At 33.7% G+C, this 72,089-nt stretch overlaps 4 protein-coding genes across 6 annotated transcripts; 3 read left to right on the top strand and 1 right to left on the bottom strand.

The window, feature by feature from the left end:
- Positions 1 to 24,815: 24,815 nt before the first annotated feature.
- On the top strand, positions 24,816 to 41,353 carry LOC110642847 (uncharacterized). The gene is made up of 19 exons (XM_021795026.2): positions 24,816 to 26,329; positions 26,461 to 26,529; positions 26,634 to 26,832; positions 29,337 to 29,418; positions 31,885 to 32,004; positions 32,160 to 32,213; positions 32,322 to 32,403; positions 32,508 to 32,567; positions 32,827 to 32,879; positions 32,961 to 33,127; positions 33,543 to 33,699; positions 37,972 to 38,029; positions 38,137 to 38,193; positions 38,275 to 38,526; positions 38,869 to 38,930; positions 40,063 to 40,119; positions 40,255 to 40,348; positions 40,449 to 40,589; positions 41,055 to 41,353. Exons 1-19 carry the CDS (start codon positions 25,559 to 25,561, stop codon positions 41,139 to 41,141), a joined length of 2,622 nt encoding a protein of 873 aa, XP_021650718.2. The 5' UTR covers positions 24,816 to 25,558; the 3' UTR covers positions 41,142 to 41,353.
- A 1,119-nt stretch (positions 41,354 to 42,472) lies between these two features.
- On the top strand, positions 42,473 to 44,792 carry LOC110642867 (organelle RRM domain-containing protein 2, mitochondrial). Of its 2 annotated transcripts, none has more exons than XM_021795050.2 (3): positions 42,473 to 42,710; positions 44,196 to 44,297; positions 44,387 to 44,792. In XM_021795050.2, the coding sequence occupies exons 1-3, from the start codon at positions 42,590 to 42,592 to the stop codon at positions 44,614 to 44,616; spliced, it is 453 nt and encodes a 150-aa protein (XP_021650742.2). In that variant the 5' UTR covers positions 42,473 to 42,589; the 3' UTR covers positions 44,617 to 44,792. The 2 variants fall into 2 exon arrangements, with proteins under 2 accessions (XP_021650742.2, XP_058000688.1); XM_058144705.1 differs by having other exon boundaries at positions 42,480 to 42,710; positions 44,229 to 44,297.
- A 1,593-nt stretch (positions 44,793 to 46,385) lies between these two features.
- Positions 46,386 to 57,704, top strand: LOC131178781 (arginine biosynthesis bifunctional protein ArgJ, chloroplastic). The gene is made up of 17 exons (XM_058144704.1): positions 46,386 to 46,585; positions 46,719 to 46,844; positions 47,460 to 47,583; positions 51,062 to 51,135; positions 51,256 to 51,300; positions 51,564 to 51,614; positions 51,719 to 51,787; positions 51,896 to 51,954; positions 52,116 to 52,185; positions 54,748 to 54,828; positions 54,911 to 54,997; positions 55,596 to 55,718; positions 56,226 to 56,288; positions 56,529 to 56,606; positions 56,679 to 56,824; positions 57,110 to 57,180; positions 57,523 to 57,704. The coding sequence occupies exons 1-17, from the start codon at positions 46,526 to 46,528 to the stop codon at positions 57,603 to 57,605; spliced, it is 1,410 nt and encodes a 469-aa protein (XP_058000687.1). The 5' UTR covers positions 46,386 to 46,525; the 3' UTR covers positions 57,606 to 57,704.
- Positions 57,705 to 58,928: 1,224 nt separating this feature from the next.
- On the bottom strand, positions 58,929 to 61,314 carry LOC131178780 (uncharacterized). 2 transcript variants are annotated; one of them, XR_009147808.1, is made up of 4 exons: positions 60,731 to 61,294; positions 60,057 to 60,371; positions 59,187 to 59,668; positions 58,929 to 59,082 (listed from the first exon to the last, which is right to left on the bottom strand). XR_009147808.1 is itself a non-coding variant. In XM_058144703.1 (3 exons), exons 2-3 carry the CDS (start codon positions 60,339 to 60,341, stop codon positions 59,264 to 59,266), a joined length of 690 nt encoding a protein of 229 aa, XP_058000686.1. In that variant the 5' UTR covers positions 60,342 to 60,371; positions 60,731 to 61,314; the 3' UTR covers positions 59,159 to 59,263. The 2 variants fall into 2 exon arrangements, 1 of the variants encoding a protein (XP_058000686.1); XM_058144703.1 differs by lacking the exon at positions 58,929 to 59,082 and having other exon boundaries at positions 59,159 to 59,668; positions 60,731 to 61,314.
- Between the last annotated feature and the right edge of the window lie 10,775 nt (positions 61,315 to 72,089).

The following is a 72,089-nucleotide window of genomic DNA, read 5'->3' as shown; positions in this document are numbered from 1 at the left end:
ACGATAAACATTTATAAAAGATATATAACTGGCTGTGAATAGTGGTCAACTAATTTGCCAAAAAGAGTTTTAGCTTATCTTCTATATTATGGTTGCCACATATATTCTCTCTCAATTATCAGGGTTTGTGAACACTTCTTCTTTTAAGTTGTTATTTAAAGTATTAAGATATATGGTAGCAAAAACTCACAAAAATTGAGTTAGGGCTTATCTATGTCAATTCTGCTACCTAAAACGCGTTTAAAGCATCCATGCTAGGATTGATTGTAAGCACGACTATGTTTTGGAATAGTTCATCGAGCGCGCTCCAATAAGGTTGAAGATCTGATCTGGCTGTCAGTGAGCTATCAATGTTCTGAGATACCATTGGGATGCCCATAAGCCACCAGTTATAAGTTCAAATACCTTTCATTGAGATTCTCCTCCAATCATTCATCAAGGTGGGGTTGGTCCCAAATCAAAACTTGCGAAGTATAGATCATTATCCCTGGGTCCAATCATTCAAATAATAGTTGCATTGGCTAAAAAATGGCTAGAAACACTGTTGCCCCTCTCTCCATGTTGGCGCTAGAAAGGATAGTGAAAATGGATTATGTTCATCCCGTTTGAAAGTTTTTGACGTTAGGATTCTAACACCACCAAAATCGAATTCGGAAGACACTGCACCCATGCGCGTCTTTGCTCTTCCCATTTGTAGCTCGCTACATCATCACCAATGGTTCCCAGCTGCTGGAGGCCGCTGGACTAGGGAAGCTGCTACTATCATTGCCAGTCATGGTGTCCTTCATTGGAGAAGATCAAATAGGCAGGGTTAGGGATATGAAGTTTCAAGAATTTGAGGGAGGGAGGTCCTTCACTACTCACGCGATTTCAAAATGCTTTTTCCATTTTATATAATAATAATTATTATATTATTATTTAATTAATATTTAATCACAATATCCCACCTAATCAATAAAACAATTCTTTTTAAAAATTTATATTAATTTAAATTAAACATAATAATAGCTTAAAATAATAAATATTTCCTTTATTGAAAATATTAAGAATTTATGAAAAAATAATATAATAAATTATTTATAAATTTTACTCTTCACTTGAATATAATCATAATCTATTTCAAAATTATTTCTCAAAATTTATCAAAATAACATTAAAATTGATTTTTTTAATGAATAAATTATAATTTAGTCCATAAAATTTGATAAAATTTATAATTTAGTTCTTTATTTAGGGACCTTACAACACCAACAGAGCTACTAAACTAGAACTTAAAGCGACTGTGTAAGGCACATAGGCCATGGGGCCAAGAAACAGTTGAGCTTAAACCAACAACACATGCAGCAAAAGAAGCGGAAGAGGAATAAGAGCCCAACGGCCTCTCAATCTCTTTTAGCCAAGGCGACAACACACTCTTAACCGGCTCTTTAAACCCTAGGGATGCTTCTTCCTTCTACCCAGCAACAGCACTTCTTCTAGTCCAGTCTTTGCTAGCACTCAACAGAGCATGCGTACACTCGGATGATGCATGTCAATTGGAAGCTCCTCCCTTAAGCCACTAGACCTGCAAACAACCCCACACAACATAACCAACCATTAAAGAAGCACCAACAGAGACCAAACACAACATACAAAACTACTGGTAACCTAAGAACCCCTCACCATTCATCTCTGCTGCCAATCAAAACACAATTATCTATAACCCATCCCACCAGCGGGGAGGAAAACCCACTGAACCAGGAAAGGGAAGGCAGTCTTCCCCTACCTAAAGAGGCAGAAGAAAGCTGCCGAGAACGGCAGATCAAAGAGACCTTGTCTTTAGTAAAAGAAGAAAAAAGGGAGGATTTTCTCTCTCTTAAAGAATAAAGGAATTCATTTGAGATTTCATGTCCTAACGAATATAATGCCTAGCCTGGGTACTACACACTTTATTCATCATTTGCAAAAGAATAATCCAAATGCTTTTGCATATTTGCCAATCCTATTTAATCATTATTCCAAGTATGCTCATAGTCCTTCTACCTCAAATCATTGACGTGAAATTGATAAATGATATCCCAAACCCAATCCAACCCGCTTGCACTTCATCAATTTTTCCCAATCTTGATATTGTGCGGGGTAGGGATAGGAGAAGATCTCCCTTACATGAATCTCCGTAAACCGTCCTACACAATAAATATTTTTTTTTATTGAAAAATAATTTATTTCTGTGTATTTATGTATTTAAATGTTATCTTTGAAAAAAAAAATATAGGTGTATTATTAAAATTATGTTTAAAACTTATATTACTAGCTTACAATTTGTTTTTTAATAAATAAATTTATATTATATAATAATAAATTAAAGAAAAAATAAAAAAAGAAAATTTTCTATGGAGAAACCTATCTCACCCCGCTCTCCTGTGAAAGGGTCCTAACTTCAACTCCAGAACTTTTGTGAGGCGGGAACAAAGGAAGCGATCCCTGCCTCTAATACCCAATTGCCATTCCTAATTTTATGTCTAACTAGAAAAAAAATAAAAAATAAATAAAACATCGCTGTAGACTAACAATTTTCTCGTAGTTGGATCTCTAAAGTTTTGAAATACTCTATTTTACTTAATATTTAAATTTTTCTGATTACCAGGAAAAAAAATTATCTCAACAACGTCATGTTATATTGGTGAAAGAGTTAGAGAAGTGAAGGAAAATGGTATAAAAATCATGTGTCAAACTATATTAAAAATATTTCATTTATCATACTTAAATATCATATCATTGTGATGGGCATTAATTAATTCACCATTGAAGAATCTTTTGCTCATAAAGATTAAAATTTTGAAACATAAAAATTTTTTTTTAAAAAAAAAATTATACATAGGGCAAATATATGTATTAAACTTGATAAAAGCAATATCAGACAGAGAGAATGCATTAGTATTCTTTTATTTTAAATTAAAATATTTTTAATTATAATAAAATAATTTCATGAATGAATTTTTCTTTAGAATGTAATTTTTTTTAATATAAGGGAAAAAGATGAATTATTATTAATTGATGATATTTCACATAATATCCACCACCCTTATTCTTTAATATTAAATTAAATATCGCAATTATTATTAGTACTCTTCTGAAAATATATCATATTAAGATTACTAACATAATTATAGATATTGTGAATAAACTTTTTAAAATTATACTAAACTTACATTTTCTTGGAGTAAATATATTTTTCCAATAAGTTACACTTTTCAATATACTAACTTCATAATTTGTCTAAAAACATATCATCTACATTGAAATAGTTGATATTTTATAAATAAAATAAATAATTTGCATCCATCCTATCTAATCTAGAGCTCTATTGACATCTCCAAGTAATCATATCAATCCTTTAAATAAATATAATGGTCTCTTCTAAATCCCAAAGTACCAAAAACATATAATTTCTCATCCTATTTCCATAAAATAGAGTTGCAATTTTAGTTTCTTCATCTCTTAATAATCAAAATACTAACAAAAGTATCTAAGAAAGTGATCCCCATGAAAGTATAAGAAAGTGCTTTTCAACTCATAACCATTCAGCTTAAAGAATATAAAACAACAACAAAACCCAAACACATCAACCAAACAAAATGATTGAAGCTAAAGAAGAAGAGACGACGACCCTTTAATTCCCATCAAGGATTCTAACAACACAACTACTCATAAAACTCTAAACAGATGATACCCAATTGAGATTGGCAGCAATAAACACTATTAATGTGCCACATCTGTCACTTTCTTATCATCTTTTGCCACCATCTCTGGCGCAGGTGTTGCTGCAGCAACAGGAGGCAGTGGGGAACGAATCTGCTGCGGCGGTGGTCGGGGCTGATTTGAAGGTGGTGCAAACTTGTCTCCAGCAACGTCGGAGAGAGGTAGCGCAGAGAGATCCTCACCAGAAAAGGAAAGGATCACACTCTGTGAAGGCCTTCTCTGGTGGCGGCTAGGTCTCTCAGACATTTTTGAGGCTAAATGAGAAGGGAGGCAAATCAAGAAAGCAATGAAGTGATAAGAAGAAAGAAAGAAAGGTCACTGAGAATGTGTATGGTAAGAAGAGAAAGAAGAAGGTAGGGTTTTAAAAGCTGTAGTAAATGTAAATGGTTTGAATGTTTTATATTATTAAATTATTATAAATTAAGGAAAGGTGTGAGCTGGTGATTATCCATATCCTAGATTTATGCGCGTTACATGAATATGACCACTAATAATACAACATCATGGATGATTTATTGAGGAGTGTGTCCATAGAAAATTAGCTCAAATTTGAGGATTAATGTATCCATTATTATAGTGAATTTTTACATATAAATTCACATATTATATATATATTTTTTAATTAATTTTATATATATCTCTATATAAATATTTAATCTAACAATAATTGAACTCGTTCTCACATGAGAATAAGCTCATATTAGATGCACCATTTATTCAGTATAATTTTTGTATCTATAATAAATACATTTTGATAATTTATTATAATGGAATCCATATAAGACTCATTATAATTAATTATCGTAACACAACTATCATACATACAATTATTGTATTTTAAAATGTTTATATATATTATGTAATATAAGAGAATTTTATAGTGCAAGCTTAATTCAGTGATAAGTGTGAGAGTTATTTTTATATTGTAAGGTCTCAAATTTAAATAAAAATAATAATTAAATAAATATTTATAAAATATTTTTTCTTATGAATTATAAAATAATAAATTTATGTGAATGCAAGTGACAATGCACATATACTCAATAATTTCTCCAAATGTAGTACCTCGATAATGTAAATGCCTAAAAGTCCCTTTTTATTATGGTCCCATTATCTGTAGCTTTATTATTTTTGTAGGAACCAACTTTCATTTTGAAGGTTAGGTAGGGATATGATCGGAGCATGTGACCATATTTAATTTTAATTTTATTAATTGGAAAATAATATTTTAACAATTAAAAATAATAACATATTAAATATTTTTAAATATTTGATCTGAATAAAATGAATTTATGTAAGACATAATTAAATTTAAAATAAATTTAGATTTAATAATGATACACGTGATGAATTCATATCTGAATATTAAATTATTTATATTAATAATTAATTAAATATAAAAAATATATATATATCATAATATTTATAAATTTTAGAATATTATAATTTAAATAAATAAATAAATTTTCAATATTTGATAAGTATTAAATTTTTAAAATATAAATTATTAATACAAATATATTTTATATAAATTGATTAAAATAGTATTCCAATAATGGTAATAAGTTTGGGAGAAATACAAGTAGTTTAAAATGAATTTTAATAAAATATAAAAGGTTCAAATATAAAAATTATTAATGGAAATATGATTTGACTAGAATAATTTTCACATGTGTCTTAAATATTTGTTTTCAACCCAACTAACAATGTTAATTATGCTAACTTGATATTTTATAACTAAAAAAACTATTATCTTAAAGTGGAACTCCACTCTTTTTAAAGTTAAGAAAATTTCAAAAAGAAAAAAAAAATGACTATTTAGTTTCTATATTTTAGTGAAAATAACCATTTGGTATTTTAATAATTATATTATTTAATCTCTATATTTTACTTCTGTTAAATTATTTAGTCGCTTCATCAAATTTTTTGTTAGTCAATATCCTTTAAATTACTATTTAATCCATCTATTTTAAGGAAACTAATTAGCTGATTTTTTATATATTATAAAACACTGCTATTTAGTTTTTATATTTTAGTAAAATTAGTTAGTTGGTCTCTATATTTTATTGGATAAAAATGGAAACTTTGCTATATGGAGACTAAATTTGACATCTTCTTTAAATTATTCAAGTATTTTCATTCTTTGATATCATTTTTATATTTTCTTTACTAAGAAATAATTTTCCTTAATTACTTAGAAAATTAAGGAAACTGATTAACTTTTTTGCGTAGACAGCTTATATCACTTTTATCAAAAAATGAAAACAGGGAGAGAATGAAGGGGAAAAGCATGTAGATGCAAAGGATAAGAAACAGAATGAGAGAAAAATAAGATAGGATAAGACAGAATTAAGGAGAAGGATTAGGTTAGAGGAAAGTTTTTATTATTTAATCATGTATTTTAAAAAAACTAAATATTTGATCCTTATATTTTGAAAAATATACTATTTTAGTCCCTGTATTTTATTTTTGTTAAACTATTTAGTCCCTCCGTTAAATTTTTCATTAGTCAATATTAGTCAAACTACTATTTAGTCCCTCTATTTTAAAAAAATTAGTTAGTTGATTCCTATATTTTTAAAAACGCTACAATTTAGTTTCTCTATTTTAGTGGAAATAATTAGTTATTTTATGCATTTTGAAAAATACAATATTTTAAAAAATATATTCTTGGATGAAAATAAAAATTTTGCTATGTGGAGACTATATAAATCTGAATTACATTTTTTTTTAAATTATTCAAGTATTTTCATTCAATTCCTTGAACATCATTTTTGTATTTTCTCTATTAAGAAATAATTTTCTTGGATTATTTAGAAATCTAAAGAAATTGTTCAATCTTTTTGTACAAACAACTTGTACTATTTTTATTAAAAGATGAAAGCAAAGAGAGAATGACGGGACGAAGGGTGTGGATGCAGAGGAGAAAAAATATGAAAAGAGAGAAATAAAGGAGGATAAAAAATAAATAAGAGAGAGAGAATTAAGGCAGTTTAAATATAAAAAATAATTATAATATTAAATAGTAAACGGAATCAAATTATAGGGACTAACTATTTTGTTTTAAATATAGACTAACTAATTAATTTCACTAAAATAGAGGGAATAAATAGTAGTTTAACTGGATTTACTAACAGAAAAATTGACAGATGGAATAAAAAGTTTAATAGAAGCAAAATACAGGGACCAAATTGTGTATTTCAAAATATAAGACTATGTATTTAGTTTCATTAAAATGCATGGACTAAATAGTAATTTAATCTTAGGTTAGTTTAAGTGTAAAAAATAATTACGAGAGTAAATAGTTAATGAAATCAAATTATAGGGATTGACTAATATATTTTCAAAAATACATAACTAACTAATTAGTTTCACTAACATAGAAGAACTAATAGTAGTTTCATTGGTATTGACTAACAGAAAAAAATAAGGACCAAACATTTTAACGAAATCAAAATATAGAAACTAAATAGCGTAGTCCTCAAAATACATTAACTAAATAATTAGTTTCATTAAAATACATAAACTAAATAGTAATTTTCACAAGGAAAAGTGAAGCTTGGTCACAACCTATTAACCAAGTGACCTCTCTATCCATTCCTCTTCAATACCCATCATACAGATAACTAAGGTGTGATCAATTGATTTAATTTCAAATCAAATTGAACTAAAATAATTGAGTAATTATATAAAAAAATTATCTAAACTGAACCAAATGAAGTAAAAGGGAAATCGAATCAAATCAAACTAAAAAATTTTTGTTTGATTCAATTTATTAGTTTTGCTACTCATTCCTCTTCAAAACCCATCACATAGATAACTAAGGTGTGATCAATCAATTTAATTTCAAACCAAATTGAACTAAAATAATTGAATAATTATGTAAAAAAAATTATCTAAACTAAACCAAATGAAGTAAAAAGGAAATCGAATCAAATCAAACTAAAAAATTTTTGTTTGATTCAATTTATTAGTTTTGCTACTCCCTAACCCTCAATAAACACAATAATATCGATTAAAAGCAAAACAATAGCCAATAAAATCTCAACAAATTAAAAATAAACACTTCTGTGGATGATTTTGATTTAAATTTCAGAGTATTCTTTTCTTCCCATGCAAATGGTAGCAATGACATGTTGTATTCTAATATAACATTCCTATAATGCAAAGAGGGGGAGCAAATTGTCTAAAAATAAAAATGGTGGAGGTGGAAGAATCACATTAACATCAATCTCATTAGTAGGTGCATTGAAGTCAATGATAGCAACATGCACAACTTCAATAGCAAAAATGGAGACAATGACCAAAATACTAGCAAAAGAGCTTAAAGGGACTAAGACAGCAAGCCTCATGATGTGGCTTTACTTGTTAGGTTCTTGGCCATTTTGATTTGCAAAGAGAGTCTCACCTCCCAAGTTTGGCTCATGGTTGTTGACTTTCAATGTGTTGATTTTATGGGGGAAAAAACTAGTGGAATTGATAAAATGTTAGGAAGAGTCTAGCATAAATTAATGAATGATGGTGATGCTATGTAATTTGTTTTCAAAATTTTGTTTATTTTGTTGTTATTTCGATTCTAAAAATTTATTATAAAAACTTTTGAGAAATTTATTTATGAATTGAAATTTTTGTTTGTCCATTTTAATGGGTTTGAGAATTTTCTTTTTGTTATTTTAAGAGGAGAGATTGACTTAATGGGAAAAATAGTAGCGAAAAAGTGAGTAAGAAAGAGGAGAGATAGGACAGAAATAGAGGATAGAGTGTGCGAGTAAGAGTAAAGATAGAGTGAATAAAGGAGATGGGAGAGATAGAGAGAAAGTGACAAAATAATGATGAGAAAAGAGAGAAATGAGAGAGAGGAGAAAATATTTTTCTTTGCAAATATTAAATCAGTGGACATTTAGCATTTTTTTTCTAACAAGTGCCTTGTTATCGATATAAATTAGAAAACTCTCAATAGCAGGTGCAAGATATTTTTACGTGTACCAAATTAAAGTTCAATGAGTTCCTTTTACAAATTGAAATTCAATTATCACCTTATTATAAACCGCTAAGTTCAAAGATGCTAAATGAAATTTAATCTAAAAAGAGATGAAAAAACCCATTTAGCTATAAAGATTCATGTCATCTAACTCTCCATTGTCTCGACTCCTTTCATTCAAAACAAGGTTCATGGACTCTTATTTTGTATAAATTTAGTTATTCCAAGGGCAAAGAAGTAGTTCTATTATGATGTCAAGTGTGTGAAACATTTTCAAATGGATGGTATAATTGTAGACTCTTGTCAAAGCATTACATTTTTTCCTTCCATATTCACTATATTTTCAAAGCTAAAAAGATGCAGGCATGCAATGATGGATTGGAATAAGCAAACGTATAGGAACTCTAAGAGGTAAATTCTTGATTTATAGCATTAGTTAAATGAGGCTAAGAACAATGCTGTGATGTGGGATGTAGAAACCATAAAGGCTTTAGAGAAAGATTTGACTAGAGAAATAAAATTGGAACAAATGTATTGGGCACAAAAAGTATGCCAAGATTGGCTTAAAATGGGAGATAAGAACACTGCATACTTCCATGCTAAGACAATCCGAAGGTGTATCTTAGCTATTCAAGACAACTCTAGCAATTGGAAGAGATCTCTTGCAGAAATTTCAGAGATTGCTATTAAATACTTTAAAGATATTTATGCTTCAAAGAATCCTACTTAGTTCACTTAAGTTATCACCGAGTTGCTGCTTAGGATCAATTCCATGATGAATGAACAATTAATTTGCCCGATAACGTGGGATGAGATTTGTCAAGTTGCTTTCTCCATACATCCTTTGAGAGCCTCTGCTGAGGATGATTTGACAAGTCTATTCTTCCAATGATATTGGGGCATAATTGGTGATGAGGTCTCTACTACTATTCAAAGCTTCTTTAATGGAGGATATGTACTAAGAAATTTCAATCACACCATCATCAAATTGATTCTAAAGACCAAGAAAGTACAAACCATGAAAGACTTACGTCCTATTGGCTTACGTAATGTTTTTTTATAAAATTATATCTAAAATTCTCTCTAAAAGACTACAGCCCTTTATGGATTCAATCATTAGCGGGGAGCAAAGTGTTTTTACAAAAGGAAGGCTCATTTCTAACAATATTTTGATTAGCCATGAGTTAATGCACAGCTTGAAAACTCAATCAAAAGGCAAGAATTATGGATTTTCTCTCAAACTAGATATCAGCAAAGCTTACGAATGTGTAGAACGGGAATATCTTAAGCATATGATGAGATACTTTGGGTTTCATTGTCAGTGGCTCCATTGGATTATGGAGTGCATTTCAACTGTCTCGTACTTGATAAGAATTAGTGGAAATAGAATGGGCTACTTCCAACCATCTAGAGGTCTGAGACAAGGAGATTTATTATCTCCCTATTTGTTTCTCCTTTGTGCTAAGGGTTTATCACATATGATTTCCTTTTTAGATATTCATGGTTTGACAATCTCTAAGAGAGACCTTGCAGTGACAAACCTTCTTTTTACTGATGATGCCATCCTCTTTTCGAAAGCTAACATATAGGAAGCAAGGAAAATCAATAATATTTTGCACCTGTATGTTGAGGCTAGTGGCTTGACAGTTAATTATAGCAAATCACTCTCTTATTCATCAAGAATACTCAAAAAAAGATTTAATTATACATACTTTCCATATACATAATATGGGAGGTCAAGACAAACTTTTAGGCTTATCAGCTTTAATCTTAAAATCTAAGAGCCAAATCTTTGTAGCAATTACTGATAAAATTCAATGCAAAACAATGGGGTAGAAAGAGCATTTGTTATCCCAAGGGATAAGGAAGCACTCATCAAAGCAGTAGCAATGGCCATAATAGTGTATGCCATGGCATGTTTTAAACTTCCTTCTACAGTCTACAAAACTATCAACAGATTGGTGTCAAATTTTGGGTGGGGACAAAAGAAGGATGAGACACACCAACACTAGATTTCTTGGGATAAACTTTGTGAAGGGAAAAGGCAGGGAGTTATGGGTTTCCAAGACTTAGAGACCTTCAACATGGTTTTATTGGCTAAGCAAGGATAGAAAATCATTACCCATCTCTCCTTAGTAGACTGCTTAAAGGGAAGTATTTCCCCTATTCTTCTTTCTTGCAAGCTAATGGTGGAAATAATACTTCATGGGAGTGGCAAAGTTTACTATAGGGTAAGAAAGTTATAGAAAAAGGCATAAGATGGCATCCCAACAATGGAGAGTCTATTCTTTGTAAGACAGATGTTTGGGTTCCACTCTCCTTTCCAAATGCACTAATAGTCAAAATGAATGCAAATCCTACCATTAACTAGGTCTCTCAATTAATGGGTCTCTCAATTAATAGACCAAAATCAAAAGAAATGGGATGTAAGAGCCCTTCAACAGGTATTTAAGGAGGAAGAAATTAAAAATATTTTAGCCATACCTATTTGATTAGTTAACGGACCTGATCACCTTGTTTGGCATTTTGATCGACACAGCGAGTTCATGGTGAAATCAACATATTATATAGCTTGTCAAGTCAAAACATAGATTCAACAGAATTTTTAAGTTGATCCATGACCTATTTCCTCTTCAAATAATGTGGCAATTTTGGAAAACTTAGTGGAAACTTGATACTCCCCTAAATTAAAAATTTTTCTATAAAAATGCTATAAATAAAGTGTAATGCCCTTGCTCCAACTAGGGGTGTGCAAACGGTCGGTTCGGTTCCGAACCGAACCGACAAAATCGAAAATAAAAAATTTTAAAAACCGAACCGATTGATAAGAGAAAATCGAACCGAATCGAACCGATAAATATCGGTTCGGTTCGGTTTTAAACCGATCAAACCGAAATTTATAAAATTTCATATTTTTAACATTAAATCTAAATAATAAAAACATAAAAACAAAAAAAAATTAGAAATCAAAACTAAAAAATCTTAAGGTTCGGTTCGGTTTTCTTTGACTTTGGTTCAGTTCGATTCGGTTCGATTCAATTTGGTTCGATTTTTTTATTTTCTATATATATTAATAATTTCGGTTCGGTTCGGTTTTTTTGATTTTTTTATGAAAATAACCGAACCGAACCGATTAATCCGAAATTATCAAAATTATAAACCAAACCGAATCGATTAAATTTTAAAACCGAATCGATTGAACCGAATTAATCGGTTCGGTTCGGTTTTTCGGTTTAAACCGAAAACTGCACACCCCTAGCTCCAACCACTAGAGAAATTGTCCACTTTGGCCCACCCCATCCTGAGCATCACGGTTTTATCCCATAGGTGAAATAGAGAACTTTTTAGAAGGTTACCTATCTTAAGATTTCTCTCAAGCGAGCACACTTAACCCCGGAGTTCTTCCAACTCTCTAGGCCATTCCACCAAAAGACGCATCTAGTGATTAGTTTTCCCCATTTCAATGAATGACTCGGTTTATTCTTGCCCTCCATTTGGATAAGGACACCAGCGAGCCTTGCCCTCCCAGAAGACCACTTCAGCCGAGACCTTCCCTTTCCGCACTAGATGTTATAAGCCCACCAGCTTCAGCCTGGTTTGTCCTCAAACCACACATCTACTAGAGAGGGTCCGGCTCTGATACCATCTGTAACGCCCTTGCTTGAACCACTAGAGGAATTGTCCACTTTAGCCTACCCCATCCTGAGCCTCATGGTTTTGTCCCATAGATGGAATGGAGAACTTCCTAGGAGATCACCCATCCTATAAATTCTCTCAAGCAAGCACACTTAACCCTAGAGTTCTTCTAACTCTCTAGGCCATTCCACCAAAAGGCGCCTCTAGTGATTAGTTTCCCCCATTTCAATGGATGATTCGGTTCATTCTTGCTCCCCATTTGGACAACGGCACCAGCGAGCCTTACCCTCCCAAAGGACAACTCCAGCCGAAACCTTCCCTTTCCGTACAGGATGTTACATTTAAATAATAAAATAAATCTTAAAATAATATAATTAATAAATTATTTATTTTCTTTAAATTTTTAGGGCATTACAATTAGGGAACAAATTTATATACTAATAAACCAAAAAGTACACGACAAATTTTATATATCTAGAAAAAACTTATATATAATAAAATTATATATTGATAAATCCAATTTAAATGGAATTATATTTATATAAGATAACTTTATAATTGAGTATAAAAATTATAAACACAAAAGAGGCCAATAATTAATTAAAACATAATTACATATTAATTTTTAAATATAAAATTTAAATCTAATAATATATTATGAATTATTATATATGTGTGTAATCGTAGGGTGTATAATTATATTTTTTATTATTTAAATTAATTTTAAATTTATATAAATTTAAATTTCTTAATTATACTTACATTTAACTATTTTGTTATTTCTCTCTATTCATTTTTACTATTATATGAAACAAATAGAAATATACAAATAGCAATATTGATGTAACACCCCAAGATTTTAAATTTTATTATTTATGAGTATTTTTGATACTTTAATTTTATTTAAATTTTAGGAATTTTTTTGAGATTTTTTCGGATTTTAAAAATCGGGTTCGATTTTCCGAAAATATAAACTTTGATGATTTTTAAAAATTAATTTAAAGACCACGTGGCAAAACTAAAAATATATTTGGAGTCTACGTATTTTTCTGAGTTTTTTGGAATTTTTTCGAAATTTTTGGACCTCGTTTTCGGTCCCGAGGCAGAGTAAAAATTCAAAATTTTGTATTTCGAATCGAACCGGCTGAATCGAACCGGACCGGATCGGACCGGTCGAATCGGACCGGTCTTCTTCTCTTTTTCTCCTCCCTCCTTGCGATGGCCCTCTCCCTTTTTCTCTCGCTTTCTCTCTCCTCCCACCACCACGGCCACCAGTCAACAGATCGGCACAGCCAAAGACCACGGCCACGCCTAAACGATCGGAACGCGCTACAACGGCCCTGCGCGCTTCAGCTTCCCCGGCCAAATCCGACCGATCCGGCCACCGATTGGACCGGGTCTTGTGTCTAAAATCATCTACTCGGCGAGAGCTTTCCATATACACCAAGAACGCCGAAATCTATCGAGCGGTTTGTCCGATTTTTGCTCGGGAAGATTTTAGCCCATTTCGACTTTTGGGCTAGATTTCTCGAAAACCGTGAATTCCACTAGAAAACCGAGGCTACCAGCACGCTCCATTCGTCGAGAGCTTCGCAACGACATAAATTTCGAATTTTTCAGACACCGTTTTTCGGTAGGTCCCACGGAACTTCGCAGTGTATTTTCGAGCATTAAATGAGCTTAGAAAATTCTGAAAAATTTATGTACTAACTCCCGTGTTATGGGCTTCGTGTAGGTATCCTCGATTCGCGGAAATTCGACGATTGGCCGGTTCAGAAATTCCTACGAGCACGGACCGTTCGAAAAGTCTCCGAATTGGACCGAGGTTTTGGCTAGCCCCCCATTGTCAGACGTTCCGAGCGCGTTCCCGAAGTCGGAATCGGCAAAGGTAAACCCGAACCTTATTTTTACGTAATTTTCTAGTGCTTAAATAGGATTAAAAATCCATAAAATATTCGTGGTAGCTTAGAAAATTACGATTCTTTTTGCAATAGCTTAGTAATATTGCTAAGGACCGCGGGGCAAAGTTTTATAATTTTTAGAGCTTGTTTGGCCAGTTTTTGTAAAAATGATCAATAATAAGGACTAAATTGAAATTTTGCGTATTGTGATGGATGACTGATTTGATGGGCACAGGAGGGGCTGTGTGATATGATTGAGTTGTGGATGTATGGATTGTGAGTATAGAAGTGTATTTTGAACCCTTTTGCAGGTTGGGTAGGTCCTAGGTATAGGGGAGACTCTGCCGGATTTTCTACGACTTAGGGCGTAATTGGTCTTTTCTTTGTTTGTATTGAGTCGATTGTATTAAATAAATGTAATATGATTGTCGGTGAGTCATGACCTTCTTCCTCCGCCACCGCCACAAAGTGATTGTCGTCAAGTCTGTGAGTAAAATATTAATTTTAATTGTAATTTCGATATTATTATATGTTCAGCATGCCCATGCATCACTTATATGCATATATTTATGTAGTTAAACTCTATGCACGATTTATGATGCATTGATAAATGTTAAAGTGCCATGATGTTGTTGTGGTAATTTGGAGCAGTGTGCATGCGTTGGTGTGCGTGTGACATGGTGTGGACTATGGACAGGACGGGTAGTCACGGCTTGAGTTCTTTGCTGGGACCCGATCCTTCGAGGGGTAGTCACGGCTTGAGTTCTTCGCTGGGACCCTCGATTTGGTTTATTAAGCGAAAGTCCGGCTTGAGTTCTTCGCTGGCACCAGGTTGGATTTAAGAGAGCTGTATAGGGGATCAGCTCCCAATATGATATGATTGATGCTACAGGGTGCGTGAGTGCTCCAAATTACCTTTTTGATGTTATGATGTGAAAATGATGTGGATGTTGCATTTCACTCTACAGGGTGCATTAGTTTTAGATAGTTATAGAGATTATGGTTAAAATTGATATTTTACTCTCTGAGTCGAACGCTCACTCCTGTTCAAAAATTTTTACAGGCCACAGGAGGATATTTTGTTCTGGGTTAACCTGCTTTTCTACTTCGCAGGTTGTTTATTAATATTTGTGTAATTTTAATTACTCCTAGAATTTCCGCATGTGTTAGCAGTAATTATTTGAATTTGGTCTGTAATATTATATTCATGTTGGACCTGTAAACTTAATATTTTAAGTCTGTTTTGATGGATTGGATGAGGGAGCTGAGCTCCCATTTATTATTATGTTGATGAGTATGTGGAGGGTGAGCTGAGCTCCCCAATGGATTGTTTATTGTGTTTACAGGTCGGGTGAGTCGAAAACTCCCCGTTGGAAAGTCCATTTTATGGCCGGACTCTGTCCGTTTGTTTTCTTGAATTTGGGCCCAATGGGCCTTAGAATTGGGTAAATGAACAGTTAGGCTTACTACGGGCCTCGGGGGCTTTAGGCTGGCCCAGGTCCTAGTGCCGGTCCGGCCCATAGGTTGGGTCGTGACAAATGTGGTATCAGAGCTTAGGCTCCAGATTCTTAGGGAAAAATTGTCTAAGTGTTGGGAAGAGTCTACTAGGAGTCACATGCGGAAAAATAGGGTCCATATTCGTCTTGCATTGTCATCTTTGCTTCTAGTTTCTGCTCCATATGTTATGTATAAATATGAGTCTATAGAGCTGTGTAATGAGCAGTTTTGAATTTTTGTGGGCTAATGCTGCTGAATTTCAGGAAAATGCGTAGAAGCAGGAGAGCTGCCACTGCACCAGAACCAGATGTGCCCGACGAGGTGTGTCGACAGATGAGGCGCCGCCCCAGGAGGCGGGTAGGAGGCCTAGAGCTGCTCAAGTAGAGGAGCAGCCACCCCGATCTGAGATCGGTCCTTTATAGCACAGGTCCCATGGACCCCATGGCGGCTACTCTAGCCGGGTTCGCAGAGAACCATCGACATGATGGCGCAAGATATGGTCCACCCTCCACAAAGAACAGCCCACCGCACCAAGAGAGGAATCTTACAAAGCAGATCATAAATTTCAAGAAGTTGGTGCACGGAACTTATGATGTGTCGACGATGCATATCGGTTTTTAGATTCTCGCAGACAGCAGAAATGTGATTGGATCGATAGAAGACTGATAGAGTGTGTGCAGCATGTCATGGTGCCTATGCTTAGACAATGGATGAATGACTACGTGTTACCCCGGATGGAGGGCTTGACATGGGCTCAGTTTGTGGAACTTTTTATCAATCGGTTTGTGCCAGAAAGCTTCAGAGATCAGAAGCAGTGGACCTTTGAGGCCTTAAGACAGAATGGTAGGTCTGTAGATGAATATGCTCTGCACTTCTGGAATTGAATAGATATGCCCCTACAGCAGTATCTACAGAGACTATGAAGGTGAAAAGATTCCTAAAGGGGCTTGACAGGAGGTATGCGAACCTGGCCATGATGTCTGATCAGTCTTTTGATGTAGTGGTTGATCGAGCTGCATGATTGAGATTAGCTATGCGTGGATGACAAAGCAGAGAGCAAAGAAAAACAGAGCGGAGGGTTCTTCGATGTTCCCACATGGGTACTACGGATAGTGGTGGCCAAACTACTTACAGAGGAAGAAGCGAGGAATAAGAAGAGTGGTTTTAGACACAAATCCCGAGGGTTCGCACTGCAGTGGGATCCAAAGCATGGTACAGCTCAGCCTGGTACAGCTCAGTTCAGATCCTCTTGGCACCTTGTGCACAAGTGTGGAAGAGGACATTCAGACCTTGTTTGACGGGTTCAGAGTATGCTTCAGTGTGGCCAACCAGGTCACTTTGCTAGGGAATGCCGTGTTCAATGAGCCACGATGGGGTCACGAGGTTCTGCAAATGTTCCTCGCCATTGTATCGGTACTTCCAACATGGTAGGCAATCGGTGGCACAGGCCGAGGACAAGGGGGACGTGGATTTGGAGGCGGATCGAGGTAGAAGCCGATCGTGGTTACGCCACTCGGTAGGGGTCAAGCTCGGGTTTTCACCGACCCACCAGATGCTCGAGCTTCCAATGCGCTTGTGGCGTATTCTTCTCGGTTCTTATGAGGCTCGTGTTTTGATAGATCCGGGTGCTACGCACTCATTTGTCTCCCCTGTGTTTGCCATGAGGTTGGGTAGAAACCCTACAACTTTAGAGTGCCCTTTGTCAGTAGCTACCCCACTTAGTGACAACATAGATGTGGATATGGTTTTTCCGGGTAGTCCAGTGATAGTGGATGGAAAGATCCTCCCAGCAGACTTGGTTCCTCTACCAGTAATGGATTTTGATGTAATCCTGGGGATGGATTGGTTGTCAACCCACTATGCCACCTTAGACTGCAGGAACAAAAAGGTATATTTTCACAAACCTGGTGTGGAAGAGTTTAGCTTTGATGGTGACAGGAGCGTGGCTCCATATAATTTGGTGTCAGCAATTAGTGCTAAAAAAATGTTGAGGTGTGGATGCCAAGGGTATTTGGCATTGGTGAGAGATACATCTGTAGAAGGTGTCAGCATGGAAAATGTTCCTGTTGTCAGAGAATTTATGGATGTCTTCCCAGAGGAGCTTCCAGGGTTGCCACCAGGAAGGGAAATAGAGTTTTGTATTGATGTTGTGCCGGGTACAAACCCCATATTGATGCCACCTTACAGGATGGCACCAGCAGAATTGAAAGAGCTGAAGGAGCAACTACAGGAGCTTTTGGACAAGGGTTTCATACGTCCGAGCACTTCACCCTGGGGTGCTCCTGTTCTATTTGTTAGAAAGAAGGATGGGTCATTGAGGTTGTGCATTGACTATAGACAGCTGAACAAGGTGACTGTGAAGAACAAGTATCCACTTCCTCGGATCGATGATCTGTTTGATCAGCTCCAAGGAGCTAGATTCTTTTCCAAGATAGACCTGCGATCAGGCTACCATCAGTTGAGAATCAGGGATGAGGACGTGTCCAAAACGGCTTTCAGGACAAGATATGGTCATTATGAGTTCTTGGTGATGTCTTTTGGACTCACTAATGCACCAGCAGCCTTCATGGACTTGATGAACAGGGTGTTCAAGCCATTTTTGGACCGTTTTGTCATCGTATTCATAGATGACATTCTAGTATACTCTCGGACCGAGGAAGAGCACGTGTGGCACTTGAGGATGGTGTTGCAGACCTTGAGGGAGCACCAGCTATATGCCAAATTTTCAAAATGTGAATTTTGGCTAGGGACACGTGGTTTCTAGTGACGGCATTCAAGTGGATCCCAAGAAAATTGAAGCTGTAACTGATTGGCTTAGGCCTACAACAGTCACTGAGGTGCGAAGTTTTCTGGGTTTAGCTGGCTACTACAGGCGTTTTGTGCAAGATTTCTCCAGGATAGCGGCTCCCCTAACTAAGTTGACCAGGAAGAATGTTCCATTCATTTGGACAGATGACTGTGAGGAGAGTTTCCAAAAGCTTAAGGAGTGTGGCCTAGGGTGTGTTTTGATGCAGAATGGAAAGGTAGTGGCTTATGCTTCAAGGCAGCTGAAGAGGCATGAGCAGAACTACCCCACCCATGATTTGGAAATGGCGGCTGTAGTCTTTGCACTGAAAATCTGGAGACATTACCTGTATGGTGAAGTGTGCGAGATATACACCGACCATAAGAGTTTAAAGTACATCTTCCAACAGAGGGATTTAAACTTGAGACAGAGGAGATGGATGGAGCTTCTGAAAGACTATGATTGCACCATCTAGTACCACCCTGGAAAGGCCAATGTTGTGGCAGATGCCTTGAGCAGAAAATCTTACGCGATTTGGCGCACATTTCAAAGAGAGAAGAGACCATTGATTCAGGAGGTACATGAGTTGATGGATCAAGGTTTAATCCTAGATCTTTCAGATGAGGGGGTATTGTTGGCTCACTTTTCAGTGAGGCCAGACTTGAGGGACAGAGTTAGAGTTTCCCAGCACAGAGACCAACAATTGATGAAGATTATAGAAAGAGTACAGCAAGGTGAAGGTGGTGAGTTTGGATTTGCCAATGATGGCGCTCTAGTGCATGGTTCGAGGATATGTGTGCCCGATGTAGACAATCTCAGAAATGAAATCATGCAAGAGGCACACTATACATCAGACAAGTTCACCTGTGTTCCACCAAGATGTACCATGATGTGAAAGATAGCTACGGTGGAATGGTATGAAGAGAGACATAGCGCACTTTGTGTCCAAGTGCTTGACTTGTCGGAAGGTGAAGTTTGAACACCGAGACCGTCGGGAAGCTGCAAGAGCTCCCTATCCCGAATGGAAGTGGGAAATGATCACTATGGATTTTGTACTAGGTTGCCTCGTACCACGCGAGGATATGACTCGATATGGGTAATTGTAGACCGTCGACCAAATCAGCTCACTTTTTGCCTAAAGACTACCTACTCAGGCACAAGATGCCCGGCTCTACATTCGAGAAATAGTCGATTGCATGGAGTTTCGCTTCCATAATATCCGGCAGAGGGCCCGATTCACTTCTGGTTCCGGAGAAAGTTGCGGGAGGCACTTGGCACACAGTTGAACTTCTGACCTTCCACCCTCGCATGCATCGGACAACCGAAAGGACAATCCAAACACTGGAAGACATGCTTCGCATCAGTGTTTTAGATTTTGGAGGTCAATGGGATGAGCATCTAGCTTTGGTGGAGTTTGCTTATAACAACAGTTATCACTCCAGCATAGGGATGGCACCCTATGAGGCACTATATGGAAGAAAGTGTAGGTCTCCTCTGTGTTGGACAGAAATGGGGGAAGCGAAGGTGCATGATGTAGACCTAGTGCAGTACACTTCAGAAGTGGTTCCTTTAATCAGGGAACGATTGAAAACAGCTTTCGATGAGAGTAAGAGTTATGCAGACCCCAGACGGAGGGATGTGGAGTTTGCAGTGGGCGACTATGTATTCCTGAAGGTTTCTCCAATGAAGGGAGTCATGAGATTTGGAAAGAAGGGCAAGTTGGCGCCTCGGTATATTGGACCTTTTGAGGTTATCGATAGAGTGGGAGCAGTTGCCTACCGGTTGGAGCTACCACCCAACCTCTCTCACGTTCATCCCGTGTTTCACATCTCCATGCTCAGGAAATACATTCCAGATCCTTCTCATGTACTACAGCCGGATGTGATAGAGCTAAAAGAGAACTTGTCATTTGAGGAACAGCCTGTAGCCATAGTGGACTACCAAGTGAGACAGCTGAGATCAAAACAGATCCCTATGGTTAAGGTTTTGTGGAGGAGTCAGTCAGTGGAAGAGTGCACTGAGTCAGAACGGGACATGCGTAGCAAGTACCCTTATCTGTTCAATGTATAATCATGTGCTTTATTCTGCCTTGTGTAAAAATTCGAGGACGAATTTTCTGTAAGGGGGGAAGAATGTAACACCCCAAGATTTTAAATTTTATTATTTATGAGTATTTTTGATACTTTAATTTTATTTAAATTTTAGGAATTTTTTTGAGATTTTTTCGGATTTTAAAAATCGGGTTCGATTTTCCGAAAATATAAACTTTGATGATTTTTAAAAATTAATTTAAAGACCACGTGGCAAAACTAAAAATATATTTGGAGTCTACGTATTTTTCGAAGTTTTAGAATTTTTTGAAATTTTTGGACCTCGTTTTCGGTCCGAGGCGAGTAAAATTCAAAATTTTGTATTTCGAATCGAACCACTGAATCGAACAGATCGATCGGACCGGTCGAATCGGACCGGTCTTCTTCTCTTTCTCCTCCCTCCCGCGATGGCCCTCTCCCTTTCTCTCTCGTTTCTCTCCCGCCTCACCACGGCCACCACCGTATGACCCAGACGGTGCGCAGCCCGACCAATGGCCACGCCAAACGATCGGAAACGCGCGCGAACGGCCCTGCGCTGCTAGCCTTCCGCCCGCGCCGATCCGGCCACCGATTGACCGGTCTTGTGTCTAAAATCATCTACTCGGCGAGAGCTTTCCATATACACCAAGAACGCCGAAATCTATCGAGCGGTTTGTCCGATTTTTGCTCGGGAAGATTTTAGCCCATTTCGACTTTTGGGCTAGATTTCTCGAAAACCGTGAATTCCACTAGAAAACCGAGGCTACCAAAGACGCTCCATTCGCCGAGAGCTTCGCAACGACATAAATTTCAATTTTTCGATAATCGCTTTTGGTAGGTCCCACGGAACTTCGCAGCGTATTTTCGAGCATTAAATGAGCTTAGAAAATTCTGAAAAATTTATGTACTAACTCCGTGTTATGGGCTTCGTGTAGGTATCCTCGATTCGCGGAAATTCGGCGATTGGCCGGTCAGAAATTCCGGCAGACACTGCAGGAAAAGTCTCCGAATTGGACCGAGGTTTTGGCTAGCCCCATTGTCGACGTTAGAGCGCGTTCAAGTCGGAATCGGCAAAGGTAAACCCAACCTTATTTTTACGTAATTTTCTAGTGCTTAAATAGGATTAAAAATCCATAAAATATTCGTGGTAGCTTAGAAAATTACGATTCTTTTGCAATAGCTTAGTAATATTGCTAAGGACCATGAGGCAAAGTTTTATAATTTTTAGAGCTTGTTTGGCCGATTTTGTAAAATGATCAATAATAAGGACTAAATTGAAATTTTGCGTATTGTGATGGATGACTGATTTGATGGGCACAGGAGGGGCTGTGTGATATGATTGAGTTGTGGATGTATGGATTGTGAGTATAGAAGTGTATTTTGAACCCTTTTGCAGGTTGGGTAGGTCCTAGGTATAGGGGAGACTCTGCGGATTTTCTGCACGACTTAGGACGAATTGGTCTTTTCTTTGTTTGTATTGAGTCGATTGTATTAAATAAATGTAATATGATTGTCGTGAGTCGACATGACCTTCTTCCTCCGCCAGCCGCCACAGTGATTGTCGTCAAGTCTGTGAGTAAAATATTAATTTTAATTGTAATTTCGATATTATTATATGTTCAGCATGCCCATGCATCACTTATATGCATATATTTATGTAGTTAAACTCTATGCACGATTTATGATGCATTGATAACTGTTAAAGTGCCATGATGTTGTTGTGGTAATTTGGAGCAGTGTGCGTGCGTTGGCGTGCGTGTGATGTGGTGTGGACTATGGATAGGACGGGTAGTCACGGCTTGAGTTCTTCGCTGGGAACCCGATCCTTCGAGGGGTAGTCACGGCTTGAGTTCTTCGCTGGGACCCTCGATTTGGTTTATTAAGCGAAAGTCCGGCTTGAGTTCTTCGCTGGCACCAGGTTGGATTTAAGAGAGCTGTATAGGGGATCAGCTCCCAATATGATATGATTGATGCTACAGGGTGCGTGAGTGCTCCAAATTACCTTTTTGATGTTATGATGTGAAAATGATGTAGATGTTGCATTTCACTCTCTGGTGCATTAGTTTTAGATAGTTTTATAGATTATGGTTAAAATTTATATTTTACTCTCGAAGTCGACGCTCACTCCTGTTCAAAAATTTTTACAGGCCACAGGAGGATATTTTGTTCTGGGTTAACCTGCTTTTCTACTTCGCAGGTTGTTTATTAATATTTGTGTAATTTTAATTACTCCTAGAATTTCCGCATGTGTTAGCAGTAATTATTTTATTTTGGTCTGTAATATTATATTCATGTTGTACCAGTAAACTTAATATTTTAAGTCTGTTTTGATGGATTGGATGAGGAGTGAGCTACCATTTATTATTATGTTGATGAGTATGTGGAGGGTGAGCTGAGCTCCCCAATGGATTGTTTATGGTGTTTACAGGTCGGGTGAGTCGAAAACTCCCCGTTGGAAAGTCCATTTTATGGCCGGACTCTGTCCGTTTGTTTTCTTGAATTTGGCCCAATGGGCCTTAGAATTGGGTAAATGAACAGTTAGGCTTACTACGGGCCTCGGGGGCTTTAGGCTGGCCCAGGTCCTAGTGCCGGTCCTGCCCATAGGTTGGGTCGTGACAATTGATGTTCATTTAGTTGCCAATATTTATTTTATGCTTATAAACCTCAAATTTTTGTTTAAAATTTATACTCTTGTCACTAATAGTTATTTGTTATGAATTCATATGCTATCACTTGGTGCTATTATTTATGAAATGCTTATGGGATATCCACATTTTTAATTTAGATGATCCTCTATCAACCTATAGCAAAGTAGAGTAATGCATTACTAATTTCCCTTTTTATTTATGATGCTAAGTATTGTGACATTTTACTTAATTTATGCGAGTTTGCAGCTCAATTTAAATGATTGTTATGCATATAACATCTTCTTGTTGATTTATACACGTTAATCACATTTACTTCAATATTGAAATAACATATATATATATATATATATATATATATATATATATATATATATATATATATATATATATATATGTGTGTTTCTTACTTTATTGAAAAGTGATTGATTATTATAATTAAGTAAAATTAACTTTAGAGTTAACTTTACTCTTATCTCTTATTTGAAAACTAGAATTTTATAAAATTTAATTTAATTGATTTCTTTTATATTAATTCTCATATTTGAAAACTTAATAAATGAAAGATTTAAAAAAATTTATTTTAAAAAGTAAGAAAATTGACTTAGCTCTAAATCAAACTAACCGATTCTAATTCAATTCAATGCCAATTTTAATCAATTCAATTATAATTTAATTTCAATTTTAATTTAAATTAATTTAATTTTAATTCAATTCCAATTCCAAACTTTGCTCAAACTCAAGATTTAGATATTCCATTTAAGTATTTTGCCATCTTTATGATGATACATTACAACTCTTTCCATATTAATATGCCAAAACTTCACAACTATTTAATAATAACTTAACAAAAATGGTTACAAATCCCTTTTGCTTAAACAATTTTGTCTTTTCAACTACTATCCAATTTAACCATTGACTAAAAAATAATGAATTATTTTATTATAATTTATTTCCATATATTTTTTTATTAAGTGTGGTTATTATAAATTTAATTTATATAAAAATAGGTTTAATAATCATTAATTAAATACCTATATTTATATTCATATACTTATTACATATTTTAATTAATTATATATATATTTGGATTAAAATATTTAATTTAATAAATTTTAGTCTGCTTGATAGGGTGTTTATCTTCTTTTGAATGGCTGAACAAATCTTTCGTATTACTGGACTAATCTTTTAAATTCTCACATTAATCATAAATAACATGAATGATTTAAACCTTAATATATCTTAATAAAATATTAAAAATTATATTAGATGCACTCTCCCACACTATAGCTAAGCATGAGGCTGAGGCCTCAGCCGATCCCTTTCACTGCCCTAATCTAATTACAATTCCTTGACAAATCCTACACATCCACCAATCACACTTGGCGCCGTGTGCGTGTACCCAGCTTCTGCGCAGACGTCAAAAGTTACGCCACGTGGCTAAATCTTACAAATACTGCTGGCACAACTAAATTCATCGAAGAAAAGGTCCCACAATGTTTATCCACTTGTCCTCTCGTATCTTCCATATATCACCAGCAACACCAAAACTTTCATTTTCTTTCCGTTTGATTTTTTTTTCCCATTAAAAAAAAATAATAAATAAATAAACAGACATTTCTGATTTCTCTCTCTAGAGTTTATCTCCTTCCTTAAAAAAGTTAAATCTGGACCGCCAACCAAGCTTCTCCCTCTGGTTTTTTGCCGCTCTGCACGTTCCCGCTGTATTTTTAACTGAAATTAAACCCTAACCCTAATTAGATTTCCCTTCTTTTCTTCTTCATCATTCTATATACATACCTGTTTTTCTCTGTCAATCTTAGATCTACAAGATCTGAAACCTGACTTCAACCCTGTTTCGTTCATTCTTTCTTTGAATTTCACAACCTATGTGTTTCGTTTCGATCTAGAGAGGCTTTCTTGATTCGGTTTCCAAGATTTGAATTTCATTTTGATTTTGGAGGCTGTATAGAGGTAGGCGTTAGTGAATTTACACGTGTCCAAGGTTTTGGTTCTTTCATTTGATACAGCGGTTGTTGACAGTTTCAAAAGTTATTGGGATTGATTTGAATTTCATAATGCTTGGTATCTGAGTTACGGGTTGTTTTGGGCATTGACTAGTGTGTGAATTGTTATTTCGATTTTTTTTTCTGGTTGCGAATTTGAATTCTGATGCGAGTATACAGAGGACAAATTTGAGTTCAGTCGCAATTAAATTTGGGTTTATTTCTTGCTATTGCTTCTATCTTGAATGCGGTCGTGTGGTTTTGCGCTTCTTATAGTGGTGAGTTTGGAGTTTTTCAATGGGAGAAGGTGCAGTTTGTCTGGATATCTCGACAGAGGTGATGGGTCTTGGACAACAGAATACAGGAATAACTGAATTGAAGAGAGACCATCAATCTCTGATAGATGACACCGAACCAGAACCGTTTCCTAACAAGAAACAAGCCAGAGAAGCTTCAAATGAGGACATAAAATCTGAAGTTTCCAATCCTTTAATTTCTCCAAAAGAAAATGCATCCATTTGCCAGGATATCACTAGCCAACCAACTGAATTGGCTACATGTAAGCAACTGGGTGCTGGCGAGGTCACATCCACGTGTTCTGGAAATTCGAGTCCGATGGACACCCTAAGCGAGGATGGAGAACGTAACAGTCAGAACAATGCCTCTCAATGTGAGTTTGCTCGCAGTGGAACTTCTGATGTGGTATCTACATCTCATGTTGTACTGGAGATTCCTAAGCATGCTAGTTCGTCTGGAATTAGGAAGATTACATTCAAGTTTAGCAAAAGAAAAGAGGATTATGACACCCAGAATTTTACTTCAGTTGCTAATCCTGTAGGTAATCGGATAGGTCGAAAACAATATAGTAAAGAACGTGGGAAAAACTACTCTGCTTGGGTTAATTCAGGTGCAGAAATGCTTGAAAATGGAAATAGATATTTCTGTGCTCCCAATATGGAATTGAAGATGTCTAAGAAGGTTGTTCCCAGCAACTACCCTACAAATGTCAAGAAGTTGTTATCAACCGGTATACTTGATGGAGCTCGGGTGAAATATTTTTCTCCAGAGGTAAGTTTTTTTTTTTTTTTTTTTTAAATTGTGCTCTCTGATATGTTGTATTTTTGCAGATCTTGCTTTTTATTTTATTTTATTTTATTTTATTAATGTATGAGTCTTATGAGTTTTTAATGGCTTGCTAGCGAGAGCTAGATGGAATTATAGATGGTGGTGGATACTTGTGTGGCTGTTCATCATGTAATTTCTCAAAAGTAAGTTGGCTTCCTATAGTTAAGAAATAAAAAATTTACTTTTTATGTAGATTTTATTATGTAATTTTATTCACTAGTTGACTGAATGATATATATATAAGCAGGTTCTTAGTGCCTATGAGTTTGAGCAGCATGCTGGCGGCAAAACTAGACATCCAAACAATCACATATACTTGGGTAATGGGAAACCAATTTGCAGTATTATTCATGAACTAAAAACTGCTCCACTTAGTGCATTGGATGAAGTGATAAAGGATGTGGCTGGTTCGTCCATAAATGAGGAGTTCTTCCAGGTTTGGAAAGGTGATAGATATTTGATTTATCCTTTATCTTTGTTGCTTTTCTAGTCATTTTGGACGGTGCTTGGATGAATGTGTCTTCTACGGAGAGAGTTGTGTGTTATGATGTGATGTTTATCATAATTAGTTTGAACCTACCCAAGAAACTGTAGGAGCGGAAGCATGAAAATTATTATATTAGAACATTGAATTTAAAAATTTTCTTTTAGGGTCTCATGCATAATGCAAGATTCATTATGTATCTAATTGATTTCAATGTTCAATCGCATATTAAAACATTTTTAATATGTATTAGTATCTACATTTGTCATTTAAGATTTTGAATTAATAAATTAATTCATTAGAACCCTAGATTGATACAAGAATATGTGCACTAACCTTTTGATGCATTGAAGATGTGATTAATATCTTTGTGAAGCACCTAGGACCTCAAATGTTATCTCTCTAGCTTGTCCACACCAAGATCACCAATGGCAGCCCCCTTGAACAGCTTCTCAAGCCTTATCAAGATTTGCCTTTAGAGAGGTTGTAGATGTATATAGGACACTAGAAACAATTTCTAGCAATTTTAATTCAAGAGAATATAGGCAATTCTCTTTGAATTAATGAGAGAAGAAGAAAAAGAGAAGAGAAGAGAAGAGTTCTTGGGTGGCGGCACCTCTTTGGAAAATTAGAATGTATATATTTTATTTTTCATTCTTTCCCTTTTATAATTAGGTCACCACTTAAAACTCTTGCCACATGTCATCTTCTGATTGCATCTTAATTTTAATTGACCTAATCACATTAAACCAAGTGTCAAAGCTAGGTTTAATCTTGACTTTGATCATCTTGCATGATAGGAAGACAAATGACAAACTTATATGGTTCCATGTGTCACCATCTCATGGTGCCACATGTCACCCTGTGAAATGATCAAATTACCCTTGTGTCGTAATTTTGAGTTCTCAACCCAAAAAAATTATTTCTCATCTTCTAATCAATTTACATCAAATATAAATTAATTAATTAATCTCCATTAAGTAATTTCTCACAATTAAATTCATATTTAAACACTTTAAATATAAATTTAACTTATACTATACATCCAATAACCTAGATTTTGTTTCAAGCCATGCTGGGGACTTTGCAATCTTATTACAAACCAAACCTATTTAATTAATCAATTAAATCACATTTAACTTGGTGATTACTTGTGTATGTGTGTGATTCACTAGGCTCATCACTAATTGGCAATGTGATATGATATTAACTCTTAATATTATTAGTACTCTTTCTTACCATAAATGATTTCTCTAAATCATTTTAGGCACCTCATAAATCATGGTTAACAACTAGCATAGTATGCCATTGCCACTCAATTAGTAATAAGGAATGCCTTAAATGAACCTATAATCATATGTTACCATTCACTAGAATCTCTCTGTTATAAAATCCCAATTCCAGCTGGAGTCATGGTTTATGTCAAATCCCATTTGCTATGAATATTATGTTATCTTTTAATTTCAATTCTAGATTAAAAAGATTTTCTCATCATAAACTCTTTTCTGATTAAATCTGTTTGTCCTGGTCAAGAACTTGAAACATTAAAAACAATTAAATGAACATAGGATTTTATCACTATTTACTTAGGGTAATAGATTCTATCTTGATCAACACCTACCTCCATATATAATTAGTAGGAGCCAACACATGCCCATATACCCATACACAGTACAAGTATGAAAGCAGTATCAAACTCAAACCACCTATATACAAGATAACTGTGTTATCTCAGGTCTAAAGATTATATGCATTGATATGATTTATGACAATGTATTGACAAGAGTAAACTCCACGTGCTTGTCAGAAGTGTTACTGGTTTGGCCTACTTATCATGCATAAGTGCCTATCATGTTTGTTATATGGCATGAGACTCACCATTCCATCTTATTTACATCTCATATAAATAACTTGGGAACAAACAGGATTACAATCTTTCTGGATAAGTCATGTCTTTATTGTGAAGTATCCTCGATTGTGAACCAATTCATGATACTTTGTGTTAGAAATACTGTCACTTATATTCTTAACAACTTAAGAATAGAATTTCTAATAAAATATCAATGGACCTTTTCTATTATACATAAATATATTATGTAAACGGAAAAGTGAAAATGCCTTTTTATCAATAAAACATGTACATGATACATACTAAATGATATGCTCTAGGGCATACTATTAACAGAAATTGTAGGGAAATTTTTTTTTTTTTATTCTATTCATGTCTTGCCTAATATGTAGACTTTTTGCCTATTTGACATAAGCTTGGAATATGTGCAGTTAGTCTTAAACAAACCAATGGAATAGTTGGAACTGAGAAAAAAATGTTACGATGATTGGTTGCTTTTTGATGTAATATTTATCATAATTGTTTTTTTAACCAATCGAAGAAACCATCATTGGAAAAGGACTCTCTTGGTTGTATTTCTGTCTTTCCTAATGCATAGACTCTCTAATTATATGCAGCTAGTCTTCAACAAAGCAATGGAATAAGTGGAGCAGAGAAAAGATTTTACAACATTCCTTGTTCACCTCTTTCACTTGGAAGGTGATAATATACAACTTATATAACTTCCATTTTGATGAATTCATGTTGAACTTAATAGTCCAATCCCCCCTCCCACCACCACCCCTCCCCCCCTCCTTCTCTCTCTCTCTCTTTCTCTCATCTAATTTACCTTCAAAACAAATTGTTCTAGTGGCTTATTGGCATGTTTTGTTTGTCTTATTTGATGTTCTCATGGAAAAAATTTGGAAAGTTGTTCGGAGCAGTTGCTAGCTCTTTGTTCTCTCTCTCATCTAATTTACCATCAAATGCATTTATGTGTTAATGCCTGAAACAAATTGTTATAAGTGGCTTTTTGGCATGTTTTGTTTGTCTTATTTGATGTTCTCATGGAAAAAATTTGGAAAGTTGTTCGAAGCAGTTAATAGCTGTTAGTTGTTCTTTGGCTAAATGAGGAGGATAGGTGAAAATAATCTTCCTAAAATTTGAGTACTTACTGTTAATTATCAGTGACCTAGGTTTAAAAGGAAACCTGATTCCATTATCTTCTCTTTTACACCTTTGTGGATACAACTAGGCTTTCTCCTATTTGAGCACTATTTGGCTGAATGAGAAGGATACATTATTATTATTTTTCCTAAAAGTTGTGTACGTGAGGCTGGCAATGCATTAGTTGTTGGTGATATAGGTTTCAAAGCCAACCTTATTGCATTTTTTTGAAGCCTATCTTGATAGACTTAATAGTTTTTCATCTCTGAATCAGTTCAGCAAAATGAAGAGGATGAGTGAAAATAATCTTCCATGTGAAATTTATCAAAATGGTCTATGATGTGTTTGGTTGTCAAAATTGCCAAGGAAAGTAACTTAGAATGTCAAATTCTCATGTTTGGTTTGTATGAGAATGTCATACTAGAAAAGTTAAGTTCCTAAATCTGTGGGTCCCACTTTTGCTTCTCAAAATGGCAGGCAAGTCGCTTTCCCATTAGAGTGACAAATTAAAAAATAAATATAGGCACTAATATCCCTTATTATAATATTATGAATGTTAAGTTGTTGAGATTATAGAATTTCTGTGGTTATGCTCAGTCACATTTTTTTTTATTATGGCTCTATCATGGTTTTGATTAATTTTTAATGACAATTTTTTACGATTATAGATATCTGAATAAAATATATTTAAATTAGAGTTATTATGGTAATTTGTTAATTTACTTCATTTTATTTGTATTTTTTCTTATACTAACCAAACATAATAATTATACATTCCAAAGAAAATTGAAATTGTAATCAAATATGATAATGTTACATTTCTAGAATCATTTTGCTGAAAATCTAGTTTCCCAAGAAAGTAATTCCATATAGGAATATTGAATTCTGGCAACCAAACGTCTACTAGATTAAAAAGGCAACCTTACCTGTTTCTCTTCTGTACATGGCTTTTCCAGATAGATCCAAGCTTTCTTTCTTTTCTGTGGACTTTCCTTTTGAATGAGAGGGATAGGTGAAATTAGTTTTCCAAAATTAATTTTTTGTAATCTAGGTTTAAATGCAACCTTATCCCGTTCTCTTCTCCCTGAAGCCTTTTTAGATGGAGCCAAATTTTCTCTCTTCAAGTGCTATTCGGCTTTATAAGGAGGTTAGGTGAAAATAATTTTCATGCATTGGTTGTGCTACATTTAAAAGGCAACCTTATCTTGCTATCTTCTATTGAGGCCATTCTAGATACACCATACTTTCTCCTCTCTGTGAGTATTCCTGTCCACATAGATCTAGACATTACTGCTTTGCTAAGGTTAGAGATCAGATTTCACTACACTGCACTGTTTCATGCCCTTATCCTTTTCATCTTTTTAAGATTAAATTTAAAAGTGAAGGATTGCTTGCAATTGTTATGTTTCTCACTGCTTTCAGATCTCTGTGTGTGTGCGTGTGCTAGCACGTGCTCAACTGCTCATGCGTTTGTGTTATATGTAACATATTTGTATTTCTAGCTATGTATAAATTTCGAAATATGCCTATCTATGAATCTATCTATATTTATGATTTTATGTATTGATAAATTTGTTGTTCTTGGATCCCTTAATAGTGACAATTTAGTTACGTCTACTTTTTTAATTGAAGTCTTAATATCTTAATGATTCTAATATTGAAGAAAAGAAAATGATAATAATCGGTAATTACTTTTCATTGTTGAATTTATTTGCATTTGTGTACTTTTCCCACTTTTGGTATAACTTTTTATACTTTTTGCCATTGTTTAGTTACTTGATCATGCTTAATTTTATTAGATCCATACCTTCTTTGATTTTTGGAAAATCTGAAGCCAAAATAAAACGATGATAATTTTTAGTCAAATGAAAATGATGATTTATTAAAATGATTATCATGAAGGCAAAAGTTGGCTTAGGGCATAATGTCTTTTTCTGTGACAATTTTCAAACTATGAGCCATGTTGCCTAAGCCTCATTTTGTTAATTTTGGCTAAACATGATTTGTTATAACTTGCAGCTACTCCAGTCAAGCTTTAGAAGAAAGCTTTTGCCTTGCTTCAAGCTCCTTGAATAACAACCCCTTTAGACAAGAAAAATATATAGAGATGCCAGAAGAGCAAAAGCGTGCATTGAAGCGGTTCTCTCACATTCTATTCTTTTTATTTAGTTTTCATAGATAGTGGATTTTTTGTTGGTATGTTGCATATATGGATGAAGGAGTAGTACCCAAAGGCCCAGTAATTGCATATATGTTGCTATGTTGTGTTTACCTTTATTACATTTGTTTTGCAGGCCTAGCTTACTTATGCAACAAAAGAAAACAAATGAAGGAGGCACTAAGAGAAGGTTCTTTATTTATTTATTTATTATTTTCTTGTCTATTCTCTTTTGTATTATATCACAATTTTTCCTTGAATGAATTTTGTAACTTGAAATTTCTCTCTACGTTAACAGGGATAATGATCTTCACCGCTTACTTTTCATGCCAAATGGTCTTCCAGATGGTGCTGAATTGGCTTATTTTGTCAAAGGACAAGTGAGTTGTTTGATAATTAAATGAAGGGTTGCTATTAATATTTAAATAATATCCGTATGTTGATGCGTATTGTTAACAAATTTATTAATGGTATGTTTTTCCAGGAACTGTTGGCTGGTTACAAGCAAGGAAATGGTATAGTCTGCAGTTGCTGTGACAGAGAGGTAATATCATTAAGTTGTACATTAATATATTAGATTTAGAATTCTCCTTCTGATGCTAGGAGAGCTCTCTCTCTCTTTCTCTCTCCCTCTCTCTCTCTCTCTCAATTATAATTGTATCTTTATTTTATTGGTGAATAGATTAGCCCATCTCAGTTTGATCTTTATGTGTAAATTCACATTAGATTTATAATTTTTCATGTCATCATAGGGGTCCTTTCTCCTTCACTCATAATTTTGTCATTGTTTTATTTATGAATAGATAAGCCCATCTCAATTTGAAGCTCATGCTGGAATGGCTGCCAGGCGTCAACCGTAAGTAAACCTTAAAGGTTGTTGGCATGTTGGAGTGAATTGAATTTTTATTTCTAATAAACTTTTTAACGTTCTTTGCAGATATCGCCACATATATACTTCCAATGGCTTGACCCTCCATGATATAGCCATTTCATTGGCGAATGGGCAAAGCATTACTACTGGTGTAAGTGATGATATGTGCGCAAAATGTGGTGATGGAGGGGATCTTATCTTTTGCGAGAGTTGCCCTCGAGCTTTTCATCTAGGTAGATATTTCCTTATGCTTTTCTATTCTTAAATACATTTTTTTTTATGCTATGATTTTATAGATATCTCATTTGCTACCAAGCAAAGCTCATGGTCTCTTGTTGTTTTCATGGCATTTTTCAGTGTCTAAAATTATATCTCCAGATGCATTAGTTGTGCTTAAATTCTTCATGATTTTAAAATGCCTCCCCTATAGATGGTTCTGGTTAATGGACCAGACATTATCACCACCCCAATCTTGATTTCTCTTTATTCTTTTTAATCTTTTATTGGAGAAAATAGACTTGTTAATTATTCTTTTAATCTTTTATTGGAGAAAATAGATTACATAATATATCTTTACCTTGATTAATTATGAATTGGTGTAAGGTCCTCTTTTATTCTTTTTAATTTGGTTGGATCTGTCTGTGGCAGCATGTTTGGGTTTGCAGTGTGTTCCTAATGGAGTTTGGCAGTGTTCAAACTGTAATAAGTTTGAACACGGAGGAAACATTACGAGACCAATTGTCATTCGGTTGACACGAGTTGTTAAAACTCCAGAATATGAAGTTGGTGGTTGTGTTTTTTGCAGGTTAGTTGCTTAAGAACTTCCAGTCTTTTTTATTTTGCAAATGGTGATAGGTGTTATACATGTGTGTGTGTGAAATAAAATTCTCCTTGTTATTATGCAAAGGAATAAGATCTATAGACACCAAGGCATCACAACCCATATGCAAAAGCAGTGAATCATTTGCATAATACAGAAAATCAACAAAATTTATGGCTTCTTCTCAACACATACATACACATAGACAAAAGCAGCAAATCAAGCTTCTTGTTCTCAATGTCATCTTATACACCACAAATCAACTTCTACTTAGCACATTCTCACAACTAAATGGGCAAACTCTCAAATCTTTCATCCTGTATGTAAAAGTGAAGCAGTTGGTTAATCTTGTATCACTTTTGCAAAAGTTCTACTGCTAAAATATTCCTTGCTTTTAAGGGCATCTATAATTTAGGTTTCTCACCCTAAGAAAAGTTATGTGCATATGTGTTCTAAATGTCATCTAAGAAAGAACTGGATCTACCCCTTTCCATGGTCTCTTAACCATAGTGAGATAATGAAATTCACTTTAAGGCAACCCATATTAAATTTCACTCATGCTACCTTGTTTCTCTGTTCATTCCTACTATCATATTATATATATAGTAAATCTAAAAACACTAGGAATATCTCTCTTCTTTAAATCCTATATTGTGTGCAAAATGCATATCAAAGATATTTGCTTGCAAGTAATTAACAATTAATCTTTTTTCCAATCCAACAAATGGAATTGGAACTTGCCTATTTTAGGGGGGAACGCTTTGACACTAAAACATCATATTGAAATAGATCAAATTTTCTAATGTTACGAACATTATGAAAGGAATCTTTTTGTTCCTATTGAATAAACTTCCACAACCCTATATCACAACCTCTTCTCACATCCTACGATATTCATTTACCATGATCCTTATCATAGTTGGCAACAATTATATAAAGCCAATATTATTTTCTTAACCTTCAACCTTTTAAGCTTCTTAATTCTCACTCAAGAGAGCTATGTTAAATAAAGAGATCATGTTAAATTTTATTTTTACAAATATAATTTTACCCATATATCATTAGGGTTCATTCATATTGACTTTTGGAACTATCCTTCGGTTAAAAGGGTAAAACTATGTATTTCATGAGAGTAAATTTTCCTTGAATCATAACAGTCCATTCATTGAAGGTAAACTATGTTTTGTTCATCCATTTTTATGTGGTTAACTTAGCAATTAGCATGATTAAACTAATTTAATATCGAGTTAGTTATGGTTGGTTAGGTGAATCATCTTTTAGTTTCTTAATTCTACCCAATTTAGGGTTGTATTTTTTGAACTAATTTATGTGTCATTCTAGGTTTTTAAGGTAGCATAGTTGTAAGAATCAAACAAATCTTATTATTTAATTCCTTACCCTACCAATTTGAATCTATATACCAAATAAAAGATATACTTCAATTGAGGTTGTTTGAGTGAACCAATAGCATATCAAGTGAATTGATTAATTTAGTTGATTCTTTCCTTTTTCAAGTCTGAATATTGAAAGACTCTCTTATTGATTAATTTTAAACTAAGTATAAGGAAAGAAAAACGTCTCATATGTATTAGTTGTAACGACCCAACTAGGTGGCCACTATCGGCACTAGGAAGTGGGTAAGCTTAAGGTTGCCGAAATCCATAGCAAATCTAAAAAACTTGTTAAAACATTTCTTTATTCCATATAAACTAAAACCTAAGCAACTCATAAGCAATTACACTTTAGCATTTCAATCATGGCATAAAACATTTCTTTTTAAAATGGCTCAGAATTTTGAATCTTTTCATAACATTCATAAAACTCTAAAGTGTAATTCAACTATTCATACATAATAATCAAAGAGTGCTTAGAGTTTAAGGTAAACGTACAAACCATGTTGTTCTTGCGTACTTCATACTGTCTATACACTAAAATCAAGCACAGTATTTAATCATTACAATTAAATGTCCACTGATAAACCTCAAATCATACATATACAACTTGCTAGATCTCAGCTTCTTCTTATCATTTCTTGTAGATGTCTCTAATCCTATAACACTTTACCTGGGATTAAGAGAAGAGGGTAAGTTTTGGAAAGTTCAGTGAGTAAACTAACGGATATTCGTTTGTCATATTATTCAATTCATAAATATGCAGCATCAAATCACATGAGTTTATACAACACAAATAATTCACATAAGATAGACTTATCACCAATGATTTGCCATGATCAATTTGCCTGGCTCATAAAGATGCTCATCAGGATTTTGTCTTAATAAATAACATAACCAATGTGTCCGGCTTATAAAAAAAGTTCCTCAGGTCTTTCTCTATCGTAAATAGTGAGTCAGGGACTTATTAGGCCTTACTTGGTCTTACTACATCATATCATGCATGATTATAACATATCCATAGCATAGGGAAAATCAGTAGATCATCCAGCATCTATCAAGCATCAACAATTAATTATGTAGTAATGCAACATATATTCGTATTCTAGATACATACAACATAATAATATCATGAAATGATGCATGTGGATGTTCATGAGTTTCATTATAGTTAATTAAAAAGATTAGCATTCATTAGGTTAGTGTTACTCATCTTTTGTAGTCTATCAAAAACCAAACATGAATGATAGGTATTCCTTTTCTGTAGCTTTTCGGGTCTTGAAGTTTGATTCAATAAAAGATAGACCCAAATGAGTTACCGAATCTCTATAACTCTATGTATACATCATAGTATCAATTCTTGGTCATTTGGGGTCTAAAAAACAAGTTTTGGAGTCTTAAAATAGAATAGGAAAATGGGTAGGCTTAGTAGAGAACTTTAGCTGTCGAAATGCTGAAACTTAAATAGCCTTGGTCGGCAGTAGCTATTTCGGCTGCCGAAACAATGGTTTTCGGCAACCAAACTAAGAAATTTTTAGAATTCTCTGTTCGAACTGCTAAAAATCTTCACTCCCAAAATAAAACCAACACATGTTTAAAGCTCTAAAAACCCAAAATCTAACATGCTCATAAACCTTAAAACTCTTAACTAGTTTCAAGAAACCCCAAAATCAAGACATGCATCAACCAAAATTTTAAAATCCATAAAAAAAATCCATTAATCATCAAAGATTTCAACAATTAAAACTAAATTCAAATGTTCAAATCTTCAATTCAATATAGAATTTCCAACTATAACATTATACTAACTTTAAAGAAATAAACTCGTAACATGCATCCATAGATCCCTTAACTTTTAAGAATCCTAAATTCAAATTGCTAAAAGAAAAGGAATTCCAAACCAAACTACTACTTCATTGCTCAAAGCTGCAACTCATGCACTTAATCACTTAATTGGACCCGAAGAAAAAAAGAAACATTTAGTAGTAACCTCACATACAAACAACAAAACTTTTCTTCCTTGAAGCTTTAGCTGTACTCTTTGCTCTAGCACCCTAACAGGATTGTAGGCACCAAAACTTGTTCAAAAGAAGAAAAATTATAGAAAAGAATGAAAATCTGAGAAGGATTTGTTCAATCCTCAGCTGCATATAGTAGTAGAGAAAGAAGTTGGTAGTGAGAAAAATTTTGAATTTCCTTTGAAGAAAAACGAGCCACTTAAACCTTTTATACCCTCGGTTGTAAAGGGCTTTCGGCTTTGGCTGTCCAAAAAAGAGACCTTATACTTGCAAAAATTTCAACCCTTAAACTCTCTAACATAACACTTGTGCTACATATAGCACCTACCATTATTTCTGCCGTCCTTAAAACCCTAAGTTTTACTGGATTTTCCCAACAACAGCAAAAATTCTGGCATAGAAAAATGGTGGATGTTACATTAGTAGTGAAGGAAACCAAATGACACTAGCTATCATGCATGAGGCTTCATTTTGTCCCACACTCTAGTATTCCCACAATACTTAGGTGTTCTCTCAATAATAAACTTGCGACAATAGTGACATTGTCCAAAAGGTATTTTCCTTGCCCTCAACATTCTTTTCCCTCTCCCTTCCTTCTTCTGTTTTGTTTTGATCTTCCTCTATATTATTTACTGTTGTCACAACTCACAATTATTTTTTTTGTCTAGTGATTGATAATAGGATTTGCTATTATTCTATGACACCAAAATTACTTTTTGAGTTGAAATTTTTCTTGGATTTTGTTTGTTTATTCTAATTTATTTAATAATGAAATTGTTCTTTGTTCATTGAATCTACTTGCCATTTTCTGTTGTCACACCTTACCTTGTTTTTGTTATGTGTACCAGAGCTCATGATTTTAGCACAAATAACTTTGATGACCGAACAGTTATCCTTTGTGACCAAGTATGTTAATCCTTCTATTTTGAGCATTCACACTAGCCTTCTTTTTTTTTTTTTCTTAAAAAAAATGCTGATTATTTTTGCGTTGTTACCTTTATGTTCCATTTCAGTGTGAGAGGGAGTTCCATGTTGGTTGCTTGCGGGACAATGGACTATGTGATCTAAAAGTAGGTCTATAATCTTGCAATAGTTAGTTTTTATGATGCTGCAAAGAAACTTGTTAATTTTTGTTGTATATCTCACCACAGGCTCTCCCCAAGGGTAATTGGTTCTGTTCTAATGACTGCAATCGGATCTATATGGCTCTAAGGAATTTTGTTTCTAGCGGAATACAGTTAATTCCTGCGTCACAGTTGAATATCATAACTAGAAAGCATGCTGAGAAAGGATCATCTATGGATGGACTAGCAAATGATGATGTTCAATGGCGGATTCTGATGGGAAAAAGTCGTGACAAAGAAGATCTTTCATTGTTGTCATCAGCTGCTGCAATTTTTCGAGTATGTTGATGATACCTTGTTGAATTTAATTGCTTTCTTTTTCTCCCCTATGGGCTCTCTGTTATTCATATGATCACTTGAAATTGGAATGCTCATTGCAAACAAGTGTACGTTCCTAGGCCATGAATTTGCTTGTGACTTGATGTCTTTCAGTGCATGGTTTGCACGGAAATTCATTCATCAAAAGGGTTTTTTTTTCTTTGGATAGACTTCGTCTGTATGTTCCACTCTTTTACTGGCAGTATAATTTTGTAATTTTAGAAGAAGTGTGCTCAATGTATAATATACATTTTCCCAAGTTTGAATCATTGTACATGATTGTGCTCTGTTTTCTCTTGGCAGGAGTGTTTTGATCCCATCGTTGCAAAAAGTGGTCGTGATCTGATTCCTGTTATGGTCTATGGGTAATTTGCCCTTTCATTTTTTGTTTTATTGCTTACAGTAATATATTTTCCTGGTCAAAATATTTTATTGCTACAAATATTTTTTTATTACATTGTTCTTGATTAAAGCAGCCACATTTGAGGCTTGTCTTCTTATGTCAGTCTTGAATCCTTGATATGCATGTTAATTTTCATATATATATACATATATATATATATATATATATATATGTGACTTTAGGGAAATGCATTCTCTTCTTTAAAGTCTTTCCCCGTTTGTGCATTGGATGTAACGTCAAAACTTTTGCAAGCTGTCTCTGGACCTTGTGAGGAACATATTTGCATGGTGACTTCTTTCAGTTAGTAGAATGAATATCCTGTCAGCCATAAATTAAGCAAATAACAACAGATCTATTTCACATATCTTTGTCAGTTCTCTCCTCTCCTTGTGATTTCATCTGCCTCTCCTCTTTGTCTCAGATTCCTCTTTGTTTTCAGATGTCTCAATTTCTTTGTTGCCAAACACCAAGTTAGGCCTCGTGAGTTTGGGTCCCCAAACAAATACTTACTTGGTTAGAAAGATGAGTGGCATAAGAGAGTTGGAAGGAAAAAGTGTTGGTTTCTCTCATTTTGGTTGAATGGATGGGATAAGGAAATAACAAGGAAAGATCCTTCTTTCCTTTATGGACCTTAAATTGGAAGGAAATTAGAAAATCAAACCAAGAATAACGTGGATCCTTTTTGCACATGGAGAAAAAATTGTCTTTGCTTTTCCCGCTCTTCTTTAGTAAGGAAAAATGATATTCTTATTCCATTTCGGTTTGGTTTGCCAACACTTATACCCTTTAATTTTCTTGTACATTGCCAATGTGAGACTTATTTCTACAAGTGATATTCCATCTCAAATAGAACTAAATGACGAAAAAACCATATAACCGATTCTAACTAGTCTGGGATTAAGGCTTTGTTGTTGTTGTTGTAGCATAGTATAGGGGAATGAGAATGCCATAAGGTTAGCTGTTTATTTGATAATTTTTTTTTTTTGTTTTTGTTATCTTCAATCTCTGTAATTTCTAATTACTTTCAACTGTTAGGGTCGGGTTTACAAGATATAAATTACTAGTCTGATTACTGATCTTGGAATTTTTTGCAGGAGAAATATTTCCGGCCAAGAATTTGGGGGGATGTACTGTGTGCTATTGCTAGTAAGGTATGTAGTTTTTCATTAAATGCTAATTTTATTTGAGTTCTTGACCTTTTTTTTCCCCGCTTCTTGTATTTTATTTGATTAATGTATCTAGGATATGTGTAGCATTAAATAATTGCATGTTTAATGCATCCACAGGAATGTTGTTGTTTCAGCTGGTCTTCTTAGAATTTTTGGTAGGGAAGTTGCTGAGCTTCCTCTAGTTGCGACAAGTAGAGAACATCAAGGAAAGGTGAGTGCGTTATTTTAAGTTTACCTTGTTTACACTTCTTTCCATGGTTCTTGAACTTGCTAATAGATAACCTCGTTCTTCTTTTAATTTCTATTTCCAGGGTTACTTCCAAGCACTATTCTCATGCATTGAGAGGTTACTGTGCTCTCTGAAGGTGGTAAACCTAGTGCTACCAGCAGCTGAGGAAGCTGAGTCAATCTGGACAGGAAGATTTGGCTTCAGAAAGATGAACGAGGGACAAGTATGTTACATCATTATCTTGCAATTTCATGAATAGTTGGGGTATATTTTCTTGTTTCAGTGATGATGAATGAAGTTGTAAAATGTTCATGAAATTGAGAAAACCGTATGCTTTGGCTGCAACAAAGAACTACATAAACATGAAATGGGAGGGTTCTTGTGTTGTTTTATTATCGAGTGTTTTTGGTTTTTATGTTATGGACACGGCAGAATTATTTGTAGGCATGCCGCATGCCAAGTCATAATATATGAGAGGTCCAAAATAACATGGATGACTTTCATAATATGGAATGAGAATTGAAATTAGACGTTGACTGCTCTAATTCAGATTTAAATTAGATTTTATAAGATCATGGAACTGCAAATGGGACTGAGCTACTGATTTTATTCAAAAAGAGGAAAGGATGAGCATGTAACCTCCTTGAATAAGCACTGATACTAATAAACAAACTATTTTTATGCCCAGGTGTCGAAGTATACAAGGGAGCTGCAGTTGACAATATTCAAGGGTACATCAATGCTGGAGAAGGCGGTCCCCCAGATAATCGAGTAGCAGCTTGGACTCTCTGGAATTATACTCAACTCTATTCCTGTAATGTGGTCTGCTATTTTGATATTGTGGACAGCAGGCAGCAAAGTCAAAATCTTATTGAGGATTGTTTTCTTGTACTAACTAGAATTGAAGAGCAACAAGAAAAGAAGATAAATGACTGTAAAAAGAATCAGAGCGTGCTGACCTTTTATAATGCATGCGTGTCTCATAAATTTCTTGCTTGCTTCTGTTCTTGTAGTCGTTTGTTTTGTGCAAGGAAAACATTCTTTTTCTGAAAAAATGTTATATTTGCATCTGCAGTTTCTATTTATACTCTCCTTTTTTCTTCATTCCTCTTTTCCCTCCCCCGTTTAGCTAGATAATTTTTTTTTTATTAACCCATATTAGAAGTATTTCCCTTTGTTTTATCTATTAATACGATTGGTAAATATTAAAGTAATGTAATGTAATTATATTTTTTATTGAAATAGAATAAAAAAAAAATTATTTAGATTCAATAGAAATTTGATTAGGTCTATCAAACGTAGCCTTACTGTACATAGATTTTATATTTTGGTCACAAATTTAAATGAGTTAAAATCAAATTTGAGAATTGAGATCATATAAATTAAATGGATAATGAAAATATTTACTAATTAATTTAAAATGTTGTCAACATATCTGAAAATTTTTTTGTAAGCAGAACATATTTCAAATATGGTTTTAAAATTCATGATTTAGTATATGATATTATGATATTTTTAAACAAATATATATATATATAAATTACTCATAAGTTTACATAATCACAATTAGTTTGGGTTACTCGTGCTTTACTCATAGCTAATGTAGATAATATAAGGGGCATAATTTGATAATTTTTTATATATGAAAAGAATGAAATATGAATTTTTTTTTATTATTATGCTACAAATTAATTAGTTAGCCATGATTATGTCCAAATTAAAATTGAAGAAACTCCTTGTAAAATAAGTTAAAATAATTCAGATTAAATTAATTAACAGAGAAATTTGAATGGTAATTAATTTTATAAGAATAATTTTTTATTATTTAAATTTTAAAAGTCAAATTAATTGAGGAGTGAAGTTTGAATTATAATTAAAAATAAATAAATAAATAATAACTATATACTAGAATTGTTTATAAAAGACATGAATTATTTATAATTTTTTGTATTTAAAGGTTAAGTTAATTTAATCATAATTTAGTTCATAAACAATTATATTCTAATATATTTTTTACTTATGATAATATAGCAATTAAAATTATTTGTTTTAAAACAAATTTGAAAGAAAATTAAATAAAAACGATGCGAAATTCGAGAAGATTCTAACAAACGTTAAAGCCATACACAAAGGAAGGGTTTTGGAAAGCCCTAATAGCACGTAAGCCTCTGAGATTAATTTCATTTCTCAAAGCCATCGATCTTTAGAATTTGGAACTGGAAGATGGCGTTCGCTTCAACAATTCGACGCTTTCTCTCAGGCTCAGCTTCTCCTACTCTCCAACCGCAGCTCTTCTCTTCTCGTCTCTACTCAACTCTCACTTCTCCAAAGCTTTTCGTCAGTGGTACGTCCCTTTCCCTCTTTCTCCTTCTGTTTTTGGAATTTAATTTAATTTATTTATTTTTCTTTATTTTGGGAATTGTACTGATTTTTCTTGCTATATGGTAGATATTGAATGTTGTGGGTTTATGTAGTTGAGGTTTTGTGGGTAATGATGCATTATCCTTAGACCAGACATGGTATTTTATGGTGAAATTTTGCATTTTGAGTTTTCTCCAGCTCAAAATGGGGATGGAATTAAGAATCCATAATTCAACCAAATAGATGCCTACCCATGAATTCATAGTAGTATAGGGCTGTGAATCTTCCTCTGCTTAAAGAGATGGCAAACTGAAAATCAATCATTTTTTGAATATCCAGTGATTTCTTGTAGCATTTGTTACACTTATCTAGAAGTTGCCCAAATGTCTTTCATTGTGGCTTCGCTTTTATGTGGGTTAGTTTGGCAGGAGATTGTCTAGGCGGCTGAAGATAAACCTAGATGCAACTATCAGTTGAGTGAAGAATGAATATTTGTAAGATCTAGATGTCTGTTTGTGCATTTTTGTGAGTACCTAGTGCTTATTGTCATGGAAGATGTATTAAAAAGTGCGTTGGTGCTTAGCTTTAAAGTAGAAATAGTAGAACTAGAATTCTACTCACTTGAAGCCCTTTTGGCTGCTAATCCCCTAGCCTAATTTTACCAGTGCCTTTTACATGGTTCAAAGCCCCTTTACTTGGGGATTATATTTTCTTTTGCACATGATACTAGGATAGATGGCAATATGAATACGTATAATGGAATTTGTTTACCAAGAAATGGAAATGAAAGGAGTGGCTATGCTGTTTGCCTGCTAGAATTAGTATGTACTTCATTAGATTTTGGTATGTTTCTTTACCTCCTTAAAATTAGCGAATGTTTCAGTGAACTACTCTTGTTCTCTAATGCAAGAATATTCTTGTCTAGATTGTTAATGTTGATAACTCTATATGGAAAAGATCAGTGCTTATGTTAAAAAAATGAGAAACAATTTAAAACACTTTTAAGTTCCTAAGTCCTTTCTCCAGATATTTTAATTATCATTATGATGCCAGTTTTCCAATCAAGGGTTAGAATGATCAATCTTGTGCCGAGTGGAAAAGTGCACTGGTAGTTATTTAGACATATTTGTGTACAACCTTGTTTTTATGCACATGGAATTTTGATGGCATTGGGCTAGTAGTCAAACGGTCAAGTATGGAATTTTGATGGCATTGGGCTAGTAGTCCAATGATCGAGTGCTTGTTTCAGAGTAAAAGAGATCAAGAGTTTTACTCCATATGACCGTCTTCCCTTTAAAAGTTTGGAGTGTATTTAAAGAAGAAGATGCCAGTAGTATGTCATTTCTTATGTATGATCTACAGATCTAGTTATTTGAAGCTTTGTGGAAGTCCTGCATTTTTTTTCAAATTTTAACCATGTGTCGATGAGATTAAATGAAACATGAAATACATGCACTCTTTTGAAAAGTTACTGGCTCTTCTTTATGGTGTAAACAAGTAGGCCTTTCAAGACTAACAACAGATGAGAAGCTTAAAGAGGCATTTTCTCCCTTTGGACAGCTTGTTGAAGGTAAATGCAATATTTTATAGTTAATGTTTTCCCATAGTATGTTTATCTGGTGTTTCTCATACCCGAAGTCCTTCCTTTTGGTTCTCCAGCAAAAGTCGCAGTGGACAGGGTCTCTAGAAGATCAAAGGGGTTTGGTTTTGTCACATATACAACAATAGATGAAGCAGAGAAGGCCAGAGAGGGGATGAATGCCAAATTTTTGGATGGATGGGTAATTTTTGTAGACCCTGCCAAGCCAAGAGAGCAGAGACCTCCACCAGCACCAGAGCCTTCTGAAACTGGTTTCAAAATAAATAAGACCATTGGATGGTGTGGGTGATTGCATTGGAAGTTTTGATTTCATTGTAGTGGAAGAGTTGCTCGAAAGCTATGCACGAGATTAGTCAAGAATACAATTTACAATTTAAGTTGAGGAACATGTTGAGTGATTTATTACAGACAAGCATAACTTATTAACCTTTTCTGTTGATTTGTTTTAGCTTCCTTATTGTGCGATCCTGTATTTGTTTTGGTTGAACCTCCATTCATGGGGCATTGAACTTCTTTTGCCTGCTATTAAGATTTCTTCATAAATAGAATGCCTTAGAAGGGTTTACTGATGTATCCCTTTCTAACTAGTTGATATTGGTCCTCAAGATGACCCTGCGAGACATGAATCCAAACTTGCAGCGACTCGCTTGCCGATTTTTAACTTAAACAAGGAAAATTGTTATGATGTGTTCCTTAAGCAATGCAAGGAATTGCTGGTGGTAACTGGTAATTGCACACCAATTTAGTCTAATCCTTCTAGTAAGAACATGTTTAGATTAATTCCAAGGAATCTTCTAGACTTGTTTGGTGTGATACACTATCATTTTTCCCCCAGTTTTGAAATCAAACAATTTGATCATTAAATTTCATAAATTCTGACATTATAAAGGTGAGAGAAGATGAAAGTGAAGTCAATTGACCTGTGCAGGCGCTGTAATGGAGATTGGATCAAGGCACTGAAAGGAAAAGAAGAGCAAAGAAAAGAAAAGGAGAAAAAGTATATATAAATAAAACAGTGATCGATTTCAGTTCAACACAATATTGGTTGAGGACATCGGTCAATTTAATTTGATTTAAGAAATAAAAAAAATAAAATTTTATTTAATTTAAAAAATAAAAAATAAAAAAATAAATCAACATTATTAAAATTTCGAATTAAATTAAATCAAATTAAAATTAAATCAAATTGAAACATTTCAATTTAATTATGTTCAATTCAAACTATTGATAATTTTTTAGTGCCACTAACAAAGCTTGATAAATTAAATTCTTCTCTCTACTCACTCCACTTATCATAGATTGAATCCGTGTGGGTTTTATTATTATTTTTTTTTAATTTTTTAGTGCTATGTAGGTCTCCACGTGTGTGTTTCGTTGGAGGAGTTGCCGAATCCTGGCTACAGAGATTTTTTTTTTTTTATATAATCATTTGATTTCATAAAAAATAAGATAATTTAATATAAATTTATAATTTATTTTATCAGATTTTTTGTAAAATATTTTTTTATAAAATAATTAATTACGAAAATTTTGTTAATTTAATGAAAAAAAAAAATTCATGTAAAAAATACATATTTTTTTTAAAAAAAAATTAACAAATTTAATTATATATAGTAAATTTTATTAAAAATTTATAAGAATATGTTTAGGGTTTATTAAATATTATTATTAAATTTTTTAATAAATATCATATATTTTTTATGTAAAGAAATTTTAATTTTTTTCTATTAAATTAATAAAGTTTTCATAATCAATTATTTTATAAAAAAGAACTATTTTATGAAAAAATTGATAAAATAAGTTGTAAATTTATATTAAATTATTATATTTTTTATAATTATATTTTATATGAAACTAATTAACCATAAAAGACATTTAGATTTTGTTTAGTAAGCTAAATTTAAGATTGAGGGATTATTTTTTTTTAATAAAATGAAGTTGGGAGACTGACATGATACTATACTTAAAATTGAGGGACTAATGGTATAATTTATCCTCTGTATTACTTTAATTTTTGCAGGTGAAAAATCAAAATCCATTTCAGAGGGAATCGGAACCGTGTTCCATTTCACCAGCATAGCGTAGAATTGAGTCCACCTTTTTAAAAACCCAAAACCCTACTGTCTATTCACTACACTACCCACTCACTGCTACTCCGCTAATTTCCAGAGATCAGCTCACGCCCACTCTACCAAAGCATGAATTCCTGTACTCTTCACTATGTTTCCATTAAACTCCCTGAACTACACACTTCTAAGGTCGGTGGGTTACTCTCCATTTGCTTGGTTCTTAAAATAATCGAGTAGTTAAAGATTCTTCTTTTTTTTTTTTTTCTTAACGCTGATTTTGTAGAAATTCATGCCTCTCTTTTTCGAATTGTGATTTTTGCAGATTTTGAGCCCCTTTAGTTTGACTAAGAGGGATTTTAAAGTATTTGCGGTTGCTTCAAGTGTGAACGAGCCGTCCAATTATATCCCAGCAGCTCCCATTTTTATCCCAGAAGGGCCATGGAAGGAGGTGACCCATTATTGTTCTTAGATTCATTTCATTGGCATAAAGGGCTACTATAAGCTTCTTTCGTAATAAAGAAACAATAGATTCTTCTTTTACATGTTTGAACTCATTTTGAGCTAAAATTTCTACATTGTTTGTGTCTTATGAAGCTCCTCTCTTATTTTCTAATAAGTTTTTAAATCCTTTTGTGATTTGTTTGTGTTATTATTATTATTATTATTATTATTATTATTATTATTATTATTATTATTATTATTATTAAATAATAATGGTTTGGTGTATAAGTGGTACTTGAACTCGAAATGCTTTTTTGTTTTCATTATTTTACATGTTTTTTGAGCTCATTTTGAGCTTAACAAGGGAGTCGACTTCTTTTAGTGCATGCACTCAAGATTTGATTACTTTATTCCTTACATGTAAAGAATCATTGTTTAAAAGAGAGTCGATAAAATTGATTTATTGCTACAATATTGCATCGACTCCATAATTTATGGGTAAATTCCTTGCTAATATTGGACGAAAGCTCAAGGAATATGCTTACTTTTTTATTCTTATATAAGTATTATTTTTATTTATACTTTCAGCTTTCATAATTCAGTTTTAGGACTGTAAATATAGATTCCTGGGGGAATTACTGCTGCAAAGGGATTCAAAGCTGCAGGCATCTATGGTGGATTACGTGCCAAGGGAGAGAAACCTGATCTTGCACTTGTCACTTGTGACATCGATGCCACAGCTGCAGGTTAGCTTTCATTTTGGTGCATTTTATTGTCTTTGCTTGTAGTGATCTTAGATTTGGCATCCAGCAATCCAATTATCACCTATCTGGGTAAGTTTTTTGAACTGCATGTTTTAGATGAATTACTGAGGTAGTAGCAATCCAAGCCCGGATAAAGGAGGAGGGTTGCGGTAGGTGACAACCAGCGTAAAAATTTCGTCACACCCTATGATATGGATTCAAATGATATAAACGTTGGGGCGTCCTCTACTAACGACGCGCTACATCGGAGCCCAGGTGTAGTGATAAATATGCAAGGGTGTAGGGCGTTCACCGAAAGCGACGCGCCATGCCGGCGCCCGGGTGTGGTGTTAAGTGAGCAAGGGTTCCCACATCATGGACGGGTGTGGGTAAAGAAGTTAGTCCATAAGACAGATAATAGAACAAATAGTGGAACAGAACACAAGATAGACATAGAAAATAATAGAAGATATCATAGAAGGAGACCAATTAGGAAGGAGCAGGATAGGAGGGGGATCAGGGTTGGTACTTGGAATGTTGGATCACTTACAGGAAAATTAATGGAGCTTGTGGATACCTTGGAAATGAGAAGGGTGAATATTGCTTGCATTCAGGAGACTAAATGGGTAGGAGAGAAAAGTAAGGAAGTGGATAATTCATGATACAAATTGTGGTATACTGGAAAGGAGAGAAACAAGAACGGAGTGGGTATAATCATAGACAGACATTGAAAGACGCAGAGTAGTCATGTGAAAAGAGTAGGAGATAGAATTATACTAGTAAAGCTAGTACTAGACGGAGAAACAATAAATATAGTTAGTGCTTATGCCCCACAAATAGGACTAGACAAAGGAGAGTAAACAATGGTTTTGGGAAGATATGGATGATTTAATGCAAAGCATACCGAATGAAGAGAATGTTTTCATTGGTGGAGATTTGAATGGACATGTAGGAAGTGATAGGCAAGGTTATGAGAATGTTCATGGAGGTTTTGGTTTTGGCAGTCGAAATGAGGAGGGAAAAAGCATCCTGGATTTTGCTATGGCATACGACCTAATACTAGCAAATACCTACTTTATAAAAAGAGAGTCACATTTAGTGACTTTCAAAAGTGGGCAACATAAAAGCCAAATCGACTTTCTCTTAACCAGAAAGACAAATAGAGCTCTATGCAAGGATTGCAAGGTCATTCCAGGAGAGGCTTTAACAAGTCAACATAGGTTGGTGGTCTTGGATGTCAAGTTTAGGAATAATTCAAGTAAGGTCAGAAGAAATAGTGTAGCTCGAACAAAGTGGTGGGAGTTCAAAGGAGTAAAGCAAGTGAAGTTCAAAAATGAGCTTCTTGAGTCCAAGTATGGAAGCTAGATATGGAGGCCAATGATATGTGGACACAGATTGCATCTAAAATTAGAGATGTTGCTAGAAAAGTACTTGGTGAGTCTAAGGACATGGACCACCCTCAAAAGAGAGATGGTGGTGGAATGAGGAAGTACAAAAGGCGTGAAGAGAAAAGGGAATGGTATAAGAAATTACCTAAATGTGATAATAATGAGGCATATGAACAAGACAAGATAGCAAAGAAAGAGGCAAAAAGGCTTAGCCAAGCAAGAGCAGTGCCTTTGAAAAGTTATATGAGAAACTTGGAACTAAAGAAGGAGAAAGATATTTATAGATTAGCAAGGAGTAGAGAAAGGAAATGTCAAGATCTCAATCAAGTTAGGTGCATTAAGGATAAAGAAGGAAAAGTGTTGGTGAAAGATGAGGACATTAAAGAAAGATGGAGAAATTATTTTAATGATCTCTTTAATAATAGTCAAAATGGAAATAGCGTGAATATAGATTATAGAACAATAGAAAAGAATGTAAATTATACTAGAAGGATTAGATCTTTAGAAGTAAAGGAAGCACTTAAGAGAATGAAAGTAGGTAAAGCCTGTGGACCCGATGAAATACCAATTGAAGTGTGGAAGTATTTGGGAGATATGGGAGTGGCATGGTTAACTAAATTATTTAATAAGATTCTAAACTCAAAGAAAATGCCTGATGAATGGAGGAAGAGTATTTTAGTACCTATTTTTAAAAATAAGGGAGACATACAGAGTTGCTCAAACTATAGGGGAATTAAACTCATGAGCCATACTATGAAGTTGTGGGAGAGAGTTGTGGAGCATCGACTACGCCATGATACTTCCATCTCTCTCAATCAATTCGGTGTCAGGCCTGGTCCCTCAACTATGGAAGCGATCTTTCTCATTAGAAGCTTGATGGAGAAATATAGAGATGGGAAGAAAGATCTACACATGGTTTTTATTGATTTGGAGAAGGCTTATGATAGTGTTCCAAGAGAGGTCTTATGGAATACGTTAGAACAAAAGAGGGTATCTATTAGGTATATACAAGTATTGAAAGATATGTATGAAGGAGCAACTACTATTGTGCGCACAGTGGGAGGGGACACAAGAGATTTTCCGATCTCAATTGGATTACACCAAGGATCAGCCATAAGCCCTTACCTTTTTACATTAGTTTTAGATGAACTGAAACATATACAAGAGAGTATTCCTTGGTGCATGATGTTTGCGGATGATATTGTTCGATAGATGAGACACGAGAAGGAGTCAATAGGAAGCTAGAACTTTGGAGAAGTACTCTACAGTCAAAGGGTTTTAAGTTAAGTAGAACGAAGACAGAATACATGCATTGCAAGTTCAGTGAAGGCCAAACTGGTGATAGGGAAGGAGTTAGTTTGAATGGAGTGGCACTGTCCCAAAGTAATCACTTTAAATATCTAGGCTCAGTCCTTCAAGTAGATGGGGGATGTGAGGAGGATGTTAGTCATAGGATTAAAGCCGGATGGTTGAAGTGGAGACGTGCCACGGGGTTTTATGTGATCGTAAGATTCCCAATAAATTAAAAGGAAAATTTTACCGCATGACCATACGACCGGCTATGCTATATGGTAGTGAGTGTTGGGCACTGAAAGAGTCGTATGCATCTAAGATAAGAGTTGCAGAGATGAGAATGTTAAGGTGGATGAGTGGCCATACTAGACTAGATAAAGTCCGTAATGAAAGTATTAGAGAAAAGATAGGAGTGGTGCCAATTGAAGATAAGTTGAGAGAAGGGAGATTGAGGTGGTTTGGTCATGTGAAGCGTAGACATACGGAGGCTCCAGTTAGACAAGTAGAGCACATTAGGCTAGAGGATAGAAAGAAAAAAAGGGGTAGACCTAAATTGACTTGGAGGAGAGTAGTACAGCATGACTTAGAAGCATTACACATTTCTGAGGATTTAACCCAAAATCGTTCAGAGTGTAAAAAGCGAATCCATATAGCCGACCCCAAATTTTTGGGATAAAGGCTTAGTTGAGTTGAGTTGAGTTGTACTGAGGTAGTATAATTCTTTTATTAACTAATAACAAATGAATTAAGTTGTTGATGATGTTTCATCCTCTTTAATATTCCACATTCTCTATTTTCAGGGGCATTCACTACAAACATGGTTGCTGCTGCACCTGTCTTGTATTGTAAAAAAGCATTAGATATTTCCAAAGTGGTATGTCAGAATATTAATCTACAATGTTTTTATGCAATCATTAGTCTATCAATAATCAAATAAATCACCGTGTAAATTGTTTTATAGAGATAATACTCTGATGGCTCAATTCTGCATCAGGCACGTGCAGTATTAATAAATGCTGGTCAAGCAAATGCAGCAACAGTAAGCTTTTCAAATTGTTCTAATGCAATTCTTTTTGTATTGCAACATTATATATATATATATATATATATATATATATATATATATATATATATATATATATCTAAGTGAAGTTGGATAACAATAAATTTCTTTATTTTTCCTATCTGGAGTATCTGTCTAAAACTTGAAATTCCTTTACTCAACCTATTAAATTGTACTTAATGTGAGAGTGGAACTGAACTGAATCTTTTGTGGCTAAGATGCCTTCCAATGATATACAGGGTGATGCGGGTTACCAGGATGTGCTAGAATGTGCTGACACCCTGGCTATGGTATGCAAGTGTTATGAGTTGAACATCTCAATTCTCAACCTCATTGAAAATATATGTTGTGTGAATTTTATTCAACTTTTATCATGTATTTTTCGTTGTTCCAGATGCTTAAAGTGAAGCGAGAGGAGGTTTTGATTGAATCCACAGGTGTAATTGGTCAACGAATAAAAAAGGTAAAGAAGCATGGTCCTTTTGTGTCATAGATCTCCTAACTTGTTATGTTGGTTCTATTTATGCACTGTACCCTGAAGCATATTCTCATTTAATGATGGCTTTTGCAGGAAGCACTTCTAAATGCAGTTCCAAGATTAGTTAATTCTCTCACATCATCGATTGACGGGTAATAATCATGTTTCTATTGTTTAACTTAGCAATTTAGTAAGTTCTTGTTCCTTATTTGCTAGGAACTAACTATATTTGCTTTTCATTCAAGTAATATAATGTGGCTCCAAATAGCCTCCATGATTTGTCATTTTTGTGATATTTCTAGTGGATGTGCAGGGCACTTTCTGCTGCAGTGGCGATTACAACTACCGACCTTGTGAGCAAGAGTGTGGCAATTGAGTCCCAAGTATGGAAATTTAATTGGAAACCTGCATGCTGTGCATTGCTATCATCTTGTATTTATAATTCAATAGTTTTATATGAAGAATCCATGTGGCTAGTTAATGCAGAATAGGAAGTTTAGAATTTTATTTAGGAATTTTAATTATTATAGAAGTAGGAAATTTAAAGAGTTTTTATTGTTTAGAAATTTTATTGTTATTAGGTCTATTATTTTCTAATTTAGCTTATTTAGTATTCCTAATTAGAGTTAAATTAGGATTTCTATTCCTAATTTGATTAGGGTTGTAAGCTCTATAAATAGAGCTAAGTTTTATTATTCAATAGCTTTGGATTTGGATTATTATTGAGATTAAATAAAATTATTGAGAATTAGTTCTCTTTTTCCAAGGATTGGTCATAGATTTCTCCTAGTCTTTATTTTTCTTTGCTTTGATTTTTTTCTTTTGTTCTACATCAATTTTGATATCAGAGCCTAAATTCAATCCAAATTTTAATAGCTTTTACAAACTTTAAAAAACCTTTCAACCTGTGTTTTAACCTCTTTCAAAATTTCCTTCATTTTTCCTGTCAAAATTTTCATTCAGCCTTCAAAATATATACTGCCTAATTTACTGTTTATTATTAAAATAAAAAAATCCAAAAGCCAGAAACAAATTTTCTGGTCATCTGACTCCCTAGCCCTTATCTGGCCGTCAATCTATCCATCCCTGTTGTCGAAAGTGCCGTCTGCTACCCCTAGCACCAATTCCTTTCAGGTTGGGTTAGATCCAACTCTTGAACCCGCCAAAACTTGAAGTAAATTTCTCGCAGCTTACTCTGAGTTGTGTTGCACGGGATTCCATTCTCTCTGTTGCTTTCCTTTGCCTTCCGCATCACTCTCTAATAGCAAATTGTACCAAAACTAAAAGGAGAAGTTGAAGTTTTCTTGGATGAGGTATGCTTCTTTAATTTGAATACCATGTGGTGGACCGCTAAAGAAGGACTACATAATGAAATTATTGATTTTAAGGTACAATCAGATGAATTATGGGATACAATTCAAAGAATACAAGCTGAAATCGATAACTATTATGAACAACTTGATGAAATATCTTATTTGATAGATTTACATGGTGGTCCTAATTATGCTTCTTATAGTTTATTTGATGAGTATCAAGATATACAAATAATATTACAATATAGTGAGAAAGCACTTGAAGAATATAACAATGAGTATCATGGTCAAAAGGCTCATCAACAAGTTAAGGATAAAGAAGTTGAACGATTTGAAGCATGGAAGAAAGCGCAAGTGTTTCAATTGAGAGAACAGTTGGACACAATAAAAAGTATTGAAAATATAAAAGCAAAAAGTCTTGAAAAAGCAAGGCAACAACAAGACAAGCTTGAATTTGAAAAGCAACTTGAGGTTGAAGGTGAAATTGAAAAGGAACAACTTGAAGAATCTAAAATTGAAGAATTTGAAGATTTGAGTATTAAACATATGCCTGTTGAAGAGCCTATTCTAGAGCAAGAAATTGATGAGGCTATTCAAGCCATGGAAACTTTAACGGAGATTGAAGAAAATCAAGTTATTCCTAATGATTTGAAGAGCCTTTCAACGGTTAATAAGCTTCATTTTATTTGTCCAGATCCTTTAAGAGATGCAAAGGAAAGCATGAAGTGCTTGATTTCAAGCTTGTCGCTACCATACAAGAATGAAGAGTTGATTGTTCTCCTGATGCAGATTTTGATTCTCTCGCACTTTAAGACTTGAGGTTGAGTTTTTTCCAATTAGGGGAGAATAATGTAGAATAGGAAGTTTAGAATTTTATTTAGAAATTTTAATTATTATAGAATTAGGAAATTTAAAGAGTTTTTATTGTTTAAAAATTTTATTATTATTATGCGGTTTATTATTTTCTAATTTATCTTATTTTGTATTCCTAATTAGAGTTAAATTAGGATTTCTATTCTTAATTTGATTAGGGTTGTAAGCTCTATAAATAGAGCTAATTGTTATTATTCAATAGCTTTGGATTTGGATTATTATTGAGATTAAATAAAATTATTGAGAATTGGTTCTCTTTTTCCAAGGATTGGTCATAGATTTCTCCTAGTTCTTTATTTTTCTTTGCTTTGATTTTTTATTTTGTTCTACATCACTAGTAGCTTGAATTTGATGTGCATGATATGCTAGCGGCTTTCTCATTCTGTTTCCTAGTTAAAAATGGGGCTTTACATGTACAATGAATCATCCACGAAGATTCTTGAATATCAATATGCACCTTGTGCCAGCTCAAAAGAGTGGAGAAGTCTTTCAACAGGACTTAGTAGTTAGTACTTAGGAGTGTCAATTTTGATGATGTTTATTGTAGTTCATTAGTTATGTCAATTGCTTTTTATTGCTACAAAGTGTTCCTTGGTGCTCAAGTTAGAATCTTTTCCGTTAAATTTATTGTTGTGCTAGGATGACAGTGTTGTGTTATGCCACTCTCAAGAACTTGTATCTCTCATCCTCACATTTGGAGCTTTTATTTGAAATTCACTGCAAACGATAGGTCCTTTTACAGTTTATTGAATGCATCAGGTTGGAGGGACAAACATACGAGTTGGAGGAATGGCCAAAGGTTCTGGGATGATCCACCCTAATATGGCCACCATGCTTGGTGTACATCTCTTCTGCATCTATCTTGATTTTTCCACAGTAGCACATATTTTCATCCCATTCTTTAAGAGTTCTATTGTTTCAGGTAATAACCACTGATGCACTTGTCAAAAGTGATGTTTGGAGGAAGATGGTACAAATTGCTGTTAACCGGAGTTTCAACCAAATAACAGTATGTTATATTATTGCTTCTATTTCATGTGTTCTAAAGGCCTACTGCTGGTTTCAATAAATTGGCATTGTAGTGAAGTGCTGCCATTCTTGTGCTTGAAGGATAAATAGTGGAATATCACAATGGCAAGTGTTGCTTTACTTGAGAATTTTGCCATTTAAATGGTTACAGTAATTTGTTGTGTTGTGCCACTTAAAAGTTCCAATGGGTTTAGCTCTGATGACAATGGCTTTATAAATTTAGTTGAGCTATGAATTTTGACATTGCCAAACTACATAAAATTAACATTCTCCCTCTATTCTGCACAGTTCTCTTTTACATGGGTTATCCTGAAACTCCTTTGCTTTTGTAGAGTGCAATCCTGCATTTGCGCTTCCCCCAATGCTGCAGTGATGCTTAAATTTACTATCCTTCCATATGAACAAATATTTATTTCACATGCATACCCTTTGCATATGAATCGCATTGCTCTATGTTAAGACTTGAGAGAGATTCTTGCCTGTAGGAATGCATTGTTTTTCTTTATCAAATCATTTGATTGGTCTCCACTTGTGTTTCTACTTAGATATTTAGCTGGTTCAGATTGGTTTTGCCACAGGTAGATGGAGATACTAGTACCAACGATACAGTCATTGCTTTGGCTAGTGGTTTATCTGGATCAACCCCAATATCATCTATCAACTGCAATGAGGCAGTGCAACTTCAAGCTTGCCTTGATGCAGTAAGCTTGACTGTCATTTATCATTTCATTCTTCCTCTATTGTCCCAAAATATATTTTGGTTGTTGAATAAATAAGTAAATGTGATCCTGCATCTTGTTCTTCTGAAACAAACTTTATAAATTTAGCATCACTACTATAGTTATGAGTTTGTTATTTCTCCAAACAGGAACATCTATTATATGATGTCTACCAACTTATCCTATTTCTATGTTTCCTTTTTCTTTTCCATTTTCATTTAATTGGACAATTGTAACCCTACTTTCTAGTTCAGCTTTATGTTAATTCTGTCCATCTTCCTTCCCCAAAATAAATTTTATTTCAGCTATATTGTGTCACATATCTAAACTCTTCCTTGCCACCGACTTGTATTTAAATGAACTTTGTAAGATTTGGAAGACTTTTTGACAGGCTTGCAAGTTGGCCTGTGATTATTTAGAACCTTATAATGCTACTAATTTAGGTAAAGTGTTGCACGTTTCTGAATTTTTCCACATTTCTATTATCAGGTAATGCAAGGTCTTGCCAAATCAATAGCTTGGGATGGAGAAGGAGCTACATGCCTAATTGAGGTCTGTTTCTTATGTTAGAAGTGTTTTCATATTTGATGAGCCAAAATTTGTACTATAAATTACTTGATATGATGTTTACTAATTCAAAACCAAGTATGAGAAACGTCTTAGTGGAGCAAGCTAATCAGATCTCTGAAATATTGTTGATATTTCACTACTAGCAACTTCCATCTAGCAAAATATCAAACCATTGTATGTGAACAATGGAAATTTTGTCTAATTGTTACTTTGATGTGTTAGGTAATAGTGACTGGTGCAGAAAGTGAGGTGAAAGCAGCAAAGATTGCACGCTCAGTGGCATCTTCTTCACTTGTCAAGGTATAAATCAAAACACTTCCATTTGATGCTTCAGTTTAGCCATCTTTAATTCACTGTCAACTATGATGACAGGCAGCAGTGTATGGCAGAGATCCAAATTGGGGAAGGATTGCTGCTGCTGCTGGCCATGCAGGGATTCCTTTCCACCAGAACAACCTCCACATTATGCTGGGGGATATTTTGCTGATGGATAAGGGGCAACCACTTGCATTTGATAGGTGAGACTTATTGCTGGCTAATGTAATTAAAATGGGGATACTAGTATACTACTACCCTCATGGGCATAGCCTAGTGGTCATGGCAACCTGGTAACAACCTGGGAGTTCAGGACTTCAGGTTTCAAATCGCCATACTGTACCATTTTTTTTTTTTTAGTTTGGGGGTGGGTGTGTGGGTGGACACTCCTTAGGACATATTCTGCATCTCTCTTATCTTAGCAATTCCTTTTTATATATTTTTTCATCGTTTACCATATTTAATTTTTGATGACTGGTGTTTCTTAGGGCTGCAGCTGGTAACTATCTCAAGAAGGCTGGTGAGACCCACGGTACAGTTGGAATCTACATTTCTGTGGGTAAGCTTCTGAAATGCGTTGATGTGTGGAAGCATATTTCAGTTGTAATTTTATAATTTTCTATAGGCTGCATAAAATATGCTAGAACCCTCAAACGTAATGTCAAGCATAATCTGTCTACCCAAGTGGTCATCACTCTCAAATTGTGATTTAATTTAGCAAGTCAATGCAACTGCACAAATTGTAGAAGTAATGCATCCCGTTCTATTCTCTGCAGCTGATGTAGTTAACCCACCGAGTCTGTGTATCTCATTATACTTTTCCATAATTATAAGTAAACCTAGGACAATGATCATCCTCGGAACTTAACCTACTTTATTTTATTTATCTTGCACATCACAGGTGATGGAACAGGAAGTGGACAAGCATGGGGCTGTGACTTGAGTTATGATTATGTCAAAATAAATGCACAGTACACAACATAGAGAAATCCACTGTATCCCAGCTATCATTCACCAAATTGAACTTTACCCCATCAGAGGGCATTCCAAAAGATTAAATAAATAACATTGCTTGTTATAAAAGAGTGTACCTGATCTTGTCTGGGCATAACCAGGTTAGGCTAAGCTCATCCATTTGTATATACGTGGTCTAAGAATTCCACGCCCGAGTTCCCCACTCATACCAAGCCCGAGCCCGAAGAAAATATGAGATGCAAGTTATTGTTGCGATAACAATTGCAAAATAGCTTATGCCCGCATTTAAAAAAAAAAAAAAAAATCAGTGCGGGACATGTATGGATTTAGGCTCTCTAACTTCAATGGTAGTAGAGTCGGCCATTGCCTCTCAGCTGCAATCGTGCAGCATAGTCGGTGACAGATTGCCATGTCTTGTCCGGACTAAATTAAGCTAGGGCAAAGTCAATTTGCATGGGGATTGGGATTGCAGAGTGTAGCGAAATATTATGATGCCTATTATGATGCCAATTGCAAGGTAACTTGCACTCAACGTTGAAAGTATGAGATTTTAGAGTGGAATATATGTGAATTTGGACTCTCTAATTTCAATAGCTAACTTGTGGAGTGATTCCTCCATATTGCTATCGATTACTGTCGAATCTCAAATTTTGTAATGGTAATCTTGGTCTTATGTCAGGAAGAATATTCTCCTTGTGTCGCTACCAATTAGTTATTGCCAAGTCTCAAATTTTGTAATGGTAATCTTGATCTGTTGTCAGGAAGGTTACTCTCCTTCACACTAAAGTAGCAAAATTGTTGAAGCCACTCGTGTAGTTAACAATGTGTTTGATAAAATGTATTTTCACTTATGTAATTTTTAATTTTTAAATAAAATAATTATTAATTTAATCTTCAACGTTAACATTTAATCTTAAGTTAGTATAAATATTAATAATATAAAAAATTAATTTAATTTTTTTAAATATTTAAATAATATTAATAAGAGATTAAAATTATAAAAATAATAATAAACAATTTTTTTTTAATGCTAACATGAGATCGCTTGATTTTGTTTTTTAAGTTTTTTTTTCTTTTTTTTTTTTTAACATTAAATTGTAGAGATCCTTATCTAAAATCAATTGCCTCAGAGACAACCTACAACCATAGCACCATTAAATCTAAATAAAATTAAATTTTGGTAAATATTCCAAATTGATACCCATATAATAAACATCAAAATAAACTTTTTAGCCACCCAAAGCATGCTATCTGGTTTATTGATTGATTTTTCAAGAATACATTTTATGTGCATCTAGAGAAAAAAAGAACCGCCCCCAAAATTCCAATAAAGAGAACCAAGGTTAAAAATGTAATTTTATTTTTTTGGTTACCTTAAACGGCAGAGAATGGCCCGAATAGAATATAAGACTTTCCTTCCTTCTCTCTGAGTATTTTTCCTTGCTTTGATTCCTCTGATATTTTACTTCCATCCGATCCAAACAAGCTATTAGTGCCGTTGTCCAAAAAAGAAAAATTAAACAAGCACCAAAAATATAATATAAGTTGATATAGTTATAGTATCAACAAAAACACTGGCAAGATAGGTACCACATCTTCCAGTCATAAGCTTCATAGCTACATTTATTTATTTACATAACACCAGGATGTAGAATGAAGATGTGATTTCACAACGCCTCTGCAACAGGGTAGTGAAACGTTGTGGGGGATTTTTTCAGGAAGCTACTTCCACAGTAGTCTGGGCTTCCAACATCAAATTCATCAAGGTCTGGGGCATCACAAGTGTTCAGTGTTTTATAACACTTATCAGACCTACCACCAGTTTTGCGCAATTGCTTCTTGTCTTTACCACCTCCTCCTTTTGAGTTGCCTTTCTGGCCCTTCTTTCCATTTTTCTTGTGGTTATTGTTGCTATTTTTGCCTTTATCTTTCCTAGACTTCCTCTGCTTGCTTGTAACAGAGTGTGATACTGAATTAGGAATAGGATCATACACATCAGGAGCCCAAGTCACAGACAGCTTTCTTGGGGATGTTCCCAGTTTTTCTCGACTACCTTTCATGGCAGACACAAGCTGCAAAGAAAGAAAAGATCAAGTTAACTTTGTCAACAGAAAGCTCTGGCAAATTAAACAATCGTAGAGCTACTATTTGTCCAATGCAAACTAATATCTAATTATATGACCCTTGCAGTGCAAATCAATCAATTAAATGTGGTTCCGTAAAATGGCCAGTGGCATTAACAGATCACACCCACTGGGATTCAAATGAAAATTCCAGCACCACCTTAGTGCTTTTCCCCCTCCAAAACCACCACCATCACACCACTGCGTCCTCCTTCCCTCTCTGTCCATCTCAAGAATCCAATTCCATCAAATAATACAAACGAGAATGGTACTCCTTGATTCAAAAGATGCCCGATCCACATTAAATATGCAACAGTAGAATGAACAAAAAGCTTACTGGCAATGCAGGCCTTATGGGCTCCCCAGAGAACAGCAGCCGCAATGCTGTTTCAGGTTCATCATCTTCAGATGGCAATGCTACAGCCTTTTCTAGAGAATTTTTAACGGGTTCATGCCCAAATGGCTCAAGCTCTTGGAATCCCTCTGCACCACTGGTACAGTCTCCATCAGATGCATCTGTTTCTTGAACATCCCCTAAATGCCCAAACTTGCTTAAATTGCTTTGGATTTCGTCTACCAGAACACCACCACCATCCACACATCGATTACAGATAACTTCCATCAATAACACCACCAAACAAGAAATAGGTAACTGCAAAAACAAGAAAGCACTCTATGAAAACCTCAAACACACGCCACAAATAAATTCTTATTAGCATGGAAACGGATACACGTCAAGTATATAAACAATTGAAAGCCTTCAAAATAAAACCATACATTGCTCTCAAATGCGTGATTGAACTGCTGATAGTCTCAATCAATATCCTCAATAGATAACAGATCAAAAGATATTATATTACTGAGCTGAAAAAATAACGATCAAACGGAAAATTGTCCACATTACACGCAATCCCATATATTCATCAAATTAAACCCATCAAACGCACACAATTAAAGTGAAGTTTCATAGCATATGAACAAGATACACAGATAAACCCATCAAAACAGTACCTCTTATGCTGTCTCTGAATAGCTCTTATCAAGTCCAACCAAATCCTTCAAATGATCTCTCTATCTCCGATTTCTCGAACCCGATTTTCACGAAAATAACAACTAATTGCAGAAACCCAGAAAGCAAGAACCCAAAAGGAACGAAAAGAGAAAGAACTAGAAGCGAATATAGAAGAGAAATAGGAAGAAAAAGTTCCTAATGTTAACTAAGATTACCACGCCGGTCACGCTTTTCAAGCTGTTTCAAACGATGATAACACAATCCACCATGAAAGAGAGCCAAAGATGGAAGCAAACGGAGCTGTAGCTGTATGGGTATCGAAGGCATTATCTCCCTCTGCTCTTCGAAAGAGCCACCTTTCTTTCCCTCCTTAAAACTCTGCGCTCACTCAAAACCAGCTCTTCGTCGACCTCTTGCTTGGATCATCAAACGCATGAAAGACAATTTAGAAAAGCGAAAAAGAAGATCGGTGAGAGATCATCAGAGAGAATCCATAGAACTAGAGATCGGGAATTGAGGGAGAGAGGGGTTTTGGATGAGGGTAAGAGAGAGAAAATAGAAAGACGCACAAAAATAGGAGGACAGTCGATGGATCCAAGGGCGAGTCATATGGCGATTTCTGAGATTGAATCAGGATCGTCCACGTTTCTATCAAACTTTCCCCCTCTTCCTTCTTATTCAATCCAATTCTAATGTTTAAATATAATAGATATTTTTTAATTTAAAAAAAAAAAAAAAATATATATATATATATATATATATATATATATATAATAGATATTTATTCGGCGCGGGTTGGGCTTCGATCTCTGGTTCATATTTTATGGATCTCTCCAAAATCCCTAGTCCTTATTACGAGTCCAACACATTTTTTTTTTACCATAAATGGTTTTTGCGCATATAAATAAAATAAAACTTATATTAAGAGTATGATATATATAATAAATTTTGATTTTATATAAAAATAAAATTAAATATATATGTTAAAATTTAAAAAATATATAATTGAAATAATAAATATATAGATATTAATATAACTGTTTAATTTAAAAATTATTAAATTTATTTTTATATAAAATCGAGTTAATGGAAATAGTATTTTAAAGTTTAAAAACAATATATCTTATGTTTGGTATCTCAAATTTAGAATTTTTCAAATACTAATATATTTTTTATATTAAATTTAGAATCTTATATATATATATATAATTTTGGGATGTGACATGCTAGAAATTATAATTTAATTTTTATTAATTTGATATTTTGTATGTTCTTCCGTAAATGTGTAATTTGAACTAATAATTATGGTTAAACGATGTTAACATAGTAAACATGTGGCATTGATATGATGATACATTAACGACACATGTTTGTCATATAAGCATCACATGAGCGTCATATAAACATTATGTCTGTCATGTGTTATCACATCAGCGCTACATATTCACCACATCAATATTATTTAATAATAATTAATAATTTAAATTATATTTATTAACAAAAAAATATAAAATATCAAATTAATAAAAATTAAATTACAATCTCTTATATATTAAAATGTAAAAGCATAAGATAACTTTTTGTATTATTTCCTTTTAAGAATTCAAAAACAAATCAACATCATTTTCATCATTGCAAAAGGGAAATCTGAATCAAGTAAGCCTAGGCTTCTATACTTCTACAACAAGTAATAACAATTTCAATAACAAAGTTTGGGGTGGTTAGTATTTAATTTAAATTGAATATATGGAATCAAATCATTTTATTTTAATAATTTGATTTAATTTTTAAGGTAATTTAGTTTAATTTAATTTTAAATTTTAAAAATTTTAATTATTTTAATTTGATTTAGTTTTAAAGAAAAAAAATTGATTGAATCAAATTACTTTTTTAATTTTTAAATTACTTTATTTCTATAGAAAAATTATGTATTATATGTATTTTTATATATATAAAATATTTAATTTTATTAATTAATAATTATTAAATTTAAATCAAGATCAAAATCATACTAAATAATTTAAAAATTAAATATAAATAAAAAACCATTAAGACCAAAAACTGATTGCTTTGATTTTTTATATATTTTAATTTAATTTAATTTTTAAAATATAATAATTTTATTAATTTAATTTTAATAATTTAATTCAATTTAATTTAATGTGAAGGAATGTTCAGTCCTAAATAAAACAATCAAATTATAAATAAGTAATGATAGAATATAATTAATAACCAATATATCATGCTTCCAAAGAAAGCTTCGATAAAAGAACCTAACAGCATCGAAACACTAAAATCTTAAACGAATGCAAAATCAATAAAGAAGCAAAATTTAAATGATTAATTGATAAAAAAAAAATTATGTTAGGATCAAAAGTGTTGCAATATTAATTAGTATAATTAATTTAATATATTTTTTAAAATAACTTAAGCTTATTAAATCTAAAGCATTTTCCCTTACTTTTGTAACATAACACATTCTGAAAACAAAAAGAACAAATTAATCCTCCCTTACTTTCTCTCTATATTGCTTGTTCCTCCTCCTTCTCACCTGTAATCTCTAACAATGAGTCGAATGCCAAATAGCCACAATCTCGATGTTCAATTGTGACCTAGCTATTAGTGTCTAAAGCTAACCAAACACTCCTTTTTCTTTCTATTTCTCATCTCAAGTCAATCTGTGATGTGCTCTTGCTCTCTTTGATTTGATGATTTTGTGGTGAAAACACAAAATTTATTAAGTATAAAAGCAGACTCAGTGGAGTTCGTGGTTCACCGAAGTCTCAAAGGTTAGGTTGTAAATTATAGAATTTTATTTGTGGATTTGACAGGTTTCATGTGATTCAATTTTTAATTCATGTATATCATGCTATTACTTTTTCTAATCTGAAATTATAGATTGATAGATTAGTTACTTCTTTATTATCAGGACAGAACGGATCAATTTTCAAGTTGGTAAGATTTTTCTTAGCTTATGACGTTTTTTTAGGGTTTCGTATTTTATGCGCCTAAGCATTTCAACACCTTTTGCATAATTTCATTAACTAGTTGAGGGTACAGATTTAGGGTTTCACATATAAGTTTAATGCTTTTTTCTTTTGGTGAAAACTTTGTACTAATTTCAGTAGAGCAAACCAACCAGAAAAAGAATTTTATTTTACATGTTTTTTTCATCTCATCTCTTTCTAGTTTGGAGTTTCTGTTTTTGTGGTTTTGTTATTTCATTAGTGAAATAATTGAGAAATTAGCGTGGCATATAATAGAATAGCATCATGGAGAGAGCACAAGTTATTACAGGTTGTGAATCATTGTGCAGCACTTTTCTATTGTTTGGTTCTAAATTATGCAAATGAACTACGGTTTGAACTGGAATTATATTCTGCCTTGGGGGGGGGGGGGGGGGAGCTGTTGATTCATGAAATGAGACTTTGGATTGGAATCTTTACTAACATTTAGCCTTGTCCTTGATATGTAACTGTATAGAATTTTGGAATGGAATTGGGTTGTCCCATAACCTATCTAATAATTTACCTAAATAGCAGCACCAAGGAGTGTACTTCATTATTTATTTATTTATTATAGTAGCCTTGGGGGCTTTTGTCTAGAACAAGCAATTGAAGTACCTAACTATTATTGTGTTAAAGGTCATTGGCTTTTGTTTAGAACAAGCATGAGTACCCTGTCACCACTGAGTTGCAAGTTAGTCTTCTTTTCTATATTTAATTATATATCTAAATTAGAAGCCTTCAGATATATGCGCAATTTCCAAAGAGAAAATTTGATTTCATCACATCCTTCTTGTAGTGAAATGAAACAATGTCATGGAGGAGAGCATACTTGACATAAAGAATTCATTTTAAACAAAAATGCATTTGAAATTAAAATATATATATATATATATATATATATATATATATATATATATATATATATAATAAAATGATATATCTATTACTTTTTCTATTTTTAAAATATTATTTTGTCAATTTAATAGTAATATATTTTTTTAACAACATATAAATTAATATTTATATTTAAATAATATTTTAAAAAATAAAAAAAAAAGTGATAGATATGTTATTTCATTGTAAATTTTGTTTATTTCAAATGCATTTTTGTTTAAAATGATTTTTTTTTAATTTTATTTCAATGATGTTCTCCTCCACGGCTACAGTAAGAATAGGATTAAAAATTATTTCTTTGTGGAACCAAAACTATTGTGTGTATATCTCAAGGCATCTAATGCAGATATAAAATTAAAAATAAAAAAGAAGACTAACTTTTTTTTTTTCCCGAAAAGATAGGAAATCATTTAATTAGGAAAAGGAGTTACAGGCCTAAGACTAAGATATTAAAGCCAACTAAAGTCCAGACCAAAAGCTTACAATAAGAAGCCCTTAAGGCCCATAAACAAAACTCTAGAGCAAGGAAAGTTGCAGATGAGATTGTCTCCCCCAAGCCGGTCGTCAACGGCATTTTCAATAGCAATAGGGAAGCTGAGCTGATCCAAATAAGAGAAGGGAGATCATTTTTTTCTCAAGAAACTAGCTTAAGGAGAGATCATTTTTTTGCTCAGGAAACTAACTTCAACAAAAAACTAGACAAAACTCCAATCTATCTTTCCTTCACGACCGTAGACCCAACAGATCCTTGAACCAACGACAAAAACAATAGTCTTTGAAGAGGTGGTGCACGACAGAGCTCTTAGCATTTCAAGCCTTAAGGGTCAACTCCAATCGGCTGGCAATCGCAAGAACCAGTCGAACAGTTATCCCCAGAGGTACTGAGCACAACTAAAAGGATTACACCTTCCATAGCCCAACCCAGAGAAACTCCAACCATGCAATGCCGAGATAAAGCTAGACATGCATGCAAACTATATCAGTCAAAGTAAATAAACCAAAACCCTCAATAGTTGGCGCTGGATCTATCACAAAAACGCGAAAACAACATTATTTATGCACAAACCCCGCCCGAGTGGGGGGAGGACATAACCCACTTCCAGGATAGGGGATGAAGTCCCCCCTGCCCTGATGGGGCAGAGGAGGCCGCTGGTCGGTAAGGGCAGAGGCCAAGTGCTTTAGGAGAAGAAGAACGAGAGGAGAGGAAAATTCTCTCTCTACTGGTTAGAGAGAGACCAACAAGAATGGCATATTCTACAACTCAACTCAACTCAACTAAGCCTTTATCCCAAAAATTTGGGGTCGGCTATATGGATTCGCTTTTTCCACTCTGAACGATTTTGGGTTAAATCCTCAGAAATGTGTAATGCTTCTAAGTCATGCTGTACTACTCTCCTCCAAGTCAATTTAGGTCTACCCCTTTTTTTCTTTCTATCCTCTAGCCTAATGTGCTCTACTTGTCTAACTGGAGCCTCCGTATGTCTACGCTTCACATGACCAAACCACCTCAATCTCCCTTCTCTCAACTTATCTTCAATTGGCACCACTCCTACCTTTTCTCTAATACTTTCATTACGGACTTTATCTAGTCTAGTATGGCCACTCATCCACCTTAACATTCTCATCTCTGCAACTCTTATCTTAGATGCGTAGGACTCTTTCAGTGTCCAACACTCACTACCATATAGCATATGGTAAAATTTTCCTTTTAATTTATTGGGAATCTTACGATCACATAAAACTCCCGTGGCACGTCTCCACTTCAACCATCCTTAATCCTATGACTAACATCCTCCTCACATCCCCATCTACTTGAAGGATCGAGCCTAGATATTTAAAGTGATTACTTTGGGACACTCCATTCAAACTAACTCCTTCCCTATCACCGTTTGGCCTTCACCGAACTTGCAATGCATGTATTCTGCCTTCGCTCTACTTAACTTAAAACCCTTTGACTCTAGAGTACTTCTCCAAAGTTCTAGCTTCCTATTGACTCCTTCTCGTGTCTCATCTATCGTAACAATATCATCCGCAAACATCATGCACCAAGGAATACTCTCTTGTATATGTTTCAGTTCATCTAAAACTAATGTAAAAAGGTAAGGGCTTATGGTCGATTCTTGGTGTAATCCAATTGAGATCGGAAAATCTCTTGTGTCCCCTCCCACTGCGCACAATAGTAGTTGCTCCTTCATAAATATCTTTCAATACTTGTATATACCTAATAGATACCCTCTTTTGTTCTAACGCATTCCATAAGACCTCTCTTGGAACACTATCATAAGCCTTCTCCAAATCAATAAAAACCATGTGCATGTAGATCTTTCTTCCCATCTCTATATTTCTCCCTCAAGCTTCTAATGAGAAAGATCGCCCATAGTTGAACGACCATGAAACCAAATTGATTGAGAGAGATAGAAGTATCATGACGTAGTCGATGCTCCACAACTCTCTCCCACAACTTCATAGTATGGCTCATGAGTTTAATTCTATAGTTTGAGCAACTCAGATGTCTCCTTATTTTTAAAAATAGGTACTAAAATACTCTTCCTCCATTCATCAGGCATTTTCTTTGAGTTTAGAATCTTATTAAATAATTTAGTTAACCATGCCACTCCCATATCTCCCAAATACTTCCACACTTCAATTGGTATTTCATCTGTCCAGCTTTACCTACTTTCATTCTCTTAAGTGCTTCCTTTACTTCTAAAGATCTAATCCTTCTAGTATAATTTACATTCTTTTCTATTGTTCTATTATCTATATTCACGCTATTTCCATTTTGACTATTATTAAAGAGATCATTAAAATAATTTCTCCATCTTTCTTTAATGTCCTCATCTTTCACCAACACTTTTCCTTCTTTATCCTTAATGCACCTAACTTGATTGAGATCTTGACATTTCCTTTCTCTACTCCTTGCTAATCTATAAATATCTTTCTCCCTTCTTTAGTTCCAAGTTTCTCATATAACTTTTCAAAGGCTGTGCTCTTGCTTGGCTAATCGCTTTTGCCTCTTTCTTTGCTATCTTGTTCATATGCCTCATTATTATCACATTTAGGTAATTTCTTATACCATTCCCTTTTTCTCTTCAACGCCTTTTGTACTTCCTCATTCCACCACCATCTCTCTTTTGAGGGTGGTCCATGTCCTTAGACTCCCAAGTACTTTTCTAGCTACTTCTCTAATCTTTGATGCCATCCAGATCCACATATCATTGGCCTCCATATCTAGCTTCCATACTTGACTCAAGAAGCTCATTTTTGAACTTCACTTGCTTTACTCCTTTGAACTCCCACCACTTTGTTCGAGCTACACTATTTCTTCCGACCTTACTTGAATTGTTCCTAAACTTGACATCCAAGACCACCAACCTATGTTGACTTGTTAAAGCTTCTCCTGAATGACCTTGCAATCCTTGCATAGAGCTCATTTGTCTTCTGGTTAAGAGGAAGTCGATTTGGCTTCTATGTTGCCCACTTTTGAAAGTCACTAAATGTGACTCTCTTTTTATAAAGTAGGTATTTGCTAGTATTAGGTCGTATGCCATAGCAAAATCCATGATGCTTTTTCCTCCTCATTTCGATCACAAAACCAAAACCTCCATGAACATTCTCATAACCTTGCCTATCACTTCCTAAATGTCCATTCAAATCACCACCAATGAAAACATTCTCTTCATTCGGTATGCTTTGCATTAAATCAACCATATCTTCCCAAAACATTTGTTTACTCTCAATGTCTATTCCTATTTGTGGGGCATAAGCACTAACTATATTTATTGTTTCTCCGTCTAGTACTAAATTTACTAGTATAATTCTATCTCCTACTCTTTTCACACTTTCAATGTCCTGTCTATGATTATACCCACTTTTTGTTTCTCTCCTTTCCAGAAACCAAAGTTTGTACCCTGAATTACACACTTCCTTACTTTTCTCTACTACCCATTTAGTCTCCTTAATGAAAGCAATATTCACCCTTCTCCTTTCCAAGGTATCCACAAGCTCCATTAATTTTCCTGTAAGTTATCCAACATTCCAAGTACCAACCCTGATCCTCCTCCTATCCTGCTCCTTCCTAATTGGTCTCCTTCTATGATATCTTCTATTATTTTCTATGTCTATCTTGTGTTCTGTTCCACTATTTGTTCTATTATCTGTCTTATGGACTAACTTCTTTACCCACACCCGTCCATGATGTGGAAACCCTTGCTCACTTAACACCACACCCATGGCGCGTCGCTTCAGTGAACGCCTACACCCTTGCATATTTATCACTACACCATGTAGCGCGTCGTTAGTAGAGGACGCCCCAACGTTTATATCATTTGAATCCATATCATAGGGTGTGACGAAATTTTTACGCTAGTTGTCACCTACCGCAACCCTCCTCCTTTATCCGGGCTTGGGACCGGCTAAGCGCAAACTACTTAGACGGAGTTAAGAATGGCATATTCATCTTACGAATTTAATTTCTAGACGTTATTGTGAGTAGCAACATACAATGGTTGGATTTTTATAGGTACTCATTCAAATGAATTATAATAGGGTGAATTTCAATATTATATAATTAAAATAAAAATAAATTTAAATTTAAAAAATAATTTTTATAATAAGTTTAAATTTTATATATTGAGTATTTATTATTAAATTTATTTATATAAATACTTAATTAAATATAAAATATATTTTTTTATAATAATATTTATAAATTTTTATATATTTTATTTTAAATAAAATAAAATATAAATATTTTATAGAATTAATAAATTTTTAAAATATAAATTATTAATAAAAAGATTTTTAGGCAAATTATTAATTAAAATAATATTTTTTAAATAATAATAATTAAATTTGATATGAATTCAAATAATCAAAAATAATTTTAATCAAATTAAAAACAGTATCAGGTCTTAATAGCATGATTTTTGTAAAATACCATATCCATCGTCTTTTCTAAGTTGCACCAAGCATTAATCTCTACAACGCTTGCCAGCTGCTACCCATAGTGCCATCTTCCTCTTTGCCAGAGGCTGCCCATGGGTCCAGTGCTTAGATGGCAGAGGGGTCTCAACTTCGCTAGGCACGTGAATCATTGGGCGTTGGACTCTAGCATGGATCTCGTCTACTAGTAGACATTACTATGAACGCACCACGCTAGCAAAATTTACCCCTACTTCGTAAATAGTTTCAAACTAACACTTAAGTCGTATTTTTAATTTTTTAATTACGCTTTTTTGGGGAAAAAAAAAGCCAAGTGAAGAGTTGATTTGAATCACAAATAGGGTTGGCAATTTCAGACTCAATATGAAAATAAAATATTTGGATTGAGTTTATTCGTGTTCGTATTGAAATCGTATCGACTCGTTTATGATACACTAATAATCGTGTCGGTTTAAAATCTAACATTGACTTTAATCCTGATATTTATAAACAAAATTGATGAGATATTGCTTAGTCCCTTTATAAAGTTGCCTATTATTTCTAATATATATATATATATATTAAATTTAAATTTAAAAATGATTTCACAAGAGTTTGCTTATCTAACTTAATAAGAAGACTTAAAAAATTGTCACGTAATATAGCTTTTATATTTTTTATATAAAATTTTATTATATCATATTAACTATCAATTATTTATTTAAATGTTTTTAATATAATTTTTTTAATTATTCTAAATATTTATAAACTTATATTATATATGTGTGTATTTAAGTGTATGTTTGTGCATGTGCAAGAGTGCGTGTATATGAGAGAAGAGGAAAATAATAGGACAAATAGAAATATCCTTGAAAAAAATTAAATATTCAATTAGATAAAAATTACATCTATATTAATAAATATGAAATTCTAATCTATTCAATAACAATATATTTGTCATAAATTTGTATCCATTTAAAAAAAAATAATGGATAGGTTTTAACTAAATATTAAAATAAAAAGTTTAAAATTTTTAATCAGCATAACAACCAATTTGTTGGTTACAAGTCAGAAAAATTATTGATATTGATAAAAATATAATTTTAATTAAATTTCAAATTTATTTTTATATAAAACAAATTTTTATTTATTTTATTTTAATTAAAAATAAAAATGAAATATTTTTATTTTCTCAAATTATTTTTAGTACAGTAAATATAAAATAATTTTTAATGAAAAGCTTAATAAAAACTAAATATAGTTATACAATCTTATGCAATTAAGCAAATTAAAATTTTAAATAAAATGGAAAATTTTTTTAGAGTTTTAGAGTTTTTTTATCAATTAATTCTATTTTCAAATAAATTTTAATTTTTATGCTAATAAAACATTTCAATTTATAAATTTATTAAAATTTAAAAAAATATTATTCTTAAAATTATTCAAACTTTATTTGAATAATTAAACATTTAAAATAAAAATTCATTCATTTTAAATTTTTATCAATTTAAATATGTTTTATATTGTTATCTAATTATTTAAATATATAAGTATTTAAAGTTATGTTAAGAAAAATTTCTAGTTTTATTGTATTATTATACTTGCTTTAAAAAAAATTTTATTAATTTTAAAGTTTATTAATTAATTAGAATGAAATTTTTTTCAAAATTACATATAAATAAAATAAAATTATAAATAAATACAATGAATATAAACAACTTGCAACAATCCTACTTTTTATTTGATTTTATTTTTTCCTCCAATATTACTTTTTTAAGTTATAATAATAATAATAATAATAATAATAATAATAATAATAATAATAATATTATTATTATTATTATTATTATTATTATTATTATTATTATTGGCAAATTATGCTAAGGCCTATGTGTTTTGTCAAAATTTAGTAGTTAGTCCCTAAAATTAGACGATTAAAATATCCTTCATTAATTCAAACTAGAACTAATTGGTCCTTCCATAACATTTCTTGACAAAATTCTTAGTGAAAAGGTGTATGGCTCAATTGGAAGGGGGAGAGTATTGTGAAATGGCAAAAATATCCCTATTTCCCCTTAAAATCCACCAAAGAGACTCTTGTAAGCAGTCCGTTCAGTTATTTCAATTTTTTTGGATTCTCAAATCTCAGTTTATGAGATGTTTTCTCACTTCTCATGTGTCAAAGAAACCTCAATTGGTCATCAGGGGCGGACAAAAGTTGTCACAGACTGGGAGTTTATCAACACCAAACTCTAGCAATCCGTGCGGCCTTAGTCACCTCCTTGGACTAAGTCAGCCTTCCAACACACTTAGTCTATGTGATAGACATTATAAGGGTGACAAAAGTATGCCTAAGTGAGAAGGTCCAAAAGGAAATAAAAGATAGTAGTGGGAGGAGTATGGACAAAGGGAAGGTAATTTTATTAATTCAAGAAAAATGGCTTTACAAGCCTAAGGCTATACAAGAGAACAACTGCACAAAGCTTAAGTGCACAAGTGTTTGTAGGAAGCTTGGATGCTTGGTTGGATGGAT

This window comes from Hevea brasiliensis, chromosome 3, assembly GCF_030052815.1.
Source record: "Hevea brasiliensis isolate MT/VB/25A 57/8 chromosome 3, ASM3005281v1, whole genome shotgun sequence".
Lineage (NCBI taxonomy): Eukaryota > Viridiplantae > Streptophyta > Magnoliopsida > Malpighiales > Euphorbiaceae > Hevea > Hevea brasiliensis.
Note: the sequence above shows the minus strand (reverse complement) of the source record. Positions and strands in the feature narration are given on the sequence as shown.

What these genes read in the sequence shown, in the direction of transcription:
- LOC131178780 (XM_058144703.1), bottom strand. Translation starts at nt 60,341, where the DNA reads ATGGAAGTTATCTGTAATCGATGTGTGGATGGTGGTGGTGTTCTGGTA. An exon ending in CCATAAGGCCTGCATTGCCA is followed by an intron (nt 59,669 to 60,056) that starts GTAAGCTTTTTG and finishes CTTTCTTTGCAG; the next exon opens with CTTGTGTCTGCCATGAAAGG.
- LOC131178781 (XM_058144704.1), top strand. Translation starts at nt 46,526, where the DNA reads ATGAATTCCTGTACTCTTCACTATGTTTCCATTAAACTCCCTGAACTA. An exon ending in GTGTGGCAATTGAGTCCCAA is followed by an intron (nt 52,186 to 54,747) that starts GTATGGAAATTT and finishes TGAATGCATCAG; the next exon opens with GTTGGAGGGACAAACATACG. An exon ending in TTCAAGCTTGCCTTGATGCA is followed by an intron (nt 55,719 to 56,225) that starts GTAAGCTTGACT and finishes TTCTATTATCAG; the next exon opens with GTAATGCAAGGTCTTGCCAA.
- LOC110642847 (XM_021795026.2), top strand. Translation starts at nt 25,559, where the DNA reads ATGGGAGAAGGTGCAGTTTGTCTGGATATCTCGACAGAGGTGATGGGT. An exon ending in GTTCTTCCAGGTTTGGAAAG is followed by an intron (nt 26,833 to 29,336) that starts GTGATAGATATT and finishes AATTATATGCAG; the next exon opens with CTAGTCTTCAACAAAGCAAT. An exon ending in GCAGTTGCTGTGACAGAGAG is followed by an intron (nt 32,568 to 32,826) that starts GTAATATCATTA and finishes ATTTATGAATAG; the next exon opens with ATAAGCCCATCTCAATTTGA.
- LOC110642867 (XM_021795050.2), top strand. Translation starts at nt 42,590, where the DNA reads ATGGCGTTCGCTTCAACAATTCGACGCTTTCTCTCAGGCTCAGCTTCT. An exon ending in TCCAAAGCTTTTCGTCAGTG is followed by an intron (nt 42,711 to 44,195) that starts GTACGTCCCTTT and finishes TCTTTTGAAAAG; the next exon opens with TTACTGGCTCTTCTTTATGG. An exon ending in CTTTGGACAGCTTGTTGAAG is followed by an intron (nt 44,298 to 44,386) that starts GTAAATGCAATA and finishes TTGGTTCTCCAG; the next exon opens with CAAAAGTCGCAGTGGACAGG.